General features: G+C 38.1%; 1 protein-coding gene across 1 annotated transcript; it reads left to right on the top strand.

Annotated features, from left to right (window-relative positions):
• The first annotated feature begins 47,988 nt into the window (after window positions 1-47,988).
• Window positions 47,989-50,935, top strand: LOC109816971 (scarecrow-like protein 22). Its single transcript, XM_083072451.1, has one exon. The coding sequence runs from the start codon at window positions 48,519-48,521 to the stop codon at window positions 50,694-50,696; it is 2,178 nt and encodes a 725-aa protein (XP_082928577.1). The 5' UTR covers window positions 47,989-48,518; the 3' UTR covers window positions 50,697-50,935.
• Window positions 50,936-72,089: the final 21,154 nt, after the last annotated feature.

Below are 72,089 nucleotides of genomic sequence, written 5' to 3'. Positions count from 1 at the left end.
AGCACCTAGATTTTCCATATTTGAAGATCTAACAAAGCTTGCCACGAGGTATTTTATTTAATCTTCTTCTCTCTCTTTTATTTCTTTTTTTTAATATACATTGTTATAACAAAAGCAATCATGTAGACGTTTTAGGGTCAACCGTGTAATTTATATTTCAAGCATGTAAATAGTAATTCATAAAGGGGATCTAATGTTTAATTTATTATTTCTTATCACATTAACTTCATCATAGGGTACCGATTGAGGGCGTTGTAGGGGTGCTTAATACCTTCCCTACACATAATCGACCCCCGAACCCAATTCTGGTTATCAAGGCCATTATTGAATTTCTAAAAACCTTTTCTTTTTCCAATGTTTTGAGTAAAACATTGGTGGCGACTCCAAGAACCTATTTTCAAAATCATTAATTAGGGATTAGTTTGGCGTCTGGGCATTCCTTAATTGATGAGATCTTTAAAAGGATGTCTAAACCAAAGGTCGCAAGATCAAAAAATTTTGGCCTATAGGAGGATGGCCTTTGGCCTATGCAATGCCCCTGGTACCTTTCAGCGGTGCATGCTTAGTATATTTTCTGATTTTCTTGAAAATTGCATAGAGGTGTTTTATGGATGATTTTACTGTATATGGATCCTCTTTTGACACATGCTTAGATAATTTGGATAGAGTGCTTAGTAGATGCATTGAAACTAATCTTGTTCTCAATTTTGAAAAATGTCACTTCATGGTAGAACAGGGTATAGTTTTAGGGCATATTATTTCTAGTAAGGGCATAGAAGTAGATCCTGCGAAAGTCTCTGTTATTTCACAATTACCTTACCCCTCTTGCGTGCGAGAGGTTCGATCTTTTCTTAGCCATGCAAGTTTCTACAGGCGCTTCGTCAAAGAATTCAGCAAGAAGGCCCTTCCGCTATCCAATCTACTATGGAAAGAGGTTGATTTTGTTTTTGATGACAGGTGTAAGCAGGCTTTTGACTGCCTCAAGGAAGCACTCACCACCACTCTAATCATTCGGGCACCTGATTGGACAGTCCCATTCGAGCTGATGTGTCATGCATCCAATTATGCATTGGGAGCTGTCCTGGCACAGAGAGTTGACAAGTTGCCTCGAGTGATATATTATGCTTCCAGGACTTTGGTCGCTGCCCAAGAAAACTACACTACCACAGAGAAAGAGCTTCTTTCCATTATTTTAGCTCTTGATAAATTTAGATCTTATTTGCTTGGTTCTCGTGTTATTGTCTATACTAACCATCCAGCTTTGAAGTACTTGTTGAAAAAGTTTTATTCAAAGCCTAGATTGATCAGGTGGATGCTCTGGCTCCAAGAGTTTGATTTGGATATTCGGGACAGGAGTCGAGCTCAGAATTTAGTGGCAGACCATCTCAGTAGAATTGAAAGAGTTGAGGACAGTGCTGATGTCTTGCCTGTCGCAACCCGAAAATTTTCGATCTCACGACTAATGGTTTAGACATCCTTTTAAAAGTCTCATTAATTAATAAATGCCCGGATACCAGACTAATCCTTAATTAATGGTTTTGAAAATAGGTTCATGGAGTCGCCACCAATATTTTACTCAAAACATTGGAAGAAGAAAAGGTTTTTTTAAGATCCAATAATGGCCTTGATAACCAAAATTGGGTTCGGGGGTCGGTTACGTGTAAGGAATGTATTAAGCACCCCTACAGCGCACTCAATCGGTACCCTATGATGAAGTTAACGTGATAAGAATTAATAAATTAAATATTAAATTCCCTTTATTAATATTTATTTACATATTGAAAAATTAAATTATACGACTAACCCTAAAATATCTACATGATTGCGTTGGTGATGACAAAAAAATAAGAAGTAAAAGAAAGAGAAGAAGATTAAATGAAATACCTCGTAGCAAGTTTTGTTAGATCTTCAAATATGGAAAATATAGGTGCTTTGTGACAACCTTTCACACTATAATGCCTCACAAAATCTCAAGAAATACAAGAGAGAGAAAAAGAGAGAAATTTCGAGCTCTAAAGAGCTTTGGACGAAATTTTTGGGGTCCCTTGAACTGTGCCCGAGATTTCTTATTTATAGGCATCAGACGTGGGCCGGAACGGCCCGTTCAGAATCCGAACGTTATGTGGTTTTTTCGTACCCTAGAACGGCCCGTTCTGAAATCAGAACGGCCCGTTCTGGGAACCAGAACGGCCTGTTTTGAAGTGAGAACGGCCTGTTCTGGGGTAAAAAAATTTAGCCCCTTTGATTGGTTCGGAACGGCCCGTTCTAGTCTAGAACGGCGCGTTCCAACCTATATTTTTTAGGCCTTTTAGAAGCTTCGGAACGGCCCGTTCCAATTTGAGAACGGCCCGTTCCGGACTTGGGAACGGCCGTTTCGATTTTGGAACGGCCCTTTCCGGGCCACTAGAAAAAGTTGATTTGGGCCTTTAGGCCCTCTGATGTCCTATCTTGTTATTTGTATGCCCCCCGGACGAAATTGGGTGTCTACAGCTGCCCCTCTTTACTTGTCATTTAGAATAACTGTGTTGCTTTTCCAAAGGCAAGTAAAGACGTAGACATTTTGTTCGGGTCTTCTTCCCGTCTCTGTGTTGGTGCTTCTGCGTTGCTTCGCTTGGACAGGTGTATTTTCTCGTATCCTCACCCTTTAGAGTAGTTGAGCATTGATTGCGTACTATATTGGATAACAAGGTTGATAAATTGTACACCTGATCTTCAGTCTTCGAGTAGAAGCTCCATTGTTTCTCTTGTGATAATGTGTCCCTTTGTTTGTAGCTTGTTTAAGAGGGAGTATTATTATGTCTGGCCTCTCCAGGCCGCCTGCTGATATTGTGAGTATTATTATGCCGGCCTCTCCAGGCCGCCTGCTGACCTTATGAGTATTATTGTGCCGGCCTCTCCAGGATGCTTGCTGACATTGTGAGTATTATTGTGTCGGCCTTTCCAGGCCGTATTATTGTGCCTGCCTCTCCAAGCTGCCTGCTGACATTGTGAGTATTATTGTGCCGGCCTCTCTAGGCTGCCTGCTGACATTGTGAGTATTATCGTGTCGGCCTCTCCAGGCCGCCCGTTGACATTGTGAGTATTATTGTGCCGACCTCTCCAGGTCGCCTGTTGATATTGTGAGTATTATTGTGTCGGCCTCTCTAGGCCACCTGCTGATGATGATGATGTGATTGCCCTTTTTCTTTGGGAGGACGTCTGATGAAAACGAGGATTGCTGGTAGGTGGTGCCCTTGTGATGGTGGGCAAAGGAGTAAATGATGAGTATTATTATGCCTGGCCTCTCCAGGCTGCCTGCTGATGATGATGATGTGATTGCCCTTTTTCTTTGGGAGGACATTTGATGAAGACGAGGATTGCCGGTAGGTGGTGCCCTTGTGATGGTGGGCGAAGGAGTAAATGTTGAGTATTTGATTCATTGATGATTGATTGTTTGATTGTTGATGGATGGTTGTGGAATGAAAGAGTGCCCCTAGGTGGATGGGTAGAAGATGTTTGTTGTGCCCCTATGTTGGTGGGCAGAGAAGTGGATGGCTGGTAGGGATTCCAGTGTTGCCCCTGTCACGTGAGTATTGTGATGCCTCTCTAGGCGTCTACTTGTGGTAGTTTTTTTTTTTAAATTTCATTTTTTTTTTGTTTAGCTCCGGCTCTTTCATGTTTGAAGCTTGCCTTTTTTGCTATTTTTCTAAATGCTTCGGCTTTTTCAACATTTGTGAAGCTTGCCTTTTTCTGATATTGATTTTGCTTTTTTATTGTCATCATTGGTGGAGGGATCTATTCCCATGATGTTATTTGCTAGATCTTTATTGAGGAGTATTATTTTGGAAGCCACTCCTGGCTTTGGTAGGAAAACATTCCTGGTCTTGGCATTTTCATGAATCTTCCATCATTCGGTTGAGGAGTAGGACACGATGGCCTCTTCATGCTTATGGGTTTGCTTATTTGGTTGATTCCATTCTATTCCACTATTGATATGTCTTTGCTTAATGGGCACATAGAATCACTTGGGGTTGCCATTTGACACCGCTTCGACTCATGCTTGGCTATTGAGATTTCACGAGTGCTTTGTCCTGATGACTTCTTCTGACCCATAGCAAGTAGCATGCATGGATGCATGGATGCAATGAAATACAAGAGAGAGAAAAAGAGAGAAATTTCGAGCTCTAAAGGGCTTTGGACGAAATTTTTGGGGTCCCTTGAAGTGTGCCCGAGATTTCTTATTTATAGGCATCAGACGTGGGCCGGAACGGCCCGTTCTGGATTCGGAACGACCCATTCTGGATTCGGAACGACCCGTTCCGAATCTGAACGTTATGTGGTTTTTTCGTACCCTAGAACGGCCCGTTCTGAAATCAGAACGGCTCATTCCAGGAACCAGAACGACCTGTTTTGAAGTGAGAACGGCCCATTCTAGGGTAAAAAGATTTAGCCACTTTGATTGGTTCGGAACGGCCCGTTCTGGTCTAGAACGGCGCGTTCCAACCTATATTTTTTAGGCCTTTTAGAAGCCTCAGAACGGCCCGTTCCAATTTGAGAACGGCCCGTTCCGGACTTGGGAATGGCCCATTCCGATTTTGGAACGGCCCGTTCCGGGCCACTAAAAAAAGTTGATTTGGGCCTTTAGGCCCTCTGATGTCCTATTTTTTTATTTTCATGCCCCCCGGACGAAATTGGGTGTCTACATTGCTCATCCAGGATAATTTTCCTGATGAAAATTTGTTGATTGTTTCTTCTGTTTTTGTTTCTTCTACCACCCATTGGTTTGCAAACATTGTTAATTTTTTAGTTGCTTTTGTTTTTCCTCCCTTAGCATCACGAGCTCAAATTGATAAAATTAAGAGTGATGCTAAGCATTATATTTGGGATGACCCCTATTTATGGAAGTTGTGCAGTGACCATGTGATTAAGAGATGCATACCAGATCATGAGATCGATTCGGTCCTACAGTTTTGTCACTCTTCCGCACTAGGTGGCCATCTAGGTATTCAGAAGACATCTCATAAGGTGCTTGATTGTGGTTTCTATTGGCCCACCATCTTTAGAGATGCGTTGAAGATTTGTAGCACTTGTGAGCAGTGTCAGCGAGTAGGAGGATCCCTTACATGGAGACAGCAGATGCCTCAGCAGCCCATGCTATTCTGTGAGGTGTTTGATGTCTGGGGTATTGATTTCATGGGTCCCTTTCCTATTTCTTTTGGTTTTTCCTACATTCTTTTAATTGTTGATTATGTTTCAAAATGGGTGGAAGCCAAACCCACCAGAACTAACGATGCTCGGGTTGTTGTGGATTTTGTTAGATCTCACCTATTCTGCAGGTTTGGAGTACCTAGAATTATTGTTAGTGATCAAGGCACCCATTTTTGTAACAGATCTATGCAGGCTTTGCTCAAGAAGTATGGGGTAGTGCACAGAATTTCTACACCCTACCACCCTCAAACCAATGGGCAAGCTAAAATTTCAAACAGGGAGATCAAGAGAATCTTAGAGAAGATTTTCCAGCCAAACAAAAAAGATTGGAGTAACAGGTTGGATAATGCTCTTTGGGCGCATAGGACTGCCTACAAAGCACCCATAGGGATGTCTCCTTATTGGGTTATCGTTGGCAAGGCATGTCATTTACCTGTTGAGATTGAGCATCGGGCCTACTGGGCTGTGAAGACCTGCAACTTCTCCATTGATCAGGTTGGTGAGGAAAGGAGGTTGCAACTAAATGAGCTTGATGAGATCTGCTTGGAAGCCTACGAGAATTCAAAATTCTACAAGGAGAAAACCAAGAAGTTCCATGACAGCTTGATAGCTAGGAAGGACTTCGTGGTTGGCTAGAAAGTTTTATTGTACAATTCTCAGCTCGGACTCATGGGTGGTAAGTTACGATCAAAGTGGATTGGACCTTTTGTTGTTACTAATGTTTATCCTTATGGTACAATTGAGATCAAAAGTGAATCCACATATAAGAGCTTTAAAGTCAATGGGCACCGGCTAAAGCCATTCCTCAGCAATCCATCTTTGTTGGATGTTGTTGTAGAGGAGATGTCTCTGCTTGACCCTACTTCTCTCCCACCATGATTTAGGGAGTTTTCTTTCCCCTTCTTCTTCTTTACTTTTATTACACATGTCCAATTTTGTTGATTGTTCTTATTGCTCTGATCTTCTATTTGTGCCACATTGGGACAATGTGTAGTTTAAGTGTAGGGGGAATTGTTTTTGTTATATGCTTTTAGGGTTTATTTTTTATTTTTGGGTTTAGGTTTTATGTTTAGTTGTTATGTACAGTTTTGCATGTTTCTCTTTGATTTCTGGGTTTTGATAGTTTGTAGGCACTTGCTTCACTCTTGGATATGAGTTACTTGATGTTATATGGATTGAAATCCCTGTCTTTCTCTGCTTGGCAAGTTTGATTATGAGGTTTGAGAGGTTAAATTGAATGTGACAGATTTACCCTGTGTGAGGTTTTGACCCCTTCTCTGTTCTTTCTTGTGTGTTTTACCTCTTGATTGTTTGCACAATATTCTTGGCTTGACTCTGTTTGATATTTCTTGGTTCGCATGCATGTTTAGAAAGGATTAAGGCATTTTGATTCTCATAAGCCTCTAGCCAAATAAGCCTACCTTGAATTAACTCCTCTGATAACCCCTGCTGAGCCTATTTCCCCTTCTTTGTTTGAAGCTCATTACAAGCCTTAAGCGAAAAACCATGATTACCTTAACCTTAGGGAGTTTTGGAGCTTTGGAATTGTTTTGGGAATAAGTTTTTGAATAAGTGTGGGGGTGTGTGTATGTTTCATTGGATGATGTATATTGGCTAGTTGATTCCTTATGCTGTACATTTTACTTCTCTGCATGTTATCTTATCTCATTTCAAATTTTTGTGTGTACTGTTCACTACGTATTGTTCATTTAAAAAAAAAAGAAGTTGTTTGAGGCAAGAGAAAGAGGATTGATCATCATAGAGGTCATTAGAGGTTTCTAGGTTTGTTTCTTGTGCGTATTCTTGACTTATTCCCCATTGCTCCTCTGGTTGCTCTGGTTTGTAGTTACTTATCCCATATATTATCCTCTACCTTGTCCTTGGCCTCATTACAACCCTAAAAAGACCTTTTGATCCTTATGTGCATGTTTATTGGGTGTGGATTTTAGAGGCTTGCCAAGTCTATCTGTTGCTTGTTTTTCATGAGTGCTTCAAGAGTATACAGTTGCCCAGAGACTTGAGAGATATAGTGATACAGTGCATCTTGTGAGGTTCTATTGCTTTTGATTCACCTCTTGAGCTGATTGATTGTCTTGCCATGTTTTGAAATGCTTGGATGATTTCCCTCTTGAGCTGATTGATTGTCTTGCCATGTTTTGAAATGCTTGGATGATTTCCAAAAGTATCTGGTTTCTCTGACTCTTTGTGTGTTGGATGTTGTCTACTCCTTTTCTTTTCCCAGGATTCATTGAGAATTGTGTAAATCTGTTTGTTTTCTTGTGTGTATTCTTGTTTCTATTTCTTCCTGTAGTGTCACTCTCTTTGCTGTCTTTGGAATTGTTCCTTGCTCTGCTTTTTGATTTTTCCCAGGAGTGCAAATGGCTAAGTGTGGGGGAATTTGATGAGTCATTATTTTCCCTTATTTTCTTACCTTTCTATACTAATTTTAATATCTGATTTGTGCTTAATTGTTTATATTCTGCACTGTTTTCTATTTGGGCTTTAATTGGACCGGTAATTCATATTTTAACTAATTTGAATTTTCTGAATCTAATTATTCCAATTTTTATTTTCAGGGCAGTTTAATAATTATTTGGGCTTGGAATTAATTTTTTTGGACTTTAAGAGGAGCTGCCACATCATCTGCCATGTCACTACTGCACCATTTTCCACCTCAGCATTTAATTTCATTTTATATTATACTTTTATTGTATTTTTGGGTCAAACCTAACTTGGGAGCCCATGTTGACTCTTCTAGGGTTTTTTTTAGGGTCCTAGGGCAACCATTAAGAGAGGGCTGATGTGACCACGTTACCTCTCTCCTTCTCTTTAGTTTTTCACGTTTTGTTCTCCTTCTCTGTTCTATATCTCCATTATTATTCACATTTTCCTTCCCAACCACGTTTTTGGGTTTTGCTGGTTGTATTTTGAGACTGGATATTGAATGAGATTATTAGTTTCATTTTCTTCTCCTTCTTCCTTGCATTTTTGTTTTCATTTCTGTTGAATGGAAAGCTAAAACCCTTGGGGTTGGCTCCTTAAGCAGATTGCAATCTCTATTTGAGGTTTTATTCATATTTGTATTTGTGTTCTACTTGGTTCTTCTTCATTGAACCTCTGAAATGTTTTTGACACCTGTTCATGCTTAATGAATCAGGTTGCTCACAGGTTGCTTAATCTTGTGGGGAGGTTTAATGTTGTATACATTTGCTTAATTCGTGTAGGAAAATCCTGAGTTAATCCTCGCTTAGTTGGTTCACTCAAATGGAACAAGGATTAAGTTATGAACAGAGAAATCTTTTGAGAACCAGGGATAAAAGAGTTTCAATCTGAACAGGAAGCCAATCCATTTTTTTATTTGTTGTGCTACCTGCGTTTTATTGTGTTTTATTGAGCTATAAACAAAAAAAATCTGAAACAAACCCCCCCACTTCGTGTTTAAGCCTTTGACAGAGAAAAATGGTCCTTGGGAGACGACCTAGGACAACTTCCTAGTACTGCATTTAATTGTTTTTATTTGACCGGATACGGCTTCGATCAGTACTGCCCTTGCTTGGTGTATCCATGGCCTTCCCAGGAGACAATTGTAAGCGGGCGCAATATCCATTACTTGGAATTCTACGTTGAAAACTGTGGGTCCCACTTGAATGGGTAGGACGACTTCTCCCATCACTTCTCTTCGAGACCCGTCGAAAGCCCGAACGATCATATTGCTTGGTTGCATCTGAGCTTCTTTAACCATTAGCTTGTCAAAGGTGAGTTTAGGCAACACGTTCAGCGAAGACCCGTTATCTACCAAGACTTTGGCGATGAGAAAATCCTTGCACTTTACGGATATATGAAAGGGTTTATTGTGGTTCGGTCGACCATTGGGTATCTTATCGTCGGTGAAGGTTAAATGATCGTTAGTTGTGAGGTGACTCACGATCCCTTCAAACTTGTCTTGAGATATGTGGTGTGTCGCGTAGGCCTCATTCAAAACTTTCAACAGAGCCTTTCGATGTGGTTTAGAGCACATGATCAGCGAAAGGGTATGGTTAAGCTAATCAATGATGGAATATTCGCTTTGTCAAATGAACTAGAGAAATTCATCTTCTTTATCGCACTCTGTTCTTCCTTCCTCTCTGTCCTTTCCTTTCGGGGATTTATTTCCCAAGTCCTTGGGGGTATAAACGCATCCACTTCTAGTCATTCCTCCGATCCCAGTGATATTCAACGATTCTAACGATGACAACTTTTGCACATCATAAACCCATGGTCTGCCTTGTAACTTTCGTAAGGGAAAGGACTTGGCACTCGGACGGTAAGCTTGGGCGCGTTTTGTCGTTCATTTTCTTGAGTATTTGCTGAATTTTCATGCAGCGCTTCCCGATGTGAAACCTCGGGTTTGCATTTGACGATAAGCGATTTCATTATCTAGTTAACATGTACAAATTAGATTTCCCTTTTTATTCCTTACAAATTTACCAGAAAAGTGTATGTTCTAAATGAAATGCAATTTAGGATGCAAAGACAATCAAGGAATTCAACAAATATCATTTTCATTGGTTTGTTTGTTTAGTGAACATTCATCATGCAATGCTTTTCAGTATGTTTTGGTAAAAAAGTAGGAGTCTGAAGAAACTCAAGCTAGGCTGGCGCATAGGTACGCTATCTTCTGCATCCAAAACATGCCTCTTCATTGCCTCTGCTTGTTCATGGACTGCCATGCTCATGTGATCGCAGACAGAGCATGCTTCTTTGGCCTTCTCCTGATAGTATCCACATTTTTTTCATCTCATGTACCGCCTCTAGAGCATGGTCTCTTTGACGGGTGATTTCCTCGAGTAGCTCGAGCCCCCTTTCTTCCTTTTGTCAAAAATTGGAGATGGTCACGGCTTGTTCTTGCATGATCTCCCACCAGGATTGAGCTTCAGTTTGGGCCTTGAAAAGTACTCTCTAGGCTTGCTCTTTTGCTAGTGTCTCTTCTTGGAGTCTGTCTTTGAGTTGTGCTATATTTGACGAAGTTTCCGTAAATGGTTTGCCTGAGTGAACTTTTGGAGTTTTCACTGGTTGGACATTTATATCGGCACATTCATCCTTTAGCTTCTCAATCTCCATGTCTTTTTTCTTACATTTCCTTTGCAAACCATCAATGCACATTTTGGATTCCTCATCCTTTTCTTCGAGAGCTTATATCTGGGTTTCCAGAATTTCTATCTTTTTGATCAGGGGATCAATTCGATGTTGTTCGTTCTGGTCTACCATCTTGGTCATGTTCGTGGCTTCACCTTGATTTCTCCATTTTTGATAATCATCTGAGGCGGTCACCTGGGGTTTACCGAGCTCGCTATCTCCAAAATAAAGTGGCCTCTTCCAAGCCTCTCGTATGGTGTCAACCTGCGATTGCTGCCCTGAGGTGTATAAGAAGAAAATGTCGTCGAAGTCTTCTTGATTTGGTAGAGTCTGTGTCCTTCCAAGTTGTCTTAATACCAGCTTTGGGGAGTAGGCTATGCATCCTCTTAATCCCATCAAAGGTAGGTTAGAGAACTGGCCACACCGTACTAACACATGACTCGGTCTAAACCAGGGGCACATCCATGTGAAAGTGTTTTCAGTGCATCCCTCCATTTCAGCTTTCCACACCATGGCATACTTCCTTGATGATGGAATCCTAGGGAAACTTCTTAATGGGTCAGGAAACTTCCCCATATGGTTCTTGGCGAAGAAATGAGTGTATGCCCACACATAAAGGAGTGGATTGCAGCATCTCATCTGTTTTCCTGATTTTTTACGGCAAAGGTCGATTGCGAGCAAGGTATCAGCGAGGATGGCATGTACAGGGCTGTTGAAGTGGGTGTCCCAAGCAAGGAAGGCGTCGATTGCGGCATGATCTACCACCCTCTCATGAAAGGGGAAGAGGATTATCCCAAACAAGATTAAGACTAGGGTCTTGTTGAAGGTTATTCAATTCTTCTGGTGACCTAGAAGGGAAAGATGTTCTTCCAAAATGGAAAGCTTCCATCCTTTGACTACTCCATTGCCTTCTAGAATGGACAAGTGAGAGGGTAAGCCAATTAATTCAGCCACCTTGTCGGAGGATATACGTCCTTCTTGAACAAAGAAAACTCCTCCCGACTTGGGCCACTTAGTAATTAGGTCATACTCCTTTATAGTGGGCACTATATCAAAGTGTGGGAATCGGAAGCAACGGAACTCTGGCTCCCAAAAGTGTATCAAAGCTCTCATGAAAGCAGGGTCCACAGGTATTTTCAACAAGTCGAGGATTTTGCCATAATGTTTTTCAAATTCTGTTTTGGCTTCTTTTGGCATCAAGGCACATATCTCATTTACTCGAGGCATTGCAGAATTTGGAATGTTCACCTTCCTCAATGGTCCATGCATGCTACTATCTATAGCTTCCATATCTAAAAAAAAATGGTTTATCATCCTAAAAGAAATGATGGGGGGTTTGTCTACCTACTTTTATCATGTTTCCTTCTAAGATTTATGATGCGAAAGGAAAAATAGAACATATGGAAAGGCATTTTTTTTTTTAGTTATTGCCCTCGTAATCTCATTCATTTGGAAAATGATATGACAAATGTAACAAACATATGCTCATACAGATGTACACCCGCGAACAGTCACATTCGAATCCTTAGTCTGTGGTCCCTTTAAGAAAAGTGCGTTGTATATGATAGTTCTAATCTCACTGGTCTTAAGGCCCCCAAGGTGCCCCCATTATAGGGACCCAGTATCTATGTCGCCGTTACTGGCAAACTCTAAGGTCTATCATAGTATTTCGGGCTAGAGTAACCGGTTATCACCTTGAGTGTGGTTTCCAACAAGGCTCGCAGGCTCCAAGGCCAAACTTGGGCCGGTCGTATGTCAACCACTCCCTATGTTTAATAACCTCATGCCCCTGGGTGTAGGGGGAACTGTTGCGTGCAAAGGTTTGTGTACAATTTTTATTCCAAACAAGTGCTGAATTTAGACAGGCAAACAGATATCAAAGCCAAACAAATAAAACAAACAAAATAAAGGGGAAAAATATTTAAATTATTATTTTTTATAATGCTAATTTCATCATTTATATGGGTCTGACCCTCTTAAAATGTCCCTAGTGGAATCGCCATCTGTCGCAACCCGAAAATTTCTGATCTCGCGACTAATGGTTTAAACATCCTTTTAAAGATCTCATCAATTAAGGAATGCCCGGACACCAGGCTAATCCTTAATTAATGGTTTTGAAAAATGAGTTCATGGAGTCGCCACTAATGTTTTACTCAAAAAATTGGAAAAAGAAAAGGTTTTCTAAAAATCCAATAATGGCCTTGATAACCAGAATTGGGTTTGGGGGTCGGTTACGTGTAGGGAAGGTATTAAGCCCCCCTACAACGCCCTTAATTGGTACCCTATGATAAAGTTAGCATTATAAATGATAATAATAGAAATATTAAATCCCCTTTTATTAATAATTATTTACATGCTTGAAATTTAAATTATACAATTAACCCTAAAATGTCTACATGATTATTTTTATGATAACAATATTTATTATAGATAAGAAATAAAAAAAGACAGAAAGAGATTAATTGAATTACCTCTTGAATGAGCACTATTAAATCTTCAAAATAAGAAGATTTTAGGTGCGTTGTGGCAACCTTTCACACTATAATGTGCCTCACAAAATCTCAAGAAATACAAAAGAGAGAGAGAGAGAGAGAGAAAGAGAGAAATTTCAAGCTCTAAGGAGTCTGGACGAAATTTTGGAGTCCTGAGAACTGTGCCCAAGTTATCTATTTATAGGCAATAGAAAGTTTCCAGAACGGCCCGTTCTGGATCCGACCGTTCTGTGTTAATTTTGTAACTAGAACGACCCATTTTGAAATTGGAATGGCCCGTTCCAGAGATAAGATTAACACATAATTTGGTAGACTGGAATGGGCGTTCCAAACAAGGATTTTTAGCCCCTTTTAATAATTTGGAACGGCCCATTCCCATTTAGGAACGACCCATTTCAGTATAGGTTTTAACCCTTTTTTTAGGAGTTTGGAATGGTCCGTTCCAATCTTGGAAGGCCCGTTCCAATCCTGGAACGACCCGTTCCAAATTAGGAACAGCCCGTTCTAAACTAGGGTTTTAGGCCCTTTCAGGAACTCGGAACGGGCCGTTCCCAATCCAAATTAGGAACGGCCCGTTCCAGTTTTGCAACGGCCCATTCCAAACTACTAAAACCATCTTGTTTGGGATTTTGGGCCTTCTAATGTCTTGTCCTGTTGTTTGCATGCTTCGGGAGCTCCTTCCCTTCATAATAGAGGTCCATTTCCTTGTTTATATGCCCCCGGATGAAATTGGGTGTCTACACGTCCTTTGCGGGTTTTCATCTTAGCAGACTTTTAACAAGCAATGCCTTTAAGCCTCATGTTTCTTCTCCAATTTACAATTTCCTTGGTAAGAAAGCTCTATTCACTTCTTTTTATGTATTCAAGAAATTCATCCTCCTCCTCAAGTTCCTTTCTTTTCTTCTTTGAACTTCTCCTACTCTTTTGAGGTTTTCTCTTGCAACTCATTAATGTTGAGTCAGACGACGAAGCAATTCCTAGTAAGGTTTTGAATGAGACAAATATAAAACATTTTGTTATTTCTAACAAGTGTGTTAGTGTTTTAGAAAAACATAAGTACAGGCAAAATGAAGAACGGAGCATGTGCAACTTCCCACACCAGAACTAAGACAAAGGGTAAAAGCTACAAGGCATCAGATGAAGAGATTAAACGAAACTGAACCCAGCACAAGAAGGAAAATAATGAAGCCTCAAACGATGGATATAAACAAGACGAAAAGAAAAGTCACAGTCTACCTCTCAGACTGAGACTTAAATTCCAGACGCAAACAAAAAATATTGAAAAATATCTGAAGTCCACTTAGTCACAACGAGAAGCATTGTTTATCATCCTCACTCTTAGAAGAACACATGAATTCATCAAAACAGAAGAAGAGAGAAGAAAAATGGACTAGCGCATATCCACAAGTCAAAGTTGCATGTGTCATAGCAAGTACACCTACCAATCAGAAAAAGACAATGCCTTCGCAGCTATAGTGTCAGGAAAAGTACAGATATACCTAGGTTATGATTGAAGTCAGACATATTCGACAAACAAACATTTAATGCAAGATCAAATGCATTAAATACAAGATCTACGAAGCTTGGAAGAACAAAACAAGAAAATCAGATGATGGTTGGTCAAGCACCAAGACTAGGTCTAATCAAAAGACAGAAGAACATTCAAGTCAAAACCTTGAAGCATCAAACAAAAGGCCAAAACAAGGCTAAGTCTAAAACAAGACAAAAATAAGATAAACATCAGATAAAGTCCATACGAACATCAGAGGAAGCCCAATGGTCAACTCAAATGAAGAATAGTCAAAGCAAGGCACATCATGAGAATCAGACAAACCAAGCCAACTGAATAAACAAAGTATGATATGTACGCCAGACGACTACGAGTCTAATACTAGACAAAGGTGTGTCAAGGACAACCTCAAGTGCAACATAAGAAATTAGACGAAGGTTGGTTAAAGATCAGAAGAAAGTCAACAAAATATCAGATGAAGGACAACACAGACTGAAAATTGTTCTAGACAGAAACAAAGTATATACATAATATTGACCAAACCAAAAGGAATTCAAAGCATTAATGTCAAATGCTCAGACGAAGATCACAAATTGAGACGCATAGGACTAACAGATACAGACAAAGACTGCCATGCAAGCACTTAAAGAATCAAGTCTTAAAGGACTACTAAGGCATCATCTACAATTATACGGAAGCTTTCAACATGATCGTGTGATTAAAGGAAGAAAAGAAGAAGCTGAAAAGCACGCAAAAGCAAAAGCATGCATGTTTCAGAAAAAGTACATTACTTTTTTAGATAAGGGCAACTCTCTACAGCTAAGCGACCAGAAAAGGACAAAAAGGTTCCTAGGTCTCTGCTAAACTCAGACACATCTACTAACAAGGCAAAGAAGACTTCACGTAATGTCTATATATAGGAAGCAACATTTAATGCAAAATCTTAAGCATTAAATGAGAAGATCCAACTAGTCATGAACGACTATATCTGCTTCAACGGACACTTGCAACTGGCAAATATTTCAAGACTATATATATATATCACGACTTCAAACCTTAAAAGGTTGGCTTTTGGTGAAGATGAGCGAAGAGTGATATCAAGCCCATGAAGAAAAGAAACCAGAGATAGAGTGTGTAGAGTCAAATATACCTTAGTGTATTTATCTTTGTAGGCTAAGGAGTTCTAAGTGTAACTTATGAACATGAACCTTAGTGAGTGTAGAAATATTTGTATCCTCTCTATGAGAGTAAACCGCACACTCAATCCTTGTAAAATTGAGGTTGCATACCTTAGTGAGTGTAGAACATATGTATCCTCTCTATGAGAGTAAACCAAACACTCAAACCAAATCATATATCATACATTCGTAAAGCCTAAAGAGGCTAGGGAAAGAATACTTGTAAAGCTTGGAGAGGCTTGGCAAAGAATACTCACTACAAGTTAGAAGTTTCTAAACAAAGAATACTAGTGCTAATGGTGAAGTTAACGGGCCAAGAGTTGGTTGACAATACTCACTGAGAGCCAAAAGTAGCTGAACAAAGAATACTAGCGCTAATGGTAAAGTTAGCGGGCCAGGAGGTGGTTGATAATACTTACTGAGAGCCTGAAGAGGCTGATTAAAGAATATTAGAGCCAATGAGTGAAGTTGGACAACCAGGAGTGGTTGAGAATACTTGGGACCAGGAGTGGTCGTGACCTTGGTGGTCTAGAATACTCATTGAGAGCTAGAAGTGGCTGAACAAAGAATACTAACGTCGACGAGTGAAGTCGACGAACTAGGAGTGGTTGAGAATACTTGGGACTAGGAGTGGTCGTGACCTGAGTGGTCATGACCTGGGTGGTCTATAATACCCACTGCTAGCCTGAAGAGGCTGATTAAAGAATACTAGAGCCAATGACTGAAGTTGGCCGACCAAGAGTGATTGTGACCTGGGTGGTCTATAATACTCACTATGAGCCTGAAGAGGCTGAACAAATAATACTTGTACTTCATTGAATATCTATTGGAACCCTTCATTTGAAAGAGACTGGACGTAACTCAGTTTGAGTGAACCAGTATAAAAATAATTGCACTATTTTTAATGCTTCAGACGTACTTTTGTTTAGCTGATTTAATACACTGAAAACTTCGTCTAATGCTCATCGTCCATTACAATTATCTTCAAACGAAAACCTCATTTTTTTAATTTACTATCTTAAAGAACGATTTTCGTTTAAGAATCATTTTCCCTGTGCATATGATAAACTCTCAGACGCAAATATTTTTATTGAACCAATTCTACACAATTTTAGTTAAGCATTCAAAGTAATATTTTTATTGGACGAAGAAAGAGTCCTTTGCGAAAATAGTTTTAAAATTCCTTTGTTCAAACACACACATATTCAACCCCCCTTCTATGTGTTTTTCATCTAACTTCAATTAAGAGTGTGGATCCTTCCATTCCTAGTCATTCTTCTTATCCCGGTGATGTTAGATGAGTCCTTAGATGATGGTGCTTAGATTTTACGGACCCACGACACGACTTTATCCTTGTCGTATGGGGAAGGACTCAGTTAACTATTTCGGCATTCCTTTTCCCTTTACCTATTCAGATCGTAACTGGTTTAACCTTATCCCGTCTTAATGTGCAGACTTGATTACCAGTGACTCACTTTCTATTGACGCGCATAGATTAAATTTCTCTTTTTTATTCTTATTTATTTATTTACAAGGAAGGGTATGTTCTAAATGATGCAACACAAAATGTAAAGACAGTTAAGAGGTGAATGCTTAATGTTTTTAATAGGTTTTGACAATATCACAAAAGATTCTAAAGAAATCTCAAGGTGGTTGATGTTTGTGCCAAACATACCTTATTAGTGCCTACATCTGCACTATTTTTATTTTGTGAACTCATAATTTGCCCCAACTTTTTCTTAGAACGATGAATTTTATGCATTTTCATTCTATTGGGCTTTTGCAAATAATGTAGACTAGATTCCAAGAAGGCTTGTCTTAATAGATATCGAAGCGAAGGCCCTAACATAGTATTTTTTCAATAATCAGTTTGAGCTTTTCTTTAGAACGCGGATACTGTTTATCTTAGGCATGATGTATTTTAAGATATTCACCTTTCTTAACTATCCATGCATGCTACTACCTAATCCTTTCATATCTAAAAATAAAAATGAATGGGAATCGATGGACTAACCTAGAAATGTATGCTATGATGTTTATTTTCCTAAAACTTATCATGTTTATCTAGAAGGGAGATGATGCATGATAAAAACATTGATTTTTGTTCATTTTTTTTATAAAAAAAACTACCTATTTGATGCTTAATAATGACCTAAGAATGTATAAAAGGGTATTATTTACCTTTTTTTGTTTCTTTTATTATTATCTGCTATTTGTTTAAAATTTCAACCCACTCTTATTAAAAACAAATAATGTAAACAAATAAATGCACACACATATGCTCAAAAAACGTACTCCCAATAATAGTCACGTTCTAATCCATGGATTAAGGTCCTTGTAAAGAAAGGTGCATGGTATAGGATAATTCTAATTGTTCTCACCTGTCTTTAAAAGACTCCCAAGGTGTCCCCATTATATTATAGGGATCCAATATCTCTATCGTTGTCACCTGACACACTCTAGGGTCCATCGTAGTATTTCAAGCTAGAGTAACTGGTTATCACCTTGAGTCGGACTTTTGACAACAACCTGTAGGCTCAAGGCCATCACTTAGGTCGGTCGTACATCAACCACTCCTTGTAGCTATCCATTCTTGCCCCCAAGTGCAGGAGGAATTGTTGTATGCAATGGTTTGTGTACATTTTTATTTCAAACAAAGTGCGAAATTTAAATAAGCAACAAATATCAAAGCCACATTAAAAAAGTCAAATAAAAATTTACAAACAAGGTAAAAGGGGTAAAAATTTAATTATTATTTATACTTGTCACCACCGGCCCGAAACGGGGCTTTCGGCACTCGCGAGGGATGGTTAGACTCTTTTATTTGTTTAAAAATATGGATTGCTAGAATGACTTATTCTCAAACTGAGACCTCGTCAAACGAGCAATTTTATTAAAAGACTCACCAATCCTTGTTAATCCCAAGCGGGACCCTCCATGGATTAGCGGTTTTCATAAAAAGGAAGGGTTCATGGAGTCGCCACCAATGTTTTACTCAAAACATTGGAAAAAGAGATTTAAGGCAATCGATTCAAAAATCGACTTCGGCCATTACAACCAGAGTCGGGTAAGGGAGTCGGTTACGCGTGGGGAAGGTGTTAGCACCCCACAGCGCCCCTTTCGGGTTCCCTATGACAGATTATTTCTAAAATAATAGCGCAAAAATTACTAAATTACCCCTATTTATTCTAAGCAATTATGAATTAACTATCTACATGATGACAGTTTAAATATGTACACACAGAAAGCGGTAAAAGAAGGGACTTTAAAGAGATAAACCTTTGAAGCGTGCTTTCTTATATATCTTGACAGAAATTGCACTACAAGAAAAATCAGCATTATCTACGGAATTTTTCCGTAGATAATGATGAAAATCCGTAGATAACTGATAATTATCTACGGATTATCTACGGAAAAAAATCCGTAGATAATACGGTCGTAGATAACATTATCTACGGAAATTTTTCCGTAGATAACGTTATCTACGGATTTTATCTACGGATTTAGAATTTATCTACGGATGCGTTTATCTACGGAATATATCTACGGATGCAGTTATCTACGGAAATTTCCGTAGATAAGTTACCTACGGAAATTTCCGTAGATAAGTTATCTACGGAAATTTCCGTAGGTAACTTATCTACGGAAAATTCCGTAGATAAGTTATCTACGGAAATTTCCGTAGATAACTTATCTACGGAATTTTCCGTAGATAAGTTACCTATGGAAATTTCCGTAGATAACTTATCTACGGAATTTCCATAGATAACTTACCTACGGAAATTTCCGTAGGTAACTAATTTCAACATAGAATCCATGGGAATGTTAGAATATGCACTCTCTGCCATGGAAAAGGAATAATAATGGATATTATGTCATACATAGAGTCCAATAATAACAAAATCCAAGGAAACCAGGAAGGTAAAAGTGAGTCCTATTAACAAGTAAATCATAAGACACAATAAATCACATAAAAGCATGGAAAAAAAGTTAACCCATTTTGACCAAACGAACATTTAAAACGATGATTAGACTTATACAATAGAAAATCCACACTTTCCTATTGCATAGCTAGAAAGAAAATAAGGAGTCAATAAACGTAATCCTCATATTCGCTATCTCGCCTACAAAGAAATTCGGAATTGCATGTTGCAGCTATTTGGCTTTTGTGATGCAACTAACAAAATTTAAGAGGAAAACGCCGGCAAGAGCTATAGCAGTCCCTGTAGAAACAGAATATAAAAATATAAGCAACATATTGAATGGTTAAGAGAATTTCAAAACAAAAACCTTCAAACATTTTCCATTTAAACCAGAAAGAAGCAACTTTACCAAAAGCATTCACAGGTGAGACAGGTGTCTGGAAGAAGATGACAGAGCTCACAATGACGACAACCCGCTTCACACAATTGCCCACAGAGTGGGTAACTGGTGATACCCTTTGCAATATCATATAAGAAACCTGCCAGCCAATTCACAGAAAACCATCACTATACTATTCAGGTATATACAGCACCATTTAACTATTACAAAAGGGAGCCATGTATAAAAATTATAGAAGAAGACCTTATTTAAGGCCTGGCGTGCAAATAGCAACTAGTAAAATCCTTATTTATAATTATAACACTAATTTTTCTTTCATATATTTGTCTCTTTAATGATGGTCATATGTCAAAAAGCTTCCACTATCATTGTACCGTTTACGCATAATATTACCTCTTTATTAACCATGGCCTTTTTGCTAAGAACATTACGAGGTTGATTTGACACATTGGATGCCATTGCACTCCAAAATCCAGCCCTGTTCACCATTCCACCAAAGCATATTACAGTTTGCAATTTTGCATGACCAAAACTTTTTTTTTCAAATCCTACCGGGTCACCTCTCCTCTTCCTCAAGAAGGATCAAGACAAAGGACCAGACATCTTACTAATTGAAAGAGGCCTCTGTAACAGACGCCAGTGCAACTCCACGAACAATAGGTACAAGGGAACCGACCACCCAAGGTGTAAGGAACTGAAAGAGAGTGAAACAAAATTAACATTGGTCGGAATTTGAATAAACAAGATGGGATAGTAGTAAGCAAATGAAAGCACAGCACTCTCTCCAAAACCCCCATTCTCCGAATACGCACACATCATCGAGTTCCACGTCACCAAGTTCCTCTGCGGCATTGTCACAAACACCTTGACCGCACTCTCCACGAACCCGCACTTCCCATACATTGCAATCAAAGCGTTCCCCACAAACACGTCGGAGAAAAGACCAACACGAGGAACAGGTCCTTTTGGGTCGCGGCGTCAAAGACGGAGCGAGAGTCCGCAGGGGACCCACATGAGGAGTACATGGCGATAGCGCGAGTGCTGAGAACGACGTCGTTGCGGAAATGGTGCGAGGCGGAGACCATAGCGTGAAGTTTTCGCCCAACCTCGATGTCTTTGTGGTGGCCACATGCTCGTAGTAAGAGGCCAATAGCTTCTCGAATGTGCGGAGAGGAAACGGCGCCTTTTTGGGAGTGAGAGTGAAGGAGGTTGAGGGCAACGTTGAGGTTCCCGGAGTCGCAGAGATTGTGTAGGCATTGGAGAAAGGGTTGGGTTGAGTGTGATTTGGGGGGAGAATAGGAGCCTTTCCTCTGAAAGTTGTCGGCTCTGTTAAGGGATGTGGCGTGGACTTAGATCAGAACCTCGCCGTCTCGGAGTTGGGGATCTTCAACTTCTCGAAGCTGCAGCACTTCGGGACCCCCCGGACTGCTTTCTCACTTCGCTTCGGATTCAGACAACCACCTCCTAATAAACCCTAAGCACAAATACCTTCACAACAGAGTCGCACAATAGGACGACTGCGTTTCCGAAAACCTCCTCCGGGAGTTCCTCCACACCCTAAAACATTAGCACCCACGCATTTGTACAAGATGAGAGAGGCAAAAACAACCAAAACACAAAATGAAGATACGCACCTAAAATGACTTCCCTGTGTTGCCCTTCGTCGAATACGACTTCAATGTTTCCTTCGAGGGTTGTTGAAGATAAACGAGCGTTTTAGGTTTCACTGAGTTGAGAGGGTGTGCGAGAGAGAGCGTTCTAGAGTGAGCAAGAGGTAGGGTTCGAGAGTGCATTTGAGAGTGTTTCAGAGGGTCAGCAACTATACTCATTTTAATTTTATAATTTTTATTTTAAAAAGTATTAATTAAGTTTTTATTTATTCAAATTTATTGAATTTGATTTATTTTAAAATTAAATTTACTCTTATTTTTTTAAAAATAATTGAAGTTAAAAGGAAAAGAAATTTGATTAAATTAATATATTTTAAAAAATTAAAGACTCAATTGAGTATTTTCAAAATAAATTTAATATTTACATAAGAAAATTAATTATTGAATCTTTTAAAAATAAGATAATCAAATTTAACTTAAAAAATATTAAATAAATTATATGAATTATTATATAATATAAGAAATATTTATAATTAATATAAATAGAAATATAAATTATTAATTGTTATATTAATTTTTATTTGTTAAAAAAATTCAATCTTTAATTTGTTTCTTACGTTTAATAAAGTAAAACTGAATTCATCTTTTCTTTATGTTTTCCATTAAATATGGTACACAAAAGTTAAAGTTATTCATTATTCTAAATTATATTTTACTTAAAAATAATTTTTTAGTAAATAAAAAGTATTATAATAAATAATTAAACTAAAAAAAATAAATTATATAATAATTAATTTTTTTAATGATATGTTAAATTAAATATTTTAATTATTTTATAAAAAAATGTTTTACCTACGGAATATTATCTACGGAATTTTTTCCGTAGATAATTTCCAGTTATCTACGGAAATATCCGTAGATAAGTTATCTACGGAAATTTCCGTAGATAACTGGAAATTATCTACGGAAAAAATTCCGTAGATAATATTCCGTAGAAAATTAAATATTATCTACGGAAAATATTCCGTAGATAATATTCCATAGATAATTAAATGTTATCTACGGAAAAATTTCCGTAGATAATATTCCGTAGATAATATCAATTTTTCTTGTAGTGTTGGGAAGCGTTTTGGCGTTCCCTCCCTCTACAAGACCGCTCGCTCCCTCCTAAAAAATAATTTTTGACTTGGAAATCCGATGGATTTCCCTTCGACTTAGTTTGAGACTCAAGCAAAATGCTCAGAACTCAAAAACTTCGTCGGATCAACTCTCCGAGTGATTTCTAGGCAGAGCACTGCTCAAAAAAACCCAGAATACTCAAGAAGAGGGTTAAAACTCAGTCCAAAAGTGTAGAATGACGTCCCATTGACGTCATATTTATAGGGGTGAGGCTCAATACGGTCTCTGGGGGTCAATACGGTCAACATTGAAATTTTGAACTACAATACGGCCGTATTGAATTCAATACGACCGTATTGAAGTTCAAAAAACCTCAATACGGCCGTATTGAAGTTCAGTGCAGCCGTATTGAAGTTCAGTGCAGCCGTATTGAAGTTCAGTGCAGCCGTATTGAATTCAATGCAGCCGTATTGAAGTTCAGTGCAGCCGTATTGACTTCAATGCAGCCGTATTGAAGTTCAGAAACTTCAATACGGCCGTATTGAGTTCAGTGCGGCCGTATTGTAGTTCAAAATGTGCAGTACGGCCGTACTGAACTCCAAGGAGACCGTATTGAGCTCCAAACCTCCCACTTTCTTATTTTTGGCTACTCTAAGACCTCTAAACCTAAAGATAGTCATCCTATGGTCTTCTAGGAGTCCTTCTGGCTGACTTTCCTTCGATCTTTGAGGGTCTTCGAGTCTTATTTCCGACCCGGACAATTTTAGGGGTCTACAGCTGCCCCTCCTTTACTTAGTCGGACGGCCTTTTGGTGTATCGGCTGACAAGTAAAGGAGTTGACCCAATTGTCCGGGTGATGTGCCAACCTTCTGACTTGTAGCGTCTTCCGGTGGAAAATTGTTGAGTAGCCTCTCCAGGTTGTTGCATACCTCGGCGCTTCTGACAACCTCGGTAGCTAAGTTTACCCTCTCCAGGGTCAACTTCACTCGACGCCCGAGCTGGAAGTTGAACACCAACGTGCCTCTGACGACGCTGATGGTTGAGTACTGTCTCTCCAGACCTTGAGTACCGTCTCTCCAGACTTTGAGTACTGTCTCTCCAGACCTTGAGTACTGTCTCTCCAGACCTTGAGTACCGTCTCTCCAGACCTTGAGTACCGTCTCTCCAGACTTTCTTTGAGTACCGTCTCTCCAGACCTTGTTTAAGTACCGTCTCTCCAGACCTTGTTTGAGTACCGTCTCTCCAGACTTTGTTTGAGTACCGTCTCTCCAGACTTTGTTTGAGTACCGTCTCTCCAGACCTTGTTTGAGTACCGTCTCTCCAGACCTTGTTTGAGTACCGTCTCTCCAGACTTTGTTTTGAGTACTGTCTCTCCAGACTTTGTTTGAGTACCGTCTCTCCAGACTTTGTTTGAGTACCGTCTCTCCAGACTTTGTTTGAGTATCGTCTTTCCAGACCTTGTTTGAGTACCGTCTCTCCAGACCTTGTTTGAGTACCGTCTCTCCAGACTTTCTTTGAGTACCGTCTCTCCAGACTTTGCTTGAGTACCGTCTTTCCAGACTTTCTTTGAGTACCGTCTCTCCAGACTTTGCTTTGTCTCTGACGATCTAGGCAACTGAGTTTGCCCTCTCCAGGGTCTGCGTCCGTGTCTTCTGATCACTTCGGCAATGCGAGTTTACCCTCTCCAGGGATCTGAGATGATTTTTTTTTTCTCCACAGTCCACTATGCTGCTTCGACGTTTTTCTGATTTTGTGCCACTGAGGGCTGGATAACGCAGGGATCCGTCTAGGGGATGTGCAGTCATTCATAGGTTTTTTGTGCCCCAACTTGCATTGCTTAGTTGGTACCCATGGGAGATTTCTGACTCCTTGGGGTGTAGACACAGATGCTCTTCTTGAATTGAGCGATGCCTTATGTTTGGCTGACGTCCTTTGACGTTGGTGGAATATCCCGGTTATCTTTATTCGGGTATCTCTTTTGGATTTTCTGATTTTGTAGCCTCTGTGTAGGCTATTATCCACTGGGGGTTCTGGATGTTGATTTTGATTTTGTCTCCACAGTCCACGATGCTGCTTTGACGATTGTTTTTGATTTTTGTGCCACTGAGGGCTGGATAACGCAGGGATCCGTCTAGGGGATGTGCAGTTACTCATAGGTTCTTGTGTCCCAACTTTCTTTTGCATAGTTGGTGCCCATTGAGGAATTTCTGTTTCCCTGGGGTGTAGACACGAAGATGCTCTTTCTGAGATGAGCGGTGCCTTATGATTGGCTGACGTCCTTTCGACGATAGTGGAGTATCCCGGTTATCCTTATTCGGGTGACTCTTTTTGTTTTTCTGGTTTTGTCGCCTCTGTGTAGGCTGTTATCCGCTGGGGGATTTTGTCATTGATTGTGATTAGCCTCTTCTGTTAGGCAGATCATCTTGACGCTTGATGTTTGGCCAAGAGCCGGATTCCACTTGGGGAATGATTATTGATCTTTTGATTTTTTTTCTTTTTGTAGGAATGCCTCTTGAGTAGGCGACTGGGGATTTGGGGATCTTATGTATCCCAGAGTATTATTTAGGAAGCCTCTACAGGCTTAGACTCACTCAACGCCTGAGTTGGAGAGCTATTTTCCACTGAGGAAGTTTTAAGTCCTTTGACTAGATATACTGCTTGGGTGATCGTGCTTCCATTGGGAATTTTGTCGATCTTGCTTTGATAGCTCTCGCTGGGGATTTGTTCCGTGAGCTTGAGTTGGGGTTTCTCTGGGGAGTATTATTTCTGCGAGCCTCTCCAGGCTCAATTATTCTGATGAGAGTATTATTTCGGCAAGCCTCTCCAGGCTCAATTATTCTGAAAGAGTATTATTTCGGCAAACCTCTCCAGGCTCATTTATTCCGAAGAGTATTATTTCGGCGAGCCTCTCCAGGCTCAGTTATTCTGAAAGAGTATTATTTCGGCAAGCCTCTCCAGGCTCATTTATTCTGAAGGAGTATTATTTCGGCAAGCCTCTCCAGGCTCAGTTATTCTGTATAATTTGTTGGATTTTCTGTATTTTGCCTTTTTGTTGATTTTGGCTTTTTCTGTGTTTTTGCCTTTTTTGTTGATTTTGGCTTTTTCTGTGTTTTTGCCTTTTTTGTTGATTTCGGCTTTTTCTGTATTTTTTGTTGATTTTGGCTTTTTCTGTATTTTTGCCTTTTTTGTTGGTTTTGGCTTTTTCTGTACAGAAATGTCTCTGAGGAGTATTATTTTGACAAGCCTCTTCAGGCTCAGTTATTCTGAGAGAGTATTATTTCGGCGAGCCTCTCTAGGCTCAATTATTCTGAGAGTATTATTTCGGCGAGCCTCTCCAGGCTCAGTTATTCTGTATGAGTATTATTTCGGCAAGCCTCTCCAGGCTCAGTTATTCTGAGGAAGTATTTTTTCAGCAAGCCTCTCCAGGCTCAATTATTCTGTACAAACTGAGGAGTATTGTTTGTATCCTTGCCTTTTTTCGTTTTCGGCTTTTGTTGACTGCTGTCATACACAAGCAATTTTCTATTTTTTCTATTTTATGCAATTGCCTCGTGGTAAGGTCTTTAAATGTGCAACTAATGTGTGTGATGCACGCGATGCAAGTTTTTATTTTTGTTCTTTTATTTTAGAAAAGTGAATGGCTCTCCCTATCCTCTTCTTCTTTTAGAGGGACTTCTGTTATTAACGCGAGGGAGTATTTTCGTGAGCCTTTTAATGCAGGAGATTACTGATTTTTATAGGAACCCCTCCAATTTTCTTTATTTGACCGATTATTAACAGAGTTTCGTACAATTATCAATTTAAAGGCATAATCACATGGTCAAGAGAGAAAAGAAACAAATGGATATTTTATTGATATTCAAATGTTTTTACAGAAAGATATACAGAAGGAATTTCTGAAGAATGGCTGGCCAGGGTAGGCTATATACATTGGGCTTAACAATTATATCTGTAATTGTTGCTCTTCCCGTTCCCCTAATCGCTTCGGGTGAGATGCCTGAGCCAGGAGTGTAGATGCTGCAAGACGCTTGCTTCTAGAAGATAATCATTTGAACTGCCTTTCGGTTTTCGATTCAAGTGACCGTTGCTTGCTTTGCTTTTACATCTTATTCTTTTGCCCCTAACTTTTGCCTAGGACGTATCCTAGCGGGGATAATTTTGCCTTTGTTTTGCCTAGTACCCTTGTACTGGCGGGCTTTTTGTTTTGCCCTAACTTTTGCCTAGGATGCCCTTTTTCGGGTTTTCATCCTAGCGGGCTTATGCAAGCAACGTCTTCAAGCATAATACTTCTTTACCACGTCGGCGTTGACTGGGTATCGAAGTTCTTCTCCATCTATGTTTGTGAGGATTAATGCTCCTCCTGAGAAGGCTCGTTTTATCACGTATGGTCCTCCGTGATTTGGGGCACACTTTCCGATTTTGTCCTTTTGAGTTGGTAGCAATTTCTTCATTACCAACTTTCCCTCATGGTAGACTCGAGGGTGGACTTTCTTGTCAAAAGCCTTTTTGATCTTCTTCTGATAGGCTTGACCATGCCATATGGCGTTCAGCCGTTTCTTTTTGATAGGGTTCAACTGGTCGTATCGGCTTTGAACCCACTCTGCCTCGGAAAGTTTTGCTTCCATAATTACCCTTAGAGAAGGTATCTTGACTTCGACGGGTAGAACTGCCTCCATCCCATAAACGAGGGAGAATGGAGTAGCTCCTGTAGACGTGCGTACTGAAGTCCTATAACCATGAAGAGCGAAGGGTAACATCTCGTGCCAGTCTTTAAATGAGGCAACCATCATTTGCCCTATTTTCTTGATGTTCTTATTGGTTGCCTTGACTGCCCCATTCATCTTTGGCCGATATGGGGAAGAATTATGGTGTTGGATCTTGAATTCTTGGCACAGTTCTTCCACCATTTTGTTATTTAGATTGGATCCATTATCAGTGATGATTTATTTCTCCATGCTTCCACTAGATTATTCTAAAATCTTTCGGGACAAGAGAGAAAAGAAAGGAAAGATATTTTTTGTTCTGAAGTTTGTGTTTTAGAGGGGATTTATTTTTTCAAAAATGGTTTTTGTAAGAATGGATGGCCAAGGTAGGCTTATGTGTTTAGGCTTGTTTGATTAAACACTTATGAAGTTAAAAAGTCGTGTTGTGATTCGACAACTTGGATAGCTTCCCTTGAACCTTTCTTGAATTCGGCTCATGGTACCATCATGGATTTCTTTTGTTTTTTTTTATTGTCCTTATTTTTGCCTAAAACACCCTTTTGTGGTGTTTCAGCAGACTTTTGTTTTTTGTTTATTTTGCAACCCTAATTTTTGCCTAGGTCACCCTTTCGTGGGATTCCTAGCGGGTTCTTTGCTCTTATTTTTGCGCAGTCCCCTTTTTGGGTTTCCTGCCGAGCTTCTTTTATTTTGAAAGATTTCTTTTTACCCATGATGGCACTTGTCGAGGCCAAGGGAAGGTGCTCCAAGTTGTCACACACACTTCCACATAAAAATGATGCGGGTTTATTATTATTAAGATGATTTTAACCTCATTCATGTTTATTCAAACAGGGTTAAAAAATAATGTGGTTTAGAATTTTATTATAAGCAAGAAAAGAAGCAATGAAGAATGATTTTATTATAATCATAGCGGAAACATGTGTCCTTATTTCATCACTGATATGGGTCCCAATGTTGACCTCTTATATCTCTCGGCCATGCCCCAAATTCACAGTCTCCAATTTCTCTTGACGAGCTTCTTGATCTAGCAATCTTTGCAGATCCGGAGAGATGGTCTCCTCATCACTGTCCAACTCAACCCTTTCACCTTCGGATCCCGGTCAGAGCGAACAATTACAGACATAATTATTTTATTGGTTCTGTTTAGGTTTAGAGTTATTAATGTTAATGAGGAAAGAGAGAAAAGAACAAAAAAAAGAGTAATGTGAAAAATGCCTCTTTATTGATATGTATTAAAACTGTACAAAACCCTTATTTACATGAAAAGGTTCTCATGATCTCGGGTACTGATCATGAGTCCCTAAAAGAGAAATATGAAGGGGCCCTATCGTGGCTTGTTCTTCTCTCTACTCCTGCTTTGGCAGAGGATTCTTGCTCACGTCGGGCACTGTCGAATCGAAGGTGACCCACCCGGCATCAATAAGGTTTTGGACCTTGTATTTGAGAGCTAGGCATTTCTCTGTTGAATGCCCTGGTGCCCCCGAGTGGTATAGGCATTTATCTTGTGGTTTGTACCACTCGGGATAAGGTGGGTCGATCTTCCTTGGTGGAACATAAGCTAGAAGTTTGGCTTCTACTAGCTTCGGCAGGAGATCGCTATAAGTGGTCGGAAGTTTATCAAACTTCTTCACAGGGGTGAATTGCGATCTTCCCGACTTCGAAGTGGAAGTAGCCGAGGGTTATAGCATTGACTCCTCCCTCTTTCTTCTTCCCGAAGACCTTCTTAGCTTCATATGATTGGGAAGGCTTAGCCAGCTTCCCACTTTTAAGTCCTTGTTCCACTCTCTCCCCAATGGTGATGATGTCCGAGAAGAGTGTCGTTGTGTTCCCTATCATTTTATCGTAATAGGGACCAGTCAACGAGTTGATGAATAAGGACACCGTCTCCTTATCCGACAGCGGGGGCTCTATCTGTGCCGCCAACTCCCTCCATCGTTGGGCGTACGCCTTGAAAGATTCATCATTTTTCTTACTCAAGGCTTGAAGATCTGACCTATCGGGTGTTAGGTCGATGTTGTATTTATAGCGCTTGAGAAAGGCGTCGGCCAACTGCCTCCATGTATGTACTAGATTTCCATCTAGCTGCATATACCAATTGAGCGCAATATCGGCTAAGCTCTCTTGGAAGCAATGGATCAAGAGCTTTTCGTTTGTGGCATATGCAGCCATCTTTCGGCAGTACATGGTGAGATGACCCTTGGGGCAAGTCGATCCCACGTATTTTGGGAAATCCGGCACTTTAAATTTAGGAGGGAATTGGATGTCCCTCACTAAACACATGTCGGCGGCATCTTTAATGTCAAAATCATGCCCCTCCATAGCCCTTAGCCGATCCTCTAGGGCGTGGAATTGTTCCTTTGAAACTTCGGACTCTTTAATCACAATTCCAGCCCCAATAGGTATGGCGTGCGGAGGCTCTTCTTCATGCACCTCCTCTTCCTCATGATGGGACCCATGGTCACTGTGGTGAGACCCATGTACATTATGGTGACGCATGAGTTCCATCATTTGCGCCATTTGTTCTTTGAGCTGTGAGAGCTCGGCTGTGAGCTTCTTATTTTGGTCCTCCAGCGCTTCCATCTTCTTGATTTTCTGCGCGCGTGTGAGGACAGAGAGATGACCAGCCACTTTCTAAAATGAATGTTTTATTCTAATTAGTTTATTCATGGTATGAATACACTCTCGATGTGAGCTTGATAAGACTCCATCTTTAAGGCGCTGCCTTTTTAAGATTGTCGCCACCGGCCCAAACGGGCCTCGGTGGTCGCGAAGACGGTCGAGCTCGCTTATTATTTTAGTTTTGAAAATGTATTGGATTATTAGAACGACTTGTTCTCAAACTGAGACCTTGTCGATCTTATCCAATTTATTTATTAAATGTCTCACCAATCCATATTAATCCCAAGCGGGACCCTCCATGGATTAGTGGTTTTCGTAGTAAAAGGGTTCGTGGAGTCGCCACCAATGTTTTACTCAAAACATTGGAAAAAGGGATAAGGCAATTGATTTTATAAATCAACTTTGGCCATTACAACCAGAGTTGGGTAAGGGAGTCGGTTACGCGTGGGGAAGGTGTTAGCACCCCACAGCGCCCCTTTCGGGTTCCCTATGACAGATTATTTCTAAAATAACAGTGTAAAATTACTAAATTACCCCTATTTATTCTAAGAAATTATAAATTAACTATCTACATGATGACAGTTTAAATATGCACACAGAAAGCAGTAAAAGGAAGGACTTTAAGAAGAAACCTTTGAAGCGTGCTTTTATATATTTCGTAAAACTGGGAAGCTTTTTGGCGTTCCCTCGCTCTACAAGCCCGCTCGCTCCCTCCTATAAAATTTTGACTATGGAAATCCGGAGGATTTCCCTTCGACTAGGTTCGAATCTCCAAGCTAAGTGCTCGGAATTCCAGAACTTCGTCGGATCGACTCCCAGAGAGATTTCTAGGGCAGAACACTGCTCAAAAACCCCAGAATACTCAAGGAGGGAGTCAAAACTGAGTGTGAAAGTGTGGAATGACGTCCAATTGACGTCATATTTATAGGGAATAGGCGCAATACGGCCTACAGAAGCAATACGGCCGTATTGAAATTTTTGAACTTCAATACGGCCGTATTGAGTTCAATACGGCCGTATTGAAATTCAGAAATTTCAATACGGCCGTATTGAGTTCAATACGGCTGTATTGAAGCTTTAATACGGCCGTATTGATTTCAGTACGGCCGTATTGAAGTTTCAGAAACTTCAATACGCCGTATTGAGTTCACTGCGGCCGTATTGAAGCTTCAATACGGCCGTATTAAGTTCAGTACGGCCGTATTGGGCTTCATTCCCTCCACTTCCTTATTTTGAGCTATTCTAAGACCTCTAGACCTACAGAGAACCCTCCTAGGGCCTTCCAGGAGTCCTTCTGGCTGATCTTCCTTCAGTCTTCGAGAGTCTTCAAGCTTTATTTCCGACCCGGACAATTTTAGGGGTCTACAAAGATGAAGGTTTATCACCCTCCCTAGCCTATGATCTCTCCCCAACGGAGAATCTCAATAGTCATGGGTCCCTTTTACTCACATCGAGAGGGTATTGGTGATCCTAAAATGAATAATTGATGAGGATGCATGAGGTCTTATTGGCAATGATGTACATGCTCCTCGCTTTTTATTATATTTTCACACATGGTCTTTCCTCTCATGTCATGGTTTTTTCATGCATGGGGATTATTCTTTAGACCTTATCACGAGGTTATTTATTAATGCACAAACAATTGCACATAAGCATTTACACAAACAATTCACTCATCCACGAACAGTCACGAGCGAATCACGAGGTAGGGGTATCCTGCAGAAAGGTGCATATTCAAGGTGGTTCTAACTGTTCTCATCGGTCTGAGGCCCCCAAGGTGCCCCCATTATAGGGACCCAATTCCTCTCGTCGTAAGTCGATGGAAAGCTCCAACGCACTGTCGGACTCGAGTTCATGGTTATCACCTTGAGTGATGCTTTCCGACAACGGTCTACGGGCACCTATAGACCCATTCGACAACCGGCCGTATTAACATCCACTCCCTATGGCTTACCACTCATGCCCCCGGGTATAGAGGGAACTGTTGTGTGCAAAGGTTTGTGTGCAGTTTTTATTTCAAACAATTGCAAAAATTTAAACATACAACAGTTATTTAAAGCCAAATAGGTAAAACGTGTTATCATACAAGCAAGGGGTAATGAAGTAATTTTAACTATTATTTGTTAAAAATAATCTGTCACTAAATGGGACTGACTCTCGAGGCTTCCCCAGCGGAGTCGCCATCTGTCGCCACCGGCCCGAAACGGGGCTTTCGGCACTCGCGAGGGATGGTTAGACTCTTTTATTTGTTTAAAAATATGGATTGCTAGAATGACTTATTCTCAAACTGAGACCTCGTCAAACGAGCAATTTTATTAAAAGACTCACCAATCCTTGTTAATCCCAAGCGGGACCCTCCATGGATTAGCGGTTTTCATAAAAAGGAAGGGTTCATGGAGTCGCCACCAATGTTTTACTCAAAACATTGGAAAAAGAGATTTAAGGCAATCGATTCAAAAATCGACTTCGGCCATTACAACCAGAGTCGGGTAAGGGAGTCGGTTACGCGTGGGGAAGGTGTTAGCACCCCACAGCGCCCCTTTCGGGTTCCCTATGACAGATTATTTCTAAAATAATAGCGCAAAAATTACTAAATTACCCCTATTTATTCCAACCTTCTGACTTGTAGTGTCTTCCGGTGGAAAATTGTTGAGTAGCCTCTCCAGGTTGAGTATTAGTCGTCGCCTCTCCAGGCTCATGCATACCTCGGTGCTCTCGACAACTGGGTAGCTGAGTACTGCCTCTCCAGGCCTGTGCATACCTCGGTGCTCTCGACAACTGGGCAGCTGAGTATTGCCTCTCAGGCTTGTGCATACCTCGGTGCTCTTGACAACTAGGTAGCAGAGTATTGCCTCTCAGGCTTGTGTATACCTCGGTGCTCTCGACAACTGGGTATCTGAGTATTGCCTCTCAGGCTTGTGCATACCTCGGTGCTCTCGACAACTGGGTAGCTGGGTATTGCCTCTCAGGCCTGTGCATACCTCGGTGCTCTCGACAACTAGGCAGCTGAGTATTGCCTCTCCAGGCTGGTGCATACCTTGGTGCTCTCGACAACTGGGCAGCTGAGTATTGCCTCTCCAGGCTGGTGCATACCTCGGTGCTCTCGACAACTGGGCAGCTGAGTATTGCCTCTCCAGGCTTGTGCATACCTCGGTGCTCTCGACAACTGGGCAGCTGAGTATTGCCTCTCCAGGCTTGTGCATACCTCGGTGCTCTCGACAACTGGGTAGCAGAGTATTGCCTCTCAGGCTTGTGTATACCTCGGTGCTCTCGACAACTGGGTATCTGAATATTGCCTCTCAGGCTTTGAGATGATTTTGTCTCCACAGTCCACGATGCTGCTTCGACGGTTTTTCTGATTTTGTGCCGCTGAGGGCTGGATAACGCAGGGATCCGTCTAGGGGATGTGCAGTCATTCATAGGTTCCTGTGCCCCAACTTGCATTGCATTGTTGGTACCCATTGAGGAATTTCTGTTTCCTTGGGGTGTAGACACAGATGCTCTTCTTGAATTGAGCGATGCCTTATGCTTGGCTGACGTCCTTTGACGTTGGTGGAGTATCCCGGTTATCTTTATTCGGGTATCTCTTTTGGGTTTTCTGATTTTTGTCGCCTCTGTGTAGGCTGTTATCCGCTGGGGATTCTGTCGTTGATTTTGATTAGCCTCTTCTATTAGGCGTATCAGCTTGACGTTCAATGATTGGCTAAAAAGCCAAATTCCGCTTGGGGAATTGTTATTGATTTTTTCTTTGGGTTTTCCTTTTTGAAGGAGTGCCTCTTGTGTAGGCGACTGGGGATTTGAAGTTCAGTGTTCGGCTGAGTGCCAGATTCCGCTTGGGGAATACTTATTGATATTTTTGATTTTTCTCTTTTTGCAGGGATGCCTCTGAGTAGGCGATTGGGGAATGAGGGATCTTATGTATCCCAGAGTATTATTTAGGAAGCCTCTGCAGGCTTAGCCTCACTCAACACTTGAGTTGGAGAGCTATCTTCACTGAGGAAGTTTAAGTCCTTTGACTTGGATATTCTGCTTGGGAGATCGTACTTCCATTGGGAATTTTGTCGATCTTGCTTTGATAGCTCTCGCTGGGGATTTGTTCTGAGCGCGAGCTGAGGTTTCTCTGGGGAGTATTATTTCTGCGAGCCTCTCCAGGCTCAGTTATTCTGCATACTGTGGAGGATGTGGAGTATTATTTTGGTAAGCCTCTCCAGGCTTAGTTATTCGGTACAAATTGTTTGTTGGATTTTCTATATCCTTGCCTTTTTTATTTTCAGCTTTTTCTGTATTTTGCCTTTTCTTCTGATTTGGCTTTTTCTGTACAGAAATGTCTCAGTTATTATGAGAGAGTATTATTTCGGCGAGCCTCTCCAGGCTCAATTATTTTGAAAGAGTATTATTTCGGTGAGCCTCTCCAGGCTCAGTTATTCTGTGGGAGTATTGTTTCGGCAAGCCTCTCCAGGCTCAGTTATTCTGAGAGTATTCTTTTGGTAAGCCTCTCCAGGCTCAGTTATTCTGAGAGTATTCTTTCGGCAAGCCTCTCCAGGCTCAGTTATTCTGTATGACGCTGTTGATTTTCTGAATCTTTGCATTTTGTTTGCTGCTGTCATACACAAGCAATTTTCTATTTTTTTATTTTATGCAATTGCCTCATGATAAGGTCTTTGAATGTGCATTTAATATGTGTGATGCATGCAATACAATTTTTTATTTTTGTTCATTTATTTAGAAAAGTGAGTGGCTCTCCCTATCCTCTTCTTCTTGGAGGACTTTCTGTCATTGACGCGAGGGAGTATTTTTATGAGCCTTTATGCAGGAGATTTATGGATTTTATAGGAACCCCTCCAATTTTCTTTATTTGACCGATTATTAAGAGAGTTTTGTACAATTTTTGAAACATCAATTTAGAGGCATAATCACATGGTCAAGAGAGAAAAGAAACAAATGGATATTTTATTGATATTCACAAGTGTTTTTACAGAAAGATATACAGAAGGAAGTTTCTGAAGAATGGCTGGCCAAGGTAGGCTATATACATTGGGCTTAACAATTATATCTGTAATTGTTGCTCTTTACGTTCCCTTAATTGCTTCGGCCTGAGCCAGGAGTGTAGATGCTGCAAGACGCTTGCTTCTAGAAGATAATCACTTGAACCGCCTTTCGGTTTTCGATTTAAGCGATCGTTGCTTGCTTTGCTTTTACATTTTTGCCCCTAACTTTTGCCTAGGACGTATCCTAGCGGGGATAATTTTGCCTTTGTTTTGCCTAGTACCCTTGTACTGGCGGGCTTTTATTTCTCCCTAATTTTTGCCTAGGACGCCCTTTTCGGGTTTTCATCCTAGCGGGCTTATGCAAGCAACGTCTTCAAGCATAATACTTCTTTACCACGTCAGTGTTGACTGGGTATCGAAGTTCTTCTCCATTCGTGTCTGTGAGGATTAATGCTCCTGCTGAGAAGACTCGTTTTATCACTTATGGTCCTCCGTGATTTGGGGCACACTTTCTGATTTTGTCCTTTTGAGTTGGTAGTAATTTCTTCATTACCAACTCTCCCTCATGGTAGACTCGAGGGTGGACTTTCTTGTCAATAGCCTTTTTGATCTTCCTCTGATAGGCTTGACCATGGCATATGGCGTTCAGCCGTTTCTTTTTGATAGGGTTCAACTGGTCATACCGGCTTTGAACCCATTCTACCTCGGAAAGTTTTGCTTCCATGATTACTCTCAGAGAAGGTATTTCGACTTCAACAGGCAGAACTGCCTCCATTCCATAAACAAGGGAAAATGGAGTAGCTCTTGTGGATGTACGTGCTGAAGTCCTATAACCATGGAGAGCGAAGGGTAGCATCTCATGCCAGTCTTTGAATGAGACAACCATCTTTTGTACTATCTTCTTGATATTCTTATTGGCTGCCTCGACTGCCCCATTCATTTTTGGTCGGTATGGGGAAGAGTTGTGGTGTTGGATCTTGAACTCTTGGCACAGTTCTTCCACCATCTTGTTATTTAGATTGGATCCATTATCAGTGATGATTTATTTCTCCATGCTTCCACTAGATTATTCTAAAATCCTTTGGGACAAGAGAGAAGAGAAAGGAAAGAGTATATTTTTCAAAAGTTTGTGTTTTAGAGGGGATTATTTTATTTTTTGAAAAATGGATTTTGTAAGAATGGATGGCCAAGGTAGGCTTATGTGTTTAGGCTTGTTCGATTAAACACTTATGAGGTTAAGCACATCTTTGTTATTAATGATTGTGCTTTGACAACTTGGATAGCTTTTCTTGAGCCCCTTGTTGAATTCAATTGATGGTACCATCATGAATTTATTTTGTTTTTTGATTGTCCTTATTTTTGCCTAAAACACCCTTTTGTGGCGTTTTAGCGGACCTTTGTTTTTGTTTATTTTTGTAACCCTAACTTTTGCCTAGGTCACCCTTTCGTGGGATTCCTAGCGGGTCTTTTGCTCTTATTTTTGTGCAGCCCCCTTTTTGGGTTTCCTGCCGAGCTTTTTGTTTTTTAAAGGATTTTTATCCTGAATGGATTTCTTTTTATCCATGACGGTACTTATTGAGGCCAAGGAAAGGTGCTCCAAGTTTTCGTGCACACTTCCACACAAAATGATGTGGGTTTATTATTATTAAGATGATTTTAACCTTATTCATGTTTATTCAAACAGGGTTAAAAATGATGCGGTTTAGAATTTTATTATAAGCAAGAAAAGAAGCAATGAAGAATGATTTTATTATAATCATAGTGGAAACATGTGTCCTTATTTCATCACTGATATGGGTTCCAATGTCGACCTTTTTTATCTTTCGGCCCTGCCCCAAATTCACGGTCTCCAATTCCTCTTGACATGGTTGGAGTAGACGAGTTTCTTGATCTAGCAATCCTTGCAGATCCGGAGAGATGGTCTCCTCATCACTGTCCAACTCAACCCGTTTATCCTCAACTTTCGGATCCCGGTCAGAGCGAACAATTACAGACATAATTATTTTATTGGTTCTGTTTAGGTTTAGAATTTATTAATGTTAATGGGGAAAGAGAGAAAAGAACAAAAAAGAGAGTAATGTGAAAAAATGCCTCTTTATTGATATTTTTAAAAAACTGTAAAACCCTTATTTACATGAAAAGGTTCTCATGATCTCGGGTACTGATCATGAGTCCCTAAAAGAAAAGAAAAATATGAAGAGGCCCTATTGTGGCTTGCCATTCTCTACTCCTGCTTTGGTAGAGGATTCTTGCTCACGTCGGGCGCTGTCGAATCGAAGGTGACCCACCCAGCATCAATAAGGTCTTGGACCTTATATTTGAGAACTTTACAGTCCTCCGTTGAATGCCCCGATGCCCCCGAATGGTATAGACAATTGTCTTGTGGTTTGTACCAATCGGGGTATGGTGGATCAAACTTCCTCGGTGGAACATAAGCTAGAAGTTGCGCCTCCACTAGCTTCGGCAGGAGGTCGCTATATGTGGTCGGAAGTTTATCAAACTTCCTCACAGGCTTGTATTGCGACTTTCCCGACTTCGAAGTGGAAGAAGATGGAGAAATGGTTACAGCGTTGACTCCTCCTTCTTTCTTCTTCCCGAAGGTCTTCTTGGCTTCAAATGATTGGGAAGGCTTAGCCAGCTTCCCACTTTTAAGTCCTTGTTCCACTCTCTCCCCAATAGTGATGATGTCCGAGAAGAGTGTCGTTGTGTTCCCTATCATTTTATCGTAATAGGGACCAGTCAACGAGTTGATGAATATGGACACCGTCTCCTTATCTGACAGCGGGGGCTCTATCTGTGCCGCCAACTCCCTCCAACGTTGGGCGTACGCCTTGAAAGATTCATCATTATTCTTGCTCAAGGCTTGAAGATCCGACCTATCGGGTGTTAGGTCGATGTTGTATTTGTAGCGCTTGAGAAAGGCGTCAGCCAACTGCCTCCATGTGTGTACTAGATTTCCATCTAGCTGCATATACCAGTTGAGTGCAGTTTCAGCCAAGCTCTCTTGAAAGCAATGAATTAAGAGCTTTTCATTGGTGGCATATGCAGCCATCTTGCGACAGTACATGGTGAGATGACTCTTGGGGCAAGTCGATCCCACATATTTCGGGAAATCTGGCACTTTAAATTTAGGAGGGAATTGAATGTCCCTCACTAAGCACATATCGGCGGCATCTTTGACATCAAAATCATGCCCCTCCATAGCCCTCAACCGATCCTCTAGGGCGTGGAATTGTTCTTTTGAAACCTCGGGCTCTTTGATCATAATTCCAGCCCCAAGAGGTATGGCATGTGGAGGATCTTCTTCATGCTCCTCCTCCTCTCCCTCATGATGGGACCCATGGTCACTGTGATGAGATCCATGAATGTTATGGTGACGCATGAGTTCCAACATTTGCGCCATCTGCTCTTTGAGCTGTGAAAGCTCGGTCGTGAGCTTCTTGTTTTGCTCCTCCAATGCTTCCATTTTCTTGATTCTCTGTGCGCGCGTAAGGACAGAGAGATGACCAGCCACTTTCTAAAATGAATGTTTAGTTAGTTTATTTTATGGAATGAATACACTCTTTAACATGAGCTTGATAAACCTCCATCTTTAAGGCGCTGCCTTTTTAAGACGGAAGTTTACCACCCTTCTTTATCTATGATCTCTCCCCAACGGAGAATCTCTATAGTCATGGGTCTCTTTCACTCATGTCAAGAGGTTATTAGTGAACCTATAAATGATGATGAGGACGCATGAGGTATTATTGATAATGATGCCTATGCTCCTTACTTTTATTATATTTTCACACATTGGTTTTTCCTCTCATGTCATGACATTTTCATGCATGGGGATTATTCTTAGACCTTATCACGAGGTTATTTATTAATGCACAAACAATTGCACATAAGCATTTACACAAACAATTCACTCATCCACGAACAGTCACGAGCGAATCACGAGGTAGGGGTATCCTGCAGAAAAGTGCATATTCAAGGTGGATCTAACTGTTCTCACCGGTCTGAGGCCCCCAAGGTGCCCCCATTATAGGGACCCAATTCCTCTCGTCGTGGGTCGATGGAAAGTTCCAACGCACCGTCGGACTTAAGTTCATGGTTATCACCTTGAGTGATGTTTTTCCGACAACGGTCTCGTAGGCTCCTATAGACCCATTCAACCGGCCGTACTAACATCCACTCCCTATGGATTACCACTCATGCCCCCGGGTATAGAGGGAACTGTTGTGTGCAAAGGTTTGTGTGCAATTTTTATTTCAAACAATTGCGGAAATTTAAACAAACAACAGTTATTTAAAGCCAAATATATAAAGCATGTTATCATACAAGCAAGGGGTAATGAAGTAATTTTAACTATTATTTGTTAAAAATAATCTGTCACTAAATGGGACTGACTCTCGAAGCTTCCCCAGTGGAGTCGCCATCTGTCGCCACCGGCCCAAACGGGCCTCGGCGGTCGCGAAGACGGTCGAGCTCGCTTATTATTTTAGTTTTGAAAATGTATTGGATTATTAGAACGACTTGTTCTCAAACTGAGACCTTGTCGATCTTATCCAATTTATTTATTAAATGTCTCACCAATCCATATTAATCCCAAGCGGGACCCTCCATGGATTAGTGGTTTTCATAGTAAAAGGGTTCGTGGAGTCGCCACCAATGTTTTACTCAAAACATTGGAAAAAGGGATAAGGCAATTGATTTTATAAATCAACTTTGGCCATTACAACCAGAGTTGGGTAAGGGAGTCGGTTACGCGTGGGGAAGGTGTTAGCACCCCACAGCGCCCCTTTCGGGTTCCCTATGACAGATTATTTCTAAAATAACAGTGTAAAATTACTAAATTACCCCTATTTATTCTAAGCAATTATAAATTAACTATCTACATGATGACAGTTTAAATATGCACACAGAAAGCAGTAAAAGGAAGGACTTTAAGAAGAAACCTTTGAAGCGTGCTTTTATATATTTCGTAAAACTGGGAAGCTTTTTGGCGTTCCCTCGCTCTACAAGCCCGCTCGCTCCCTCCTATAAAATTTTGACTATGGAAATCCGGAGGATTTCCCTTCGACTAGGTTCGAATCTCCAAGCTAAGTGCTCGGAATTCCAGAACTTCGTCGGATCGACTCCCAGAGAGATTTCTAGGGCAGAACACTGCTCAAAAACCCCAGAATACTCAAGGAGGGAGTCAAAACTGAGTGTGAAAGTGTGGAATGACGTCCAATTGACGTCATATTTATAGGGAATAGGCGCAATACGGCCTACAGAAGCAATACGGCCGTATTGAAATTTTTGAACTTCAATACGGCCGTATTGAGTTCAATACGGCTGTATTGAAGCTTTAATACGGCCGTATTGATTTCAGTACGGCCGTATTGAAGTTTCAGAAACTTCAATACGCCGTATTGAGTTCACTGCGGCCGTATTGAAGCTTCAATACGGCCGTATTAAGTTCAGTACGGCCGTATTGGGCTTCATTCCCTCCACTTCCTTATTTTGAGCTATTCTAAGACCTCTAGACCTACAGAGAACCCTCCTAGGGCCTTCCAGGAGTCCTTCTGGCTGATCTTCCTTCAGTCTTCGAGAGTCTTCAAGCTTTATTTCCGACCCGGACAATTTTAGGGGTCTACAAAGATGAAGGTTTATCACCCTCCCTAGCCTATGATCTCTCCCCAACGGAGAATCTCAATAGTCATGGGTCCCTTTTACTCACATCGAGAGGGTATTGGTGATCCTAAAATGAATAATTGATGAGGATGCATGAGGTCTTATTGGCAATGATGTACATGCTCCTCGCTTTTTATTATATTTTCACACATGGTCTTTCCTCTCATGTCATGGTTTTTTCATGCATGGGGATTATTCTTTAGACCTTATCACGAGGTTATTTATTAATGCACAAACAATTGCACATAAGCATTTACACAAACAATTCACTCATCCACGAACAGTCACGAGTGAATCACGAGGTAGGGGTATCCTGCAGAAAGGTGCATATTCAAGGTGGTTCTAACTGTTCTCACCGGTCTGAGGCCCCCAAGGTGCCCCCATTATAGGGACCCAATTCCTCTCGTCGTAAGTCGATGGAAAGCTCCAACGCACTGTCGGACTCGAGTTCATGGTTATCACCTTGAGTGATGCTTTCCGACAACGGTCTACGGGCACCTATAGACCCATTCGACAACCGGCCGTATTAACATCCACTCCCTATGGCTTACCACTCATGCCCCCGGGTATAGAGGGAACTGTTGTGTGCAAAGGTTTGTGTGCAGTTTTTATTTCAAACAATTGCAAAAATTTAAACATACAACAGTTATTTAAAGCCAAATAGGTAAAACGTGTTATCATACAAGCAAGGGGTAATGAAGTAATTTTAACTATTATTTGTTAAAAATAATCTGTCACTAAATGGGACTGACTCTCGAGGCTTCCCCAGCGGAGTCGCCATCTGTCGCCACCGGCCCGAAACGGGGCTTTCGGCACTCGCGAGGGATGGTTAGACTCTTTTATTTGTTTAAAAATATGGATTGCTAGAATGACTTATTCTCAAATTGAGACCTCGTCAAACGAGCAATTTTATTAAAAGACTCACCAATCCTTGTTAATCCCAAGCGGGACCCTCCATGGATTAGCGGTTTTCATAAAAAGGAAGGGTTCATGGAGTCGCCACCAATGTTTTACTCAAAACATTGGAAAAAGAGATTTAAGGCAATCGATTCAAAAATCGACTTCGGCCATTACAACCAGAGTCGGGTAAGGGAGTCGGTTACGCGTGGGGAAGGTGTTAGCACCCCACAGCGCCCCTTTCGGGTTCCCTATGACAGATTATTTCTAAAATAATAGCGCAAAAATTACTAAATTACCCCTATTTATTCTAAGCAATTATGAATTAACTATCTACATGATGACAGTTTAAATATGTACACACAAAAAGCGGTAAAAGAAGGGACTTTAAAGAGATAAACCTTTGAAGCGTGCTTTCTTATATATCTTGACAGAAATTGGGAAGCGTTTTGGCGTTCCCTCCCTCTACAAGACCGCTCGCTCCCTCCTAAAAAATAATTTTTGACTTGGAAATCCGATGGATTTCCCTTCGACTTAGTTTGAGACTCAAGCAAAATGCTCAGAACTCAAAAACTTCGTCGGATCAACTCTCCGAGTGATTTCTAGGCAGAGCACTGCTCAAAAAAACCCAGAATACTCAAGAAGAGGGTTAAAACTCAGTCCAAAAGTGTAGAATGACGTCCCATTGACGTCATATTTATAGGGGTGAGGCTCAATACGGTCTCTGGGGGTCAATACGGTCAACATTGAAATTTTGAACTACAATACGGCCGTATTGAATTCAATACGGCCGTATTGAAGTTCAAAAAACCTCAATACGGCCGTATTGAAGTTCAGTGCAGCCGTATTGAAGTTTAGTGCAGCCGTATTGAATTCAATGCAGCCGTATTGAAGTTCAGTGTAGCCGTATTGACTTCAATGCAGCCGTATTGAAGTTCAGAAACTTCAATACGGCCGTATTGAGTTCAGTGCGGCCGTATTGTAGTTCAAAATGTGCAGTACGGCCGTACTGAACTCCAAGGAGACCGTATTGAGCTCCAAACCTCCCACTTTCTTATTTTTGGCTACTCTAAGACCTCTAAACCTAAAGATAGTCATCCTATGGTCTTCTGGGAGTCCTTCTGGCTGACTTTCCTTCGATCTTTGAGGGTCTTCGAGTCTTATTTCCGACCCGGACAATTTTAGGGGTCCACAATACTATGCTAAATTCGTTAGTAAATGGGCCTAACCCTATTTAAGTTTCCCTAGTGGAGTCGTCATCTATCAAAACCAAAAAAATTATGATCTTGCCCACAGATGGTTTGGACTTCATTTTGAAAATCTAATCAATTTAGGAATGCTCGAGGACCAAAGTAATCTTTCACCAATGATTTTGAAAAGAGTTCGAAGGAGTCGCCATTAATATTTTACTCAAAATATCAGAAAAAGAAAAAGTGTTTTAAAAAATTAATAATGGCCTTCATAGCAAGAATTAGGTTCGAGGTCGGTTATGCGTGGGGAAGGTATTAAGTACCCCATAACGCCTTTTGCTACCCTATGATGAATTTAGCAGCATAATAAACATAATTAAATATTTACCCCTTTTATTATGTACACAATAATCCATATTACATATTATTTACAAGAAGAAAATACCTATTATCTACATAATTATTTATTTATTATTTCATATAAGAAAAATAATAAATAAAAAGAATGAATAAAATAATAAACAAAAGAGAAGAAATTTGGAACCTCCGAAACAAGCCTTTTATAAGAAAATCTTCTCAAATGCGTACGAGGGTGCATTTTGGCAACCCTTTGCTCTACAAAAGTTTCACTATCACTTAGAGATTTACATAAAGAAGGGAGGTGTAGATACCTAATTTCGTTCGGGGGCATACAAACAAGGAAATGAACATCTAGCATGAAGAAAAGGAGCTCCCGAAAGCCTAGAAACGACTCGATATGACATCAAAAGGCCCAAAGCCCAATAAGGGTGATTTAGTAGCCCAGAACGGACTGTTTCGAATCTGGAACGAGCCGTTTCAAACTACTAAAAAGGCTAAGAAACCACAGTTTGGAATGGGCTGTTCCTAGTCTAGAACGGGTTGTGCCATCACAGGTTGTTATGAGTTAAATTCAAATCTAAAATGGGTCGTTTCCTGCTATTGGAACGGGTCGTTCCAGATTCAAATTTTACTCTTAACAAACTAGTTGAGAATGGGTCGTTCTGAAACTGGAATAGGCCGTTCTGATCAGTTCTAACGTTTATAAATAGCAGTCTCGGGCACTGCTCTAGGGGCTAAAAAATTCTTCTAGAAGGTCTGATATAAATTCAAAAATTCTTCTCTCCTCCCTCTTGTATTTCTTGAGATTTTGTGAGGTACTTTGTAGTGTGAAAGGCAGCCAAAAAGTGCCTAAAGATCTCCCAATTTGAAGATTTAATAAAGTTTGTTTAAGAGGTATTTCAATTAGTACTCTTCTCTCTCCCTTATCTTCTTTACTTTAATAAATATCGCCCTAAATAGATAATCATCATGTAGACGTCTTAGAGTCAATCGTGTAATTTAAATTTCAAGCTCGTAAATAACTATTAAAAAAGGGGATCTAATATTTGATTCATTAATTCTTATCATGTTAACTTCATCATAGGGTACCGATCTAAAGCGCTTTAAGGGTGTTTAATACCTTCCCTACACTTAACCGACCCTTGAACCTGATTTTGGTTGTTAAGGCCATTATTGGATTTTTGAAAACCTTTTCTTTTTCTAATGTTTTGAGTAAAACATTGGTGGAGACTCCATGAACCATTCTTCAAAACCATTAATTAAGAATTAGTTTGGCTTCCAGACATTCTCTATTTAATGAGATTTTTCAAAAAGGTAGTCCAAACCATTACTCGTAAGATCAAAATTTTTCAGGTTATGACAAGAGGAAGCTATGCAGCTTGAGGTGTGTCTATTCCCTTGGCCAAAGGGTTTCTTATATAGCCATTTAGGAGGCAAAAGCATAAAAGAGTTGTCTGATGTGGGACTTAATCCTTTGGATTTCTTAAAAGTGGGACTAAATCTACAAAAATAAATTTTTTAGGCACTGTGTGAGACCTCTAGAAAACTCGTTAACCGTTGGATCGCATTGGTTCTTTGATGGTACCTTCTTAATATATTTATCTTTAAATTCAATGGTTGGATCGTTGAAATTATTTCTGTAGAAAGAGATACTATTAGAACAAAAATGTTGTTTGGTATAAGACTCCTCTTTTTTAGCTGTTGTGCAAGGACTCTAGAGAATTCGTTAATCGTTGGATCGTGATGAATTTTTGATGATATCTTCTCAACACATTGATCTTTAACTACAATGGTTGGATCTTCAAAATTAGGTCTGTAGCGAGAGATATTATTAGAACAAAAATGTTGTCTAACGTGAAGCTCTTCTCCTTTTTTTGGAAATGGGAATCTATTCCCAAGCTTGGAACGACCGTTCTGGCCCATATAATTACACATAAAATGGGCCCTTGGAATGGGTCATTCCGAATTAGGGTTATAGGCCAATTTTATGACTTTGAATGACCCATTCTAGTTTAGGAACGACCGTTCCATACGTAAAGTCACCTTTTGGGTTTTTGGGCTTTTTCTGGAGTCGTTCCGGTCCGTTTCAGTGCTTTATTGGGCCCTCAACGGCTACTCATTTTGTCCTAGTAGCCTTTTACCCTTGGTAATGGTAGTTCAGACGGAATATGATGTCTACACTCATCTCATCTCCTCTTCTCACTAAATTTCTTCCACAAACTCTTTAAATCTCTTTAAACAAAAAGTTGTCGTCCTCTTTGAATATCTACTATTTTTCATGTCTTTCCAACTGCTTCATTTGACTAGGTTGATCGACCATTTTAGCCTTCATCTACATAATTCTTATAGTCATTTTTATGATAACAACTTATGTCTCTAAGAAACCTAGTCTAATGAGTCTCTTGATAAGTCATTACCGTTTGCACCTCTTTGCCCCATCTTCTTCCACTACACTATCCACTCCACCTCCTCCACCTGACTTTAACAAGATGAAGACGACACCTAATGTGGCCTAATCTTAATGTTGGCCAAGCTTTTGCTAGTGTCAAAAAAGAAGTAGAAAATATAGTTTTATTTTTAAAACTTTTAATTTCAATTCTTACTTGTGTGGATTTTGCTCTATTATTTTTTAATTAACTGTTATACATTGTTCAATGAGAATTGTTTTAAGCTATGATATTCTTATTGTTTGATATATATATATATATATATATATATATTATTTTTTTTTTATTTTTTTTAACTTTTATAATATATGTTCTATTACTTGGTTTTGAATGTTTAACAAAATTTATATAAAATTTATTTATATGTATGAAAATAATTTATGATTATTTTAAATACTTTTTAACTTATTTTAATAAGTTTCATAATTCAATTTATGTCCTAAGCAATTACGTAATGATAGAGTTTATTGAATACATGTTTAATTGGAAAAATGATAAATCCTCCAAAAGGACTATGTTACTTTAAAAGATACAACATATCTCGTTTAACTAAGTTGTTTATATGCATATCCTTAATATCACATGTCATTACTAACATTTGTTTGGTAAAGAATAATTACTAAAATATTTAATCTTCTTAAAAAATATTATTAAAACAAAAATTAAAAAATATGTAGACAGAAGACTTAATTGTAATTTTATTTTCAAAGTATTGTAATTATACAATTTTTGTATTCAAAATTTTAATTGAATAAATTTTAGTCTTTAAATATTGTAATTATATGATTATGGTATTCTAAATTTTAAATGAGAAATTTTAACTTTTTAACTTTTTAAATTTGAGTTATATATAATTATTTTTATTCATGTATTTAATGATATATTTATTCTTACTAAATAAATAAAATTTATATATTATTAGTATATTTATAAAAGAAAATAATTATTTCTTAAATATAAGTTAGTATATGTTAATATACTTGAAAAATATATTAAAAATATTAATTTAAAATACCAATATATCATGTTATTCATTAATATCACATCAACAAAATTATTGAATCTTTAATGAAAGAGACTAATTGTGATTCTTAAGAAATTAAAATTATTTAATTTTAAATTAAAATATCAAAAATATACTATTATAATAATTGAATAGCTAAAATTATTTAATTAGAATTTAAAATACTAAAATTACATAATTAGAATACTTGATAAACAAAAATATATTTAAATTTACTGTGTACAGAATATATAAATTATATCTGAAAAGGTATATAAAAATACACATTAAAATATTTATACAAAAAAATTTACTTAATATTGACTATATTTTTATTTTATTTATTAAATATTCTTTTGATAATCATAGTTTTAGTTGTCAGTTTGATTTTTGAAAGTTTTTCGTATCAATTCAAAACTATAATCACAACTTTATATTCAAACTGTTTGTAAATTTACTTAACAAGATTAGTACTGGTATCACTCACAACTGAAAATTACCATTTTTAATTTATTTTTTTGATTTTGTCAACTTTTTAAGGCTCACCTAACATATTATTATTAAGTTTAAAATAAATTTTAAAGAGAAATTTTAAAAAATTAATAATAATGTTTTTAAAAAAACAATTTTTTTTCTAAAAATAAACCTTTAAAAAATATTTATACTTGTATATCTTTTAAAGATGAATTTTTTAAAGTAAATTTTAAAAATATAAAAAAAATTTAAATTATGGAACATTCAAAAAATTTATAAATATTAATATAAAATGTTTTTTAACAGGCCTAAAATGAGACTTTTGTTAACTTATCTTTTGAACTGGCCCTGTTTCTCATCTAAAAAACCTTCAAACTCAAATTGATAATTTAATATTTAATTTTAGAAAAAAAATCTTTTAGTTAAGTTATAATAATTTATTTTTGATATTTTTTTGAAACATATATATATATATATATATATATATATACATATTAATTGACTGAATATTTGTTTTCACTTTTTTGTACATTATCTTAATTTTCAAAGTATCATTTGATTAATTAAACTAGTTAAATTTTTAACCTTTGTTCATGAAATATACTGTTACTTGAGAAAATAAATATTGATTTTTTAGATATTATTATAAATAGTTAATATTAAAACGAATAAATTATGAATATTTTAAAAAGTTATGCAACTTTTTTAAGTGACTTTAAAACCTATAATATATTATTCATATTTTATCATTTTACCCTCTTATATTTATAATTTTTCCTCTTCATTATTGCACATTTATATTTATAAGAAGATTATGGAATCAATTTTTACATAAAAAAATCCGTTTAATAAGTTGTTATTATAGCCCAAGTATTTTAAAAAAATAGTTTAGTAAAAAATACAGAATGTTAACAAAATGGAGAGATAATATTAACATACATACAGCTTTCCCAAACCAAAACTCTAAATTGTGCGCACTACATCTGCGAGTGGGGACAGAGTGTGACAGAGACCCTACCATGCGAGATAACAACGTCTACAGACAAAAGCCACATAAATATTATATTAATAAGCCTAAAAATTTAAGAGAGAGAAACATAGAGAGAGAGAGAGCGCACTTTACCACTTTTATATGTTGCACGCATCCATCCACAGCAGAAAACACAAGGAGGACAAGGGTACTCCACAGACAAGAGAAAGAAAGAAAACCCCATTTAAAGCTTTTTTCTTTTTGTACTGTGCACATCACAAGGAGAACAAAGATGGGTTTTTGAACCATCACATAGAGAGAGAAACAAGAAAAGAAATAGGGGTATTGGAGAAAAACAAGGAGAAGCTGTGCAAGTGAAAGAAGATGAAGGAGGAGAATAAACGAGGTGAGGTGTGTTTGTTATAGTTGTTGTTCTTTGTTGTTGCTGAAATGGGTTTGTTGAACTCAACTGCATGTATTTGACTACTAGTGTCTTAAAGCTCAGATCTTTGTCTTTAGTTCTCACCACAAATTTCCCACATGGTGTTTTGAGGTCATCAATTTGTTCACCGAGTCCTTAACTGAAACCCATTTTGTTGGTTTTTGTGTGGTGGAGTTTGCTGTTGTACCAACTTGTTGGGGTTGATTTAGATGAAGGCCGTGCCCCTACCCTTTCAGGAATTTAGAGGGAACGGGGTGTTAGATTTTGCTTCTGGTGCTGTTGCTGTTTCAGATTCGTTGTTACTCCCACAGCAAGAGCAATTTCTGCAAAGGTGGAATCCCCACAGGGAAAACTGTTGCTATGTGGGCATTGAGCCCTCTTCTGGTTTGGACCCCAAAAGGAAAACAAGCCCTCCCACATCCTCCTCTACACTGTCTTCCTCACGCGGCGGAGGAGGAGGCTGCGGCTCCACCGATAGCACCAAGGTCTCGTCTGAGAAGGAGAACAATCCACCTCAAGTAGGGTTAGGAAGATGTGGGTTGGGAATGGAGGATTGGGAGAGTGTGTTGTCTGAGTCACCAGGTCAAGATCATTCCATTCTGAAATTCATTATGGCGGACATTGAGGACCCATCTATGGCATTGACCAAGCTATTGCAAGGTGGAACTGCATCTCATGATGTTGAATTCAATGGTTTTGGTTTGGTGGATCAAAGTTCTGTGCTTGACCCCATTCCTAGTGTCAACCTTGTGAGCAGCATTGACCCTTCTGGTCCCGGGAATTGTTCTGATTTCCCTTTCAATTCCCACAATAATGTTGGCTCAAATATTCCCAGAGTTGGTTCTGGTGTGAATCCAAGCCCCGGGTTTACTGCTTCAGCTAGCAATCTCTCACCAGTTTCACTCCCTCCGGGTGTGTTTCAGCCACAGCAGCAGCAGCAGCAACAGCCAATGGAGCCTATGGATGAGAAGCTACAAGTTCTCAGTTCCCAGTTCATTTTGAACCAAAATCCATCTCAGTTTATGCCAAACCCAGGTTTGGTTTTGCCTTTGACATATAGTCAGCTGCAAGAACATCATCAGCTTCTCCCTCAGCCTCCGGCGAAACGCCTCAATTGTGGCCCAAATTATCAGGTTCCAAAGACACCCTTTTTAGACTCTGGCCAAGAGCTGTTACTTCGGAGGCAGCAACAACAGCTTCAACTGCTTCCTCACCATATGCTGCAGAGGCCATCCATGGTGATGGCACCGAAGCAGAAAATGGTGAACCCCAGCGGCGAAGACTTGGCAAACCACCAGCTTCAACAGGCTATAATTGAACAGCTTTTCAAAGCTGCAGAGCTGATCGATGCCGGTAATCTGGAACTCGCGCACGGGATATTGGCGCGGCTCAATCACCAACTTTCTCCCATTGGGAAGCCTTTTCAAAGGGCTGCTTTCTATTTCAAGGAGGCCTTGCAATTACTTCTCCATTCAAATGCCAACAACAGTTCTTTGACCTTCTCACCCACGGGTCTTTTGCTCAAGATTGGTGCTTACAAATCATTCTCAGAAGTCTCACCAGTTCTGCAGTTTGCCAATTTCACCTGTAACCAAGCACTGCTTGAAGCCGTGGAAGGGTTTGATCGCATACACATAATAGATTTTGATATTGGGTTTGGTGGACAGTGGTCTTCTTTCATGCAAGAGTTAGCACTCAGGAATGGTGGTGCACCTAAACTCAAGATCACTGCATTTGTGTCACCTTCCCACCATGATGAAATTGAGCTCAGTTTCACCCAGGAGAATCTGAAACAATATGCTGGGGAGATTGACATGTCCTTTGAGCTTGAAATTCTGAGCCTGGAGTCTTTAAATTCTGCTTCCTGGCCCCAGCCACTTCGTGACTGCGAAGCTGTTGTGGTTAACATGCCTATTGGCTCTTTCTCAAATTACCCATCATATATTCCTTTGGTCCTTCGCTTTGTGAAGCAGCTCATGCCAAAAATTGTGGTTACATTGGATAGAAGTTGTGATCGAACTGATGCACCATTTCCTCAGCATCTGATTTTTGCACTTCAGTCTTATTCAGGGCTTCTCGAGTCACTTGATGCAGTTAATGTTCACCCAGATGTCCTTCAGATGATTGAGAAGTATTATCTTCAACCAGCAATGGAGAAGCTTGTTTTGGGTTGTCATGGTTCACAGGAAAGAACACTTCCTTGGAAAAATCTTCTCTTGTCATCTGGGTTCTCACCATTGACATTTAGTAACTTCACAGAATCCCAGGCCGAGTGTTTGGTGCAAAGGACACCTGGTAAGGGTTTCCATATTGAGAAGAGGCAGTCTTCCCTTGTTCTTTGCTGGCAAAGGAAGGATCTTGTCTCAGTTTCAACTTGGAGATGCTGAGGGGAGCCATTCTGCACCTTTGAATTACCAATTAATTTTAAATTTGAAGGTGCTTTATAACTTACTGCTTCTATTGATCTTTCTTGCTTGAATTTGCCTTGGCTATGGTTCTATGCTAATTGTCTGTTTTTAGGATTTATTATTTCCAGTGAAGGAAGTGAACATATTAATTAGTAACTGAATGGCATCTATGACCTCTTATATCTAGTGTATTACTATAAATATGGGCATTCTATTTATGCATTTTGTCTCGTTTGCATTGCCTTATTTGATGGACTTTTCTCTGATGCTCGACAAGAAAGTAACATTAGTTATCATGTAAAGTTGAGGCTTTGTCAGATCCATGATAAAGTCTCTCTAGCACATGTTGTAAGCTCACTTTGTTATATGACACTATTCAAGTAGTTTAACGTAACACTTAACAGTTCTTCAAAAATGGGATTCTTCAATTGGTTTGGTAGTTTGGGAAAATTGCATTTCATATACATTTTGTCTGCACACTTTTCAACTAGAATAATTGATATGTTGTAGCCACGTTTTTTATGAATAATTTTTGTGGTTTCTGAACCTAGTTGAACCGACTGATCCTGATATCTTAAGCAGTAATGAGGAAATATTTAATCTGCACAATTTTGCTTCAAGTCTTCCGTGTTTTAACTTACAAGTTGCCTACTAATTTTTAGGGACCTGATTGCTATCATCACCTACTCTGATACTAGTGGGACTATTCTTCATTGCATGGCGTCACTTTTTCTTATGCTATTTTCACTTAGATTATTATCGTTAGGCCTCGTTACTAGCTGGTTACTTCAATCAAATGCCATAATTTGTTTATTATTACTCAGAAAATCTACACAAAGAAGTCGTAGTTATTGCCATTTGTCACGGCTGATCTTAGGAGATTGAAAATAGTTGTAGATACTAAGTAGTGTTTGGTTGCGGCAATGCTTTTGGACCCTCTATTCTCTCTCATATCACGATGGAAAGAGTGAGGATCCAAATCTATACTAAAATTCTAATTGAAAATGAATCTACATCTAGAAATCTTTAATTGCTAGAGTTTTGAAATCCACAATATTTTTTTCGTCACTTTTCCCCTTTTGATTCATTTGCTTTTATGAATTATTACCAAGGATAGCTTGATAAATTTTTTGAGGATCGTGTCACCTAAATTCTCTCAAAACACCTGTATCGGTAGGGTATAACTAATTTTCATTTTATAATTCTCCTATGGTCAATCGTAATGGGTTTAGTAATCTGCTAGATTTATTACTCTTTCATTACCATTATTATTATCTGTATGTGGCTGAATATTTAAGACATTGTGTACCATTTTATTTGGGCATGCCAACGCTTGTATTATAAATTTATAATAATACATTGAACTAGAAGTTGTTTGGCTTATTATATTTTAATGAATCCCCTAATGAAATCACATGGGTCTAGTGTGAGTGGACCCCACTTGATATTAGTTTAAACTCTTCTCTATCTTTCACCTCGGAAGCCTTTCATTTAACTATGCTTTCATCAAACACAATCATAATATTTAATGATTGAGGCCATGTTGCATGAGAGAGATGTTTGGCTTCTCATTGTGATTATAATTATTCTTGTCTTAATTTCTTTTTAAAAAAGAATGACAAACACGTCATTTTCATGGACAATAAGGTACGTTGCTAGCCCAGCAACAGATTTGCAAATTATATTTTTAATGCTATTATTAATTTTGAATACTGTGATCTAACCGAAGAGGGTACTTGTTATGGTGGATTACTTGCATTTTTATGCAGGTTGCAAATATTTTAATTATGGGTAACAAATAGATGATTAATGCTCATTTTGTTAGCGAAGCATGCCAGTGGTCCTTGTGAGAGGGCTGCACTGTCTGTCCCACGTAAATTAAATGAAAAAATAAGTAAAAGAAAATGGAGAGGACCACCCTTCAATCTTGGGCAAGTCATCAGTATAATAATTAAAAAGGGGGGAATGGTGGTGGTGGGTTCCTTTATCAATTTGTTTCTTTCTTTCTTGTTTATTATTTAAGTTAAAGAAACTTGGTGGATAATTAAAAGAGTGGTACATGAATAAAAAGAAATATGGATAATGACATGAAAGGAGAAGAAAAGGAGAGATGGCAATAGGAGAGTCATTGATGGAATCCTTACCAAAACGTTAAAATTATAAAGAAATATTATGCAGATTTTTATGCAGATTCATTCACAAAAAAATAAGGTTTAAATTAACTTTTGATCTTTATAATTTTTCAAATATATGATTTTAGTTTTCCAATTTTTTTTATTACAAATTTGGTCTTGTAGTTATCAAAATTAAGTAATATTTGTCCACGGTAAAGATGCTATCCAAAATTAATCAAGAAATACTATTGTGGAATGTGAGTGACAATAATTGATAATTAGTCACTTAGAAAAACAATAGTATCAAAAATTAAAAATAAAATTATTTTAATAGATTATAAGATTTAATTGAAATAAAAAAAAACATAATATATTTGTAGTAAAAACAACGTTTCTTATATGAAAGTTAGGATAACTATGTAATTGTTATGATAGTCTACTATGGTTATTACACTTAACGAATCATCAATTAATTAATGGTGAAAACAACTAATTGCCTAGGATTCATATAATCGTAATATCTAGATGAGCCATTGACACCCATATATATATATATATATATATATAAAGTGTAATTGAAAAGTAAAGTAACTATACAGACATATATAAAATCTTATATATAGTAATCTAATACTATAAAATATAAACCCAAAGTTATCGTTCAAGCAATTTAACAAAATTTATACCAAAGTAGCCTCTTATTACACTATCATCTAATAGCATGGCTCTCCACAATCTAACTCTTAAAACTTATCTTTATGGAAATCTTAAAGAGGAACTAGATTGTTATAGTTTCTTCTTCAAACTTATTCCTAGATTTTTTTTTTCTTGACATTCTTCAAGCTTCTTCAAGGTCTCCAATAGAGTAAGAAACCTTTGGATTCACCTTTTATGGTGAAAAACTCTCTTCAAGGAAGAAGATAAACTACTTCAAATCTCACTATACAGAGAGGATAAGAGAATTTGAAATAAATCAAAGATAGATTTAAGCTTTTGAGAGAGAGGATTCTAAGAGAGTATTTCAGCCAACTCAATAAAAATGCTAAAAAATTAGTACAAAATGGGTCGATACTACAATATATAAGTTTAGTTGACTTATAGTGTAAGCTAGAATAACCATGATTAAGTGTAACCATGGTTAGCTATCTTGTACTTAAGATAACTAATTTTAGTCAAGTGTCTACAAGTCTAATTAGTTGTCTAGAAACTTATGGAGTAAGCTAAGTTAATCCGAGTTTAAGAATAACCTATGGTGGTTTAAATTAACTCCAACTATCTAACCTAATCATTACAACTACTAAACCAATGACTACTTTTAACAAATTTGTTGAAATGTTACTATCAAAGTCATGTGACTTAATTTGTAGTTTGGATGGCAAGCTTGGCATGGTTTTGACGTCCAAACCACTTGCATGAACAAGTGGACATCCAAACCTATGGGTCATAAAAAGATTTGGGCCATCCAAGCCCAAATAACTCTAACAAGACTTTGCTAGTTATACCTTCTCTAATCTATTAATTACACCCTCAAGTAATACAAGGACAAAATCCTACACTACATGACCCATAATCCAAGGCCAAAAATATCCTAATACAATCATCACTAAAATGAATTACAAGAAAAATTTATAACAGTAATAAGAGTCCTTTAATGTAGGATAGGTCTCCAAGGTAGGGATCCTACAAAATAAGGGTTGGTGTCCTACAATTCTTCAAACTAACTTTATCATTTTTTACCCTTCTTGGTCTTATCTCTTCTAAAGGGACCCTTGGGAAGTAGGTTTCCATCATATCCTAGTCTTGCTTCCATGAAAAACACGATTATCAAGTCCAATCATTAGGAAAACATCCAAGGGAAAATTAGAGTACAAAAAAGTAATCATACAACAAATATAGAAGTAACACAATTACACTATTAACAACAAGAAAGTAGCGCAACATGGCATCAAACAACTTACAAATGTAAGCAATTCAACCACATGACAATTCATATCTCACAACATTCATGCCATTCAACCACTTGATCAACAATCATATGAACATCATTGATAGTTCATTTTGGGAAGCAACTTTGTATTCATTTATTTGGCCTTTTTGACCTTTGTATGCGCCTTATATTCATGTTTTGGCTTAGATTTATGATAGTGGTGAAGTTAGAAAAAAAAACACACAGAAAGGGGGGTTGAATGTGTGTGAGTGTGAACAAGGAATTTTTAAAAAATGTTTTCGCAAGTGGAATCTTCTTCGTCCAGTAAAAATGTTATTTTGAATGCTTAATCGAAACTGTGCAGGATTGGTTCAACAGAAGATGTTTACGTCTGAAATTTTATCATCTGCACATGAAAATATTCCTTAAACAAAAATATTTCTTCAGGATAATTATTTAAACGAGTGTGGTTATCGTCTGAAGGTAATTGTAATGGATGATAATCATTGGACGAAGTTTTTAGTATGTTAAATCAACTAAACAAAGGTGCGTTTGAAATATAGGAAAATGGTGTAAGTGTTTTTATACTGGTTTGCTCAAATTGAGTTACGTTCAGTCTCTTTCAAATGAAGGATTCCACTAGATATTCAATGAAGTACAAGTATTGTTTGTTCAGCCTCTTCAGGCTTGCAGCGAGTATTATAGACCACCTAGGTCACGACCACTCCTAGTCGGCCAACTTCACTCTGGTCCCAAGTATTATCAACCACTCCTGGCTCGTCAACTTCACTCGCTGATACTAGTATTCTTTGATCAGCCACTTCTGGCTCTCAGTGAGTATTATCGACCACCTCCTGGCCTGCTAACTTCACTATTAGCGCTAGTATTCTTTGATCAACCACTTTTGGCTATTAGTAAGTATTATCGACCAACTCTTGGCCCGCTAACTTTACTATTAGCACTAGTATTCTTTGATCAGCCACTTCTGGCTCTTAGTGAGTATTGTCGACCAACTCCTGGCCCGCTAACTTCACCATTAGCGCTAGTATTCTTTGATCAACTACTTCTGGCTCGCATTGAGTATTCTTTGACAAGCCTCTCCAAGTTTTACAAGTATTCTTTCCTTAGCCTCTTCAGGCATTACATATGATAACTAAGTTCGTTTGGTTTGAGTGTTTGGTTTACTCTCATAGAGAGGATACATTTGTTTGTACACTCACTAAGGTATGCAACCTTAGTCTTATAACGATTGAGTGTATGGTTTATTCTCACAGAGAGGATACAACAATGAATACAGTCACTAAGGTTCATGTTCCTAAGTTACACTTAGAACTCCTTAGTCTATAGAGATAAATACACTATGGTACATTTGACGGTATATGCTCTTTCTTTGGTTTCTTTGCTTCGTGGGGTGGATATCACTCTGGTTAAAATGCAAAAGCTAACCTTTCAAGGTTTGACGTAGTGATATATATATTGTCTTGTAGAATTTTCCCGTTGCAAGTGTCTGTTGAAGCAGATATAGTCGTTCATGACTAGTTTGTTCTTTCATTTAATGCTCAAGATCTTGCATTAAATGTTGCTTCTTATTTATAGACACTGCGTGAAGTCTTCCTTTTTGTCCTTTTCTAGTCGCGTAGCTGTAGGGCGTTGTCCTTATTTAAAAATGTAATGTACTTTTTCTGATACATGTATGCTTTTGCTTTTACGTGCTTTTCTTTTTCTTCTTTCATCACGCTATCATGTTGAGAGCATTTATATGATTATAGACGATGCCTGAGTTGTCCTTGGAGACATGATTCTTTAAATGCTTTCATAACTGTCTTCGTATGCGTTTGTTAGTCTTATGCGTCTCAACCTGTGATTTTCGTCTAAGCATTTGACATTAATACTTTGACTCTCTTTTGGTCTGGTCAACATTGTAGATGGACAAACTTTGTTTTTGTTTGAAATATCTTTCAGTCTGTGTTGTCCTTTGCCTTATGCGTAGTTGACTTTCTTCTGATCTTTGACTCACGCTTCGTCTAATTTCTTATGTTGCACTTAAGGTTGTCCTTGACACATCTTCGTCTGATATAAGACTCATATTCGTCTGGTGCACATATCATACTTTGTCTATTCAGTTAGCTTGATTTGTCTGATTCTCATGATGTGCCTTACCTTGATTGTTCTTCATCTGAGTTGACCATCTGGTTTCATCTGATGTTTAACCCATTTTTGTCTTGTTCTAGATTTATTCCTGTTTTGGCTTTTCGTCTTATACTTCAAGGTTTCGACTTGTAGTAGGCCTTGTCTAGTGTTTGTTGAATGTTCTTTTGTCTTTGATGAGGCCTAATCTTGTTGCTTGACCAACCATCATTTGATTTTCTTGTTTAGTTCGTCCAGGCTTCGTAGATATTGTATTTAATGCATTTGATCTTGCATTAAATGTTTGCTTTCCGAAATCTGTGTTACGTGAAGTCTTTTGTACCGTTTGTTTAATCCTATGTCTGTCTTCAATCATAACCTAGACATATCTGTACTTTCCTGGCATTGTAGCTGCAAAGGCGTTGTCTTTTACTGAATGGTAGGTGTACTTTCTCTAACACATGCAACTTTGACTTGTGGATAAGCGCTAGTCCATTTTTCTCTTCTTTCTTCTTCTATTTTTGATGACTTCATGTGATGTTCTGAGATTGTGGATGATAAGTGGTACTTCTCGTTGTGACTTAGTAGACTTTAGACGCAATTCAACATTCTTTGTTTTCGTTTGAAAATTTGAGTCTCTATTTAAGAGATATACTTTGACTTTTTCTTTCATCTAGTCAACTGTGCAGACTTTTAACTCCATCTAGGATGCTTTGACTTAGATTGTCCACCATTTGTGGTCTTGTATCATTTGAGGCTTCATTATTTTCTTCTTGTGCTTGGCTTGATTTCGTTTGATCTCTTCATCTGATGTTTTGTAGCTTTTACCCTTTATCTTGGTTGCTCGTGCTCTGTTCTTTATTTTGCATTGTGTTTGTGTTGGGAAGGAAAGATGTTGAATTTGCTATAATGCAAGATTTGTAGTTTATGGGTAGCTTTGTCTGGTGTATATCCATCTTTTGATCAGACTTCATCCGGTGCTTAGCTCACTTTTGTTTTTGTTCTGGTGAAGAAAGTGGTACATGCATATACTCTAGTCTTCATCTTGCCTGTACTTATGTTTTTCTAAAACAGTAATACACTCATAGAGATAATAATATGCATTATATTTGTCTTATTCAAAACCTTATTGGGAATTGCTTCGTTTGACTTAACAAGTGGTATTGTTTGATGATTGTTGTAATTTTTACTCAATTTTTGGATTTTTATCCACTTTTACACTTTGTTCTTGTGCAGGCCATATCTAAAGCTCCCGATATTATATTTGGACATTCTTGGTGTCGATGGAAATATAAAAGAGGGTTCTACAACTTCTCACCTGGGAGCAAAGGCCAATTCAGTTGTTAAGGGACCCAAAAATGTGTTGCAAGGTTATGGCCCTGTACAATATTTTCTATTTGTTTTTAGATTGTAATGTTTAGGATTTTTTTAGTGATGTAATTAATGGATTTAGTGAGATGGGCCTTTAATTACTCCAATTAGGCCAACTATATTTCTTTATTAATAGGTATCGTGAGACTTGTGTACACTTTACATTCATTTTTCATATTTTATAGTTATTTTCTTTACAAGTTTCTATAAATTTTCTATTCCCTTTCTTCTCTTTTTCTCTCTTGGAATTTTTCTCTTTACATTTTTCTACACAAAGGAACTACAACATCTTGATGAATATGTGTGGCTAATCAATTCATCTGATTTGGGGTTTCAAGAATTACAGTAAAATTTGAGTTTCCAATTTTTTACAGTATGAATTCTCTGTCTTCTTCTTCGTATTAGATCCATTTTTTATTCTTCATGATTATAAATTTTGTTTTAATGGATCCAGATCAGATTTGAAGATTAATTTTGGATCTAGTTATAGATTTAGATCTAGACCTAAAATAGATCTAGGTTGATCGAATTTGGATTATAATTTGAATTGAGAAAATTTTACCGTAGCAATTGAAATCTTGAATCGATATAATTTTTTATTAAATTTTCCGATTGAATTTTCTGTTTGTGTTTTAAATATTATAATTTCTCTTTACTATCCATAAAAATCCCTTTTCTAATTATGTAATAATTTTGGATGAAATTGGTTTGTGTCTTCGAGAAGAATGACCTAGGTTGTTCCTTATATCAGAAATCTTTGGGAAATATCTAGTAATTTTTTTATAATGAGTTAGCAACGCTATCAAAATGGCATCGTTACCGGGGACACTAGTCATTGTGTCTTGATTTTATCACGCCTACTAACTGTTTGTGAAATTGATTTTGTATATACTAACCTTGATTCTAACTATTTTTGTTGAGTTTTGTGTAATATTTTCTCACAGGAATTTTTTTAGAGTTTTGGCTTGGGGCTTAAACTTTTTCTTCAAAGGCAAACCATCATTTTGAGAAAACTTACCCCCCTTTGCAATAAGTTGTGTGTAAGATTGTCAAATTCCATCGTTGAGACTACTTTTTCATTTTTTTTAATATTTTTGATATTTTTAAAAATCATCAAAAAATTATCAAAAATAGGAAATTTGATATTAAATAAGATTCTTTTAGTCTTGTATTTTTTAAAATGGTAATGTTTTTGCATGTTATAGGTTCTCTTTGTTAGATATTGACTTTATGGTTGACTTTTCACTTTTGTGTTAACTTTCATCACTTTGTTTTGTTTAGCATTGTGAGTCTTGTTTCTATTTTAAATTGTGATTTTAGACTTGTTACTAATGCTAGATACTTATGGATTATGTTTTGAGTGAGTTGACCTCCATAGTCCAACAATTAGCCATTCGTGGTAATACTGTTGGAACTTATTATGATCCTTCATAGCAACAATATTACAATTCTCCACAACAATATTATTATGATTCATACTCTGAGATGTATAGTTATGAGTGGATAGGCCATCACCGGTGTCCTATTGAGGATTATGTTCAGCCACCACCTATATAGAGTAGTGGAATTACATTAGAGGAAATGATGAAACAGATGGTTGGATGCAATAACAAGTTTCAACAAGAATGGAATGTTGAATCTCAAGATTTGCAAATATAGATTGATTAGTTGACTGCTAATGTCAACCAACTACATTTAGCACGTTCATCTATGTCTACCTTGAGGAATGACTACTGATCTTGATTGTATTAGTATTGATTCATCTGGTATTAATTCCTCTATGTGTGAGATGGCTGACTTATGAATTTGACATTTTTGACATTGCAACTGAGTTTGCCATTGTTGACTGATTGTACTTGTGATGATTCTATTATGTGTGCTATATGTCTAGAGATTAGTATTGCTATTATAGGTACAAAATATGTCATAATATCGGATGCATCACTAGTACTTTTGGCTACAACAGTGGATGTTCAATCAGTAGAAGAATTTCCATTACCATCCACTGTGTAACCTCTATCCTTAAAGCTTAAACTTGAATCTTCATTTTGAAAATTTACATTTTATGATAGTAGAAGGTATAGTTTTAGAGCACTTAGTATCTATTAGAGACATGTAAGTTGTTGATGGATGACCATCCTTGGAACTTCACTTCATGTGAGACCCATCACATGGTTCATGGCTATGACCAATTTGAGTAGTATAGAATTTATTGCTTTATTCTAATTTTACCCTTGTACTTTGGGATATTTTAGTCATAGGATTTATTTTACTTGTATTTCCTATTTTACCCTTGTATTATAGGGTGCTTTAGATGATTAGGGTTTTAATTTTGGGCTAGGGTGTTACATGAGGAGGTGACGCATTTTTTGGGTGATCTTGGACCTATTTTTGGTGTTAGAAAGGCTTAGGCCCAAGTGGAGGGCAAAGGTTGCATGGTCTTATCATGCACCTAGATATAGTCAATCTAAACCCATAGATTCCATCCTTGGCCACCAAGTAGCATCTAGGGTTCATTTGGAATTTCATTTGGAGTGAATTAGCCTTGTGAATTTCGGCCATGCACACTCCAAATGCAACCCTAGATGCCTCCCCTCCTATAAATACCCAACACCCCACACCTTGTAAATACTTTGGAATATATGAATTTGAGTGAGCCTTTTTGTGCCTCAAATCCTCTCCTTAGTCACTAGGTTACCTTTGGCTAACCTTCTCCTATCTCCCCCATTGGAGAGTGAGAACCCTAGAGTGGCCTCCATATACCTTTGGAGTAAGCCAACCTTGTGAGCACCAATGATGGAATCATGCTTTGGAGTGCAAGAGGTGAGATACTCAAAGATCCAAGAGGAGTTGGCTAGACATAAAGGTTTGGGCCAGTCAGGGCCCATCAGGCCCATTGGGCCTGGGAAGGCCCAAGTTGAACTTTTCATGGGCCATATTTTGTATAGCTAATTTCATATGTTTTGTATACATCATGTTAGTATAGGTATCATATATTTTGGTCTTGTATTTTGGACCACATAGAGTAGCATTTTAGGTTTTAGGCTTGTTGGGCCTAGTTTTGGGCTTCATGGGACTTTGGGCTTTTGGTACCCAATATTGGGCTCATTTTCATTCTTGTAATTTTTCATTTCCATTGTAATTGTTGGACCAATGTAATTAGGTCATTAGAATAGGAAAATACAAGGAATACTAAAGTATGCTAATTAGGTTAAATTAGGTTTAATTTGGAAGTCATTTAAGTTACATTTGAGTCACATGTTTAGCACCTTGGGTGGCTGAACATGTGCCACTCAAATTAACCCTAAATGACTCTCAAATCACACCTAAATGCACCTTGGTACCTAAATTTCCGGACTTACACATGTGCACCAATTCAAATTTCAAATTTGAATTCAAACTTTAGGCGCCATTTTGTGAACCTTAAGCTTAGGCGCCTAAGTGTCATAATTTCGGTGCATACTTAAGCCAATTCCTTCTCACTTTGTATACACTTTGAATGATTAATGAAATTTGTGAGCCATAGTGCCGAGTTTCCCTCTCAAAGTCTCCTTGAGTTCAACTTCAAAAACCATAGGAATTCACCTAGAATCCTTCTCTTTGAAGTGTGCTTTCCATTGATGCTTGAGCTTGGATGCTTCCATCCAAGTCTAGTCCTCATTCCACTCGTGTTCCTTCATCATTCCAGAGTTCTCCATCTTCGGATTCAAGCTCCTTGAAGAAGATCCAAGCCTAGGTGAAGAATAGGAGAAGAACAACATTCACTCCTCCTATCTTCTCCATCATTTTTGGTATCAAGAGCTAGGTTCTTCTTGGAGATAAGTTCTCCTGTGTTTTGTCCGATTGTTTTGCTGTTTGTGTACTCTTGTATGTCTTCTTTGAGTTTCTATTCGGATCTAAGTGTTTTGAATCAAATTTGTTCCATAGATCCATTGTTGATTGTTCTTGATTTTCTTCCACAATCAATGTTTTAGGAACTATTTGCTTGTGCTTATTTTGAGTTTATTTTGAGTCTCTCCATTCCTTGTATGTGTCCCTGATTGGACCTCATGCATTGCATTTAGATTTTGGTTTTGAATCTATGTTTTGTCTTAGAAGTTTGTGTTTAGTCTTTATATGTTGCAAATTCCTTGAATAGCATGTTTAACTTAGTTTTATTTTGAACTTTGTGTCTACATATTGCTCTCGGTTTTGCTTCTCTTTTGCCTACCTATATGTGCTTTTTCTTTTACCTTATTGTGTTCATAATTTGCTATTAGTCCTAGCAAGTTTCTTTAGAGTTAGGTTTCCATTGTGTTCTTAAGTTTTCAATTCACTTTCCTTTGAAAATCTCTTAAAAAAATTTGTGACCAAAATTTTTTTCAAGTGTTTAACCTACTTCTAGTGCACTTTTCTTGTGGATTCAATTTTTTTTTAAAAAAAAAAGAGGCTGAAAACAGAGGAAATACAGAGCTTAAAACAAAAGAAGATTTTCAAATTTCAAAAGAAAAAGAGTACAAAAAGAATCCAAAAACAAAACCTAAAACTAGTGCACTAGTTTCCTTGTTTTCACTTGAAATTTGACCTAACTTGTAGTCTCGGTTTTTATAGCTTGGAATCATAGAAAAATTTGAAACAAAAGGCAAATATACTCTCTGGACTCTTAACTTGAAACTGGAAAAAAGAAAGAATAAAAAAAAAATAGAGAAAGCAAATTAAAAGGAAAAAGCTGAGAGGTGTACATTGGTGAAAAACCTACTTGATTCCTTGTTATTGTTTTGACTACTATTTTTGCTATACTTATCCAATTGCTTTCAAATTTTTTTTTTGTTTTGTTCATCTACTCTAGTACCTATCTAGGATCATTCCTAACTGAGTGCTAGCTTTATTTGGAGTCTTATTTTCCACTTTTACTTGTTGAACCTCTTTGAGTCTTGTCATATATACATATTACTCTTAACTTTTGGTATAAGCTTATCAAATTGTGCTTCTATTGCTTGTCTAGTTTTCTTTCAATAATTTCCCTGTGCTGGAAGTGGCCTCAAATCCTTGCTCAAGGATCAAGCATTGCTCAACAAAGAGTAGGAAAATTTTGGACACTAAGACCTAAAAATTTGACCTAAATTAGTGACCAAAACTTCTCCTAAACTTCCTTCACTTGAGTGACCATTCCTTTCACCTTGTGAGGCAGCCACCATTAACCTCTTTTGTTGTGATTCTTTGCAGGTCCAGGAGCATCAAATTTGAAGGATTAGTGGCGGATTAAGACACTTAAACAAGTGTTAGAAAAGTTGAACACAAAAACCGTCACTAATTGGTCACCAAAACCGCCATTTATTGCTTTCTAGGCTAGTTTAAATTTTGCAATCTCTCTTGTATTTTAAAATCAATTTGTAAAGCTTGGAGGGAGTATTAAGAAGCTGGTCAGGTATATCTAACTCCTTGTTAGCATTCTCACGTGTAGTACTAGTGGAAGTGGCTTGAAAATTTCATATGTTTCAAGCTTCCACCTAGGGCAAACCGACTAGTTGATTATCCTTGCTTCCTTCAAGTGTTTGAACTTTAATTGTGTTTACTTAGTTGCTTAAATTCGTCTAGACTTGTGTAGATTTACTTGCTCACGTTTAGTTTAGTCTCAAAAACAAACAAATTGTGAAAAAGCATTCAAAATTTTTGTGAAAAGTTTTGGGGAATTGGAAGTACCACAAAGGAGTTTAGTGATTTCCACTTGAAAAGGCTTGGTTATTAAGTGGCTCTTTGTAGCTCACCTCCCTTGATAGTGCAATTTGTACACTTAGACTTCCAAGTGCTATTTTCATTCCTAGAAAATACCAAAAACATTTTATAACTTTTTGCATAGCATATAAAATCTTATTGCTTAATCATGAGTCAACATTCTCAAAGTAGTAGTGACTTTGAATCTCCTAAAAGTTTTAAAAGAATTGTCAAGGAGGTTGAGGCACTAAAACTTTGGAAGCATGATGAAATACTTCAAAAACAAAAAGAAAAACTTGAAAAGGAAGTACAAATCATGGCTTTAGAACAAGAGATTTAAAAGATTAAGCAACGAGAAGAAAAACTTTTGAAAAGATTAAATAAAAATAAAAGTCCAAAAGGTTCTTCTAGGAGCTCAACCAAGAGCTCCAATGATTCTCAAAGTCAAAATAATGATGGTAGTATACAAATGGATGCTTACTATCAACCCCCACCTAGGAGAGTCATTAAAGAACACAAAGTGAGGGAATCAAGGGTTGATCTCCCTTACTTTCATGGAAAAGAAGATGTGGATGCCTACTTGGATTGGGAAATGAAAGTGGAGCAAATCTTCACTTGTCACCAAGTAGGTGAAGAAAGAAAAGTTCCCTTGGCCACCTTAGCTTTCCAAGGACAAGCTATGTATTGGTGGACATCCTTAGAGAGAGAGAGAAGACTTCACAATGACCCTCCAATCACTTATTGGAATGAGTTGAGGAGTGCTATGAGAAGAAGGCACATACCTTCTTATTATAGTAGGGAGCTTATGGATAAGCTCCAAAGACTCCAACAAAAGAATATGAGTGTTGAGGAGTATAGACAAAAGATGGAGTTGTATCTCATGAGGGCTGGCATAAGGGAAGAGGAAAGATTGACCATTGCTAGGTTTTTAAGTGGTCTAAATTTTGATATAAGAGATAGAGTTGAGTTACTCCCTTATAGGGACCTTGATGATTTGGTCGAACTTTGTATAAGGGTGGAACAACAAAATTTAAGAAAAAATTCTTTAAAAGGAAAAACTCAAGCTAACTCTTATATCAAGAATGACTACAAGAGGGAGGGTCAATATGACTCTTCTAAAAGCTCTAGTAAGGGTCAAGAAAAAGAAAAAGAAAATGAGAAAAATGTTGTCACTTCTAGTAGTAAAACTAGTGACATCAAATGCTTTAAATGTCTTGGGAGAGGCCATATAGCTTCTCAATGTCCAACTAAAAAGGTCATGATTTTGAGAGGACAAGACATTTATAGTAGCCTTGATGAATCTAGTTCTACCACTTCAAGTGATAGTGAGACTAGTAAGGAAGATCCTCAAATTGAAAAGCTATATCCTGTTGATGGTGATCTTCTTATGGTCAAAAGGCTTCTTGGAAGTCAACCTTGTCCCACTTCACTATCACAAAGAGAGAACATCTTACACACAAGATGTTTAGTTTCCAAAAGAACTTGTTCTCTCATTGTTGATAGTGGATCATGTTCAAATTGTTGTAGTACAAGGTTGATTAACAAGTTAGCCCTTACCACCATTCCTCACCCTCACCCTTACAAACTTCATTAGCTCAATGAAGGTGAGGAATTGGAGGTGAATCAACAAGTGAAGGTCAAGTTTTCTATAGGGGATTATAAAGATAAAGTTTTATGTGATGTGATCCTTATGGAAGCTTGTCATATTTTGCTTGGTAGGCCATGGCAATTTGATAAACAAACTATACATGATGGCCTCACTAACAAAATATCCTTCATTCATCAAAATAAGGAAATTGTTTTTAATCCTTTAACACCACCCCAAGTGTTTTAGGATCAAAAGAAAATGAAAAAGAAAAGAAACAAAGAAAAGAAAGAAGGACAGAGTGTGGATAAAGGGGACTCCACTAAGACATTTGTGACAAAAGAGAGTTATTTTATGACCAAACAAGACTTGAAAAGAACTCTCTTTATTCATAAAAGTCTTGACTCTTATCCTAATGCTGCCACTTATCTTAAAGTTGAGAATGAGGAACAAAATGAATTTCAAGTAAAGAATTCTTCTCAACTTCGAGATTTAGTGAAGAAGGAGTGGACTATACCTAGTGTTACTCCTTATACTACTTCCTTGAAGGTGCACAAGGAAGGAAGTATTTCTTTGGATTTCATAAAGCACCCAATTTTCGGTTTACATTGTTTAGTAGATATAACTTGTAATAATCTATATTCTATGTTTGATCTTATGGGAAGTTCTTATTTTTTTGAACTTAATATGTTTCCTTCCCTACAAGACAAAAATAGATTATATGACTATGAGTATCTAATAAACAATCAAATCCAAAATTGTTTAGGACGTTTTTTAGTAGTATTTTCTTTATATTTTAGGAAAAGCCTAGGATACCATTTAGGGTACTTTAGGCAAGATATTGTAGTGTTTAAAAATCAGTCTTTTCATTGTCTTAGTCATAGTGTTCTTACATTTTTAGGTTTTACTTCTAGGTTATGCTTAGAAGAGGAGCCTATTTCTAGAGAGTCTAATATTTTATCTTTCTTTGTTAGGTTAGATACTAGGACTCCTCTTAGGATCCATGATCTTTTCTCTTACCATGTTACTTCTTATTCCTTGCATGTTTTATATGTAGGTGTTAATTTTTCTTCTTCCATTCATCCTCGAGATTTGAGGACAAATCCTTTTCAAGAGGGAGGGGATGATGGAATCATGCTTTGGAGTGCAAGAGGTGAGATACTCAAAGATCCAAGAGGAGTTGGCTAGACATAAAGGTTTGGGCCAGTCAGGGCCCAAAGGCCCAAGTTGAACTTTTCATGGGCCATATTTTGTATAGCTAATTTCATATGTTTTGTATACATCATGTTAGTATAGGTATCATATATTTTGGTCTTGTATTTTGGACCACATAGAGTAGCATTTTAGGTTTTAGGCTTGTTGGGCCTAGTTTTGGGCTTCATGGGCCTTTGGGCTTTTGGTACCCAATATTGGGCTCATTTTCATTCTTGTAATTTTTCATTTCCATTGTAATTGTTGGACCAATGTAATTAGGTCATTAGAATAGGAAAATACAAGGAATACTAAAGTATGCTAATTAGGTTAAATTAGGTTTAATTTGGAAGTCATTTAAGTTACATTTGAGTCACATGTTTAGCACCTTGGGTGGCTGAACATGTGCCACTCAAATTAACCCTAAATGACTCTCAAATCACACCTAAATGCACCTTGGTACCTAAATTTTTGGACTTACACATGTGCACCAATTCAAATTTCAAATTTGAATTCAAACTTTAGGCGCCATTTTGTGAACCTTAAGCTTAGGCGCCTAAGTGTCATAATTTCGGTGCATACTTAAGCCAATTCATTCTCACTTTGTATACACTTTGAATGATTAATGAAATTTGTGAGCCATAGTGCCGAGTTTCCCTCTCAAAGTCTCCTTGAGTTCAACTTCAAAAACCATAGGAATTCACCTAGAATCCTTCTCTTTGAAGTGTGCTCTCCATTGATGCTTGAGCTTGGATGCTTCCATCCAAGTCTAGTCCTCATTCCACTCGTGTTCCTTCATCATTCTAGAGTTCTCCATCTTCGGATTCAAGCTCTTTGAAGAAGATCCAAGCCTAGGTGAAGAATAGGAGAAGAACAACATTAACTCCTCCTATCTTCTCCATCAACCAAACACCACCCTAAAACACTTCCGCCACCATACTCTTGTTCACGCTTATCATCTTTTTTCCCATCCTAAATCATCCTTTGTCTACCCCTTGGTGAACCTAGATCAAGGGCAAGGAGTCTCCTTTCAACCATTGTCTTCAACCATGGAAGGAACTACTCCATCAAGTGGTATCTAGAGCCAAGGATCATCAAGGGTAAACGTTATTTTCCTTGTCTCCTTTGTCTTCTTTCCATTCGGTCTTTGTTTCTCTTTTTCTTTCTTTGTATGACCGAATGTTTGGGTTCATATTCTTGCTTCTTGTGAACCTTCCTTGAACATTTTAGGTTTCCATTGTTAGGTTTTTGCCATGCTTTTCAAATTTTTAGGTTGAGTCTCACATGAACATGCCATGAACATGTTTTTGATTTTTGAATCCACCTAAGTTTTGTCATTTTATGTTTCCTATATTTTGTCTACAAAAAAAAATTTCCATGTATGTGCCAAACACTTTGCATGAATACATGAACAAAAAAAAAATATACCATATTGCATGACATAGTGGGCGTGACATATAGCAATCATTCTAGGAGTCATTCATGCATGCTACCTAGTCCTAGCATGTTCTATGTGATCTTTGATTTCCATGTGTAAACATTTCCTTGTACATGCATAACCGCCCACTTTTCCTTGCATTCTCACTTGGTTTAGTCAACATTGTATGCCTAAAGAAACCCTAAAAGAATCTAAGAGGTGTGCTGAAAAAATTTTTGTGCAAACAACTTGTACTAGATAGTACAAAACATTTTCCACTCAAAGATACCCTAAACACCTCTAAAATCACGCCACTTGTCTTCTTCTCCTTCTCCTAAAATTTGACCTAATTTTCACCACCCACAAGTGCAAAACCTAAGCAACAAGGGGCTGAATATTAAAGAAAAGAAATTGGACCCAAGGAACTTTAAAAAAAGTTGACGTGAAAATAGAACAAAAAAAAGGTATCAAAACAATTTTGGACCAAAAAGGACTTGTTGCTAGACTTGTGGACTTGGACCCTTTACCTAAGCATTTGGGAGTTGGACTTGTGACATTTTGACCTTATTTTGGGACCTTAAGAATGGCTGGACCGAATCCTTTAAAAGACTTAATCAAGTGAGCTTAAACACTAATCCATTCTAGTACCATTCTAGGATTACTCTTTTTGTGTGCTTCCTATTTTTGATTAAGTCTTAATTTTAGTTTGTCTTTCTTTGGCCTCTTTTGTTTTGTCTCCACTAAATCCCTATGAGTTTAGCCTTCCCTAATTGTGCATTTTCAGTTTTATTTTCTTGGACTCTTGCTCTTGGGTTGGTTTCATTTTGTTTGTAGGTGAAGAACCTATCTAGCAAACTTTCACACCTTTGGTGGATTTGAGTGGAGGAGTGAACCGAATCCAAACCTAGTCTTTGGAGGGAGATACACCAAAACAAAAGGAGTGTCTAAACACTTGGAGAGGACTAACAAGTTTTCTCTTTGTGAAGGAACCCCAAGTGGAGGAGTTTGAAGACCTAGACTTTTTGTTTTCATAATTTTACTTGGTTTCTTTGCTTTCGGGGCCTTGGTTTCATTCTTTTGGTTTGTAATTTGGCCATTTTTAAACCTCTTCACTTTGGTTTTAGTTCGTGTAGTTGAAGGTGATTTGAAAACCTTCACCTAGGACCTCGACTAGAATATGTTTTAAGTGCTTTTCTTTTGCATGCTTTATAGTTTTTGGTAGTATAATTGTTAGGGTTTTTATCTTTGCTCCAATTTACTTTTAGAAGGCTTTTGCCTACTAGGAGTAACGTTCACACACTCACCTTATTAAGTGATTCTTTGTAGTCCACCTCCCTTTTAAAGTTCACTTTGTACACTTAGGCCTTTTCCTACCTATCTTGCACTTTGAAAACCTTTTGTGAAAACCATTTTATCACTCACTCTTTGTGAAAACTTTTCCAACCCCCTTTGAAAACAATTTCTGAAAACCTTTTCTTGATCAAAGATGAGTGATCATTCTAGTGTCCATGGTCATAATTCTCATAGTACTAGTTCTAGTGTTAGGGATGAACTTTAGGCAACTCAAGGAGTACCTAAGAAAAAAAGAAGAGGAAAATATAAAAAGAGAGGAAGAATTAAGAAGAAAAGAAAAAGAGTTTGAAAGAAATAATGAAGAAATAAAAATATTGCTTGAAAGACTAGTTGTGGGAGGAGAGGCTAGTGGTTCAAGACTAAGAGTCACTTCTCCTCAACCCTCAAGAGGAAAGGGGCATATGCACGCAAGTGTTCATGAGGAGGAAGGGCATCATACCCAACCTCTAAGTGATATCTTCTATAGTAGTCATCACAATGATGATTACTATCAAAGACCCCCAAGGTACCATAGACATAGGGAGTCTTCCAATAGGGAACCCAACATCAATCTTCCCCCATTCCATGGCAAAGATAATGTTGAAAATTATTTGGATTGGGAAATGAAAGTTGAACAACTTTTCTCTTGCCATGGAATAAGTGAAGATAGGAAGGTTTCTTTAGCAACCCTTAGCTTCCAAGGGCATGCTATGTATTGGTGGACCTCCTTAGAAAAAGAAAGGAGAATAAATCATGAGCCCCCAATCCAATATTGGAATGAGCTCCGTAGTTCCTTAAGGAGGAGGCATATTCCTCCATATTATGACCGAGAGCTTATGGACAAGCTACAAAGATTGAAACAAGGGTCCTCTAGTGTGGAAGAATATAGGCAATCTATGGAGTTGCTAATGATGAGGGCTGGGATTAGGGAGGAAGAGAGGACCACAATCTCAAGATTTCAAAGTGGTTTAAACCTTGAAATAAGAGACAAAGTTGAACTTTTGCCTTATAGGGATTTAAATGAACTTGTTCAACTTTGTTCAAGGGTGGAGCATCATCTTAAGAGAAAAACTTTTTGAAAAGACTCCACTCCATCTTATTCCAAGAGTTTCAAGAAGGAGGGTCACTCTTCCCTACCTTATCCCAAAGACGAAAAAGAAAAAAAAGAAGAAAAAGAAAATTCATCTTTTAAAGAACCTTCCAAAGAGTCTAAGTCAAGTGAAATCAAGTGCTTTAAGTGTCTTGGAAGAGCACATATTGCTTCTCAATGTCCTACAAAGAAAACCATGGTTTTAAAAGCCCAAGATCACTATAGTAGCCTTGATGAAGCTACTTCATCTTCCTCTAGTAGTGAAGAAGAAGCCATAGACTCCGAGGAAGAAATTTTACCTTGTGAAGGAGACTTACTATTGGTTAGAAGGCTTCTTAACAATCAACCTAGTGACATTGAACAATCTCAAAGAGAGAACTTGTTTTAAACAAAATGCAAAATTCTAGAAAATACTTGTTCTCTCATTGTAGATAGTGGGTCAACTTCAAATTGTTGTAGTACTAGATTGGTTGATAAGTCAGCCTTGACTACAAAACCTCATCCTAAACCTTATAGAATGCAATGGATCAATGAGGAGAGAGGTGTTGTAGTTAACCAACAAGTAAGTATACCAATCTCTATTGGCAACTATAAAGAAGATGTTTTGTGTGACATAGTGCCATTAGAGGTTAATCATGTCTTGCTTGGGAGGCCATGACAATTTGACAAGCACATAATCCATGATGGCCTCACCAATAAAATAAGTTTCCAATACTTGGGAAAGAAATTTGTGTGGTGTCCTCTATCACCTTATCAAGTGAATAAGGACCAACTCAAATTAAAAGCTAAGAAAGATGAGGGAAAAGCAAAAACAAAAAAAAAAGAAAAGAAAAAAAAAAAAGAATTTTTCCTTTGAAGACAAAGGGCTAGGTTCGAGAGAACCTTAGCCCTTGTGCCATCCTCTTTCTTTTGGTGCCAAAGAAAGATGGCAATAGAGGATGTGCACCAATTTAGAAAGCCATCATTGCATAAAAGGCACCCAATCCCTAAGATAGATGATTTGGTGAATGAATTGCATGGGGCCAATAATTTAAAATAGTAATGCCTCTTTGGCTCTCTCCTTTCCCTAACACTTTCATACAACAAATTGTGTACTTAAGGATTGCATAGCTAAAGTTTTAGTATTTTTACTTTCACATCTTTTGAAGGATCAATGGAATGGAAGAGCTTACAGATTTGAGGTCAAATCCTTCTCAAGAAGGAGGGGATGATGGAGGACCATCCTTGGAACTTCAGTTCATGTGAGACCCAACACATGGTTCATGGCTATGACCAATTTGAGTAGTATAGAATTTATTGCTTTATTCCAATTTTACCCTTGTACTTTGGGGTATTTTAGTCATAGGATTTATTTTACTTGTATTTCCTATTTTACCCTTGTATTATGGGGTGCTTTAGATGATTAGAGTTTTAATTTTGGGCTAGGGTGTTACATGAGGAGGTGACGCATTTTTTTGGTGATCTTGGACCTATTTTTGGTGTTAGAAAGGCTTAGGCCCAAGATTGCTTCTCAATGCCCTAACA

Source organism: Cajanus cajan, chromosome 4, assembly GCF_000230855.2.
Source record: "Cajanus cajan strain Asha chromosome 4, NIPB_CcT2T_4, whole genome shotgun sequence".
NCBI lineage: Eukaryota > Viridiplantae > Streptophyta > Magnoliopsida > Fabales > Fabaceae > Cajanus > Cajanus cajan.
Note: the sequence above shows the minus strand (reverse complement) of the source record. Positions and strands in the feature narration are given on the sequence as shown.

Excerpts from the sequence above, each read along its gene's own strand:
- LOC109816971 (XM_083072451.1), top strand. The coding sequence starts at position 48,519 with ATGAAGGCCGTGCCCCTACCCTTTCAGGAATTTAGAGGGAACGGGGTG.